The 60,948-nt window shown below is 39.3% G+C and overlaps 1 protein-coding gene across 6 annotated transcripts; it reads left to right on the top strand.

The window, feature by feature from the left end:
• Window positions 1-1,236: 1,236 nt before the first annotated feature.
• Window positions 1,237-27,402, top strand: LOC149251521 (vacuolar protein sorting-associated protein 36-like). 6 transcript variants are annotated; one of them, XR_016266891.1, is made up of 10 exons: window positions 1,241-2,237; window positions 18,978-19,181; window positions 25,021-25,114; window positions 25,262-25,319; window positions 25,495-25,564; window positions 25,769-25,904; window positions 26,135-26,219; window positions 26,470-26,542; window positions 26,622-26,681; window positions 26,888-27,402. XR_016266891.1 is itself a non-coding variant. In XM_089459483.1 (8 exons), exons 1-8 carry the CDS (start codon window positions 1,575-1,577, stop codon window positions 26,471-26,473), a joined length of 1,314 nt encoding a protein of 437 aa, XP_089315609.1. In that variant the 5' UTR covers window positions 1,241-1,574; the 3' UTR covers window positions 26,474-26,718. The 6 variants fall into 6 exon arrangements, 2 of the variants coding, with proteins under 2 accessions (XP_089315610.1, XP_089315609.1); XR_016266889.1 differs by lacking the exon at window positions 26,622-26,681 and having other exon boundaries at window positions 26,888-27,401; XR_016266892.1 differs by lacking the exons at window positions 26,622-26,681; window positions 26,888-27,402 and adding an exon at window positions 26,763-26,777.
• The last annotated feature ends 33,546 nt before the right edge of the window (window positions 27,403-60,948 follow it).

The following is a 60,948-nucleotide window of genomic DNA, read 5'->3' as shown; positions in this document are numbered from 1 at the left end:
TGTAATTGTGATTTTACATAAAAGATGTAAAGAAGAAAAATAAAATTATTGTAATACTTGCATCATGGGTTTCATGAGCAAGAGTTTTTATTTTTAGTTAAGGCTCCCATTGTGAGCCCTTGGGGATATTGTCATCTAGTAATAAAAGTCTAAAGAGTCATTATCATGTATTGAAGGTGTTGTCGCACGAAGTGTCTAGGCACCGCGACAACGCTCAGAGTAAGGGATGGCACTCTAATCCTTACTCACTCTGTTTAGACTCTCTCGTAGACAAGTCAAGGGGGGTAGTCTCTAAGGTGAATGAATGAGAATAGCTTGTGGAACACAGACTTTACGAGATTTTAAGGATGGACAACTTGATGAATTTAGAACAAGATTTGGTTAACTAAGATAGATAGATTAAAATAAGACACAACCACAAGATAAAAATAATTATAGACCAGTGCATTTGTAATGAATTAACAATAGACTAAACAAAAACAAGTTAGCCAGAGCAATTTTATAAACGTGGCAAATCGACGATCATGAACAATTAAATGTAAAATGCTCAAAACTTTAGCATGCATGATAATCTAGCAAAATTTATCTTTCTCAAATAGTCAATATGATTTTTTAAAACATTTATTGCTCTTAATAATAGAGAAATCACAAAAATTGCATTTAATCACCAAAAACACCAAGGAACTTTAAATTAGAATTTTAATTATTCCTTAGGCAATAACGTTAATGTGGAAAGTGAAGAAATCAAACTAAATCTAAAAGTTAATAAATTAATTTTTTAATAAACCGTAAGCCCTATAAAAAATATTTAATGTGTAAGCACACATCCACCTTTAATTTATTTCATTCTCAATTTTAAAGTCACTAATTTTTTTTTAGATTTTTTAAATTTTAGATTTTTTTTAATGTTTGAAATGATTAAAAAAAATAAATCAAAATCATAAATTAAAAATGAAAAATGGAAAACTAAAATACAATCAAATGAAAATAAATAAAACAAAAAAAATCGAAATCTAAACTAAGAAGAATTAAATTTCTAAAAGAAAATCGAATCTCACAAAGATTAAAATGGCTTTTTATTTTTTCTAAATTTTTTAAGAAAATCAAACATAAAATAAAATTTGAAACAATGAATGAAACCTAAAAAAAACCACAATTGTTAGAAACCTACTCTAATGAAACATTAAAAAAAATCAAATCTAAAACATAACGTACCTCATGCGTATAGTAATAAAAAGAAAAGAAAAGTCGAAGTGTTTGTGTTTGTAGGTTGGAATGGCGGCGGCTAGCAGGGATTGACGCAGCACGCAGATGGAGAGAAGAGGCCGCGGATTGCATTGGAAAGGGATTCACGCAGGAAGGCAGGGATGAGGAATGGACGTGGGGGTTTGGGAGCGACTGGAATGCGAGCTCGATTGTAGATGAAACCTCGGATTTCAGGGAAAAAAAAGAAGAGAAAAACGCAGGCAGGGAGAAGGGCGGAGAGCTGAGGGTCGAAGGTGAAGAGGGTTTTGAAGGCTGCGGAAAAGGAGGGCACTTGATATTTGATACCAAAAACGCTAAGACTCATTCCCATGGAGGACACCCTGTGGGGTAATTTGCTGCATCCTGTACAATTGACAGGCAGCGGAAGACCCATTTTACAAGCAGGTGAAGTTGAGTGCTCGATTCTGGATGCAGTTGATTTGGAGATGGAGGAAGATCCAGTATACCCAATACTAAAAGCAGGCTTAGCAATCCTAACCACACACAAAATTATTTGGGTCGATGAGAAGTCTAGACGTGCAGGGGCAATCCCATTGGCATCGTTAACCCAGGTATTCCCTCCCAAAAAGTCTATAAAAAGCATGCTTGCGAAGCCTAGACTTAGGCTACAGAGTTGGGTTTCATCAGATGGCAAAATTGCAGCGTTAGGTGTCACCAGGGCTACAAGATCTGTTGTCATTACATTGATTTTGAGGGGGCAGAGCCTTCCCGATTCATTTAGAGGGAGGCTTTGTGAGCTTTTGAGGTCTAGAGAATGGGAAACCGATGTTCAACAGGTTAATTTGTCTAAGCAACCAATCGGGCAAATGGGTTCTTATGCAGATGCAAACTCAATTGAAGAGGGTAGTGGCTCTAGCAGACTAAAGGCTTCAATGGCTGGTCTGAGTGGGATTTTAAGAAAGGAGCAGGAAGAATGGGAGGCGACTGATAAGAGTTTGCAGGAGGCATTTCAGGGCTTGAATGCACTCCTGGTTAGTATCTGTTGCCTTTTTCTTTTTATCTAGTAGGTTTTCTTTTCTTCTATATTAAATTTGGTTTATAATTTATTTCTCAGAGTCTTGATTTGCCAGTTCAAAAAGCTTCAGTTTTTGAAATGCAACTTCGAACAGAAATGCAGAGTACCGCAAGGGTTTTAAGGGCAGTCTTTTGTCAAAATTGCTAGTGATGTAGTCGAAATGGATAACAGCATTCAAGTTACAATCATGTTATCTGTTCTGTAACTTTGTATTATTAGTTATAGTCACAGACTACGGTTTGAATTTTCGAAAAAAATTCCCTACTCCACTGTAGTGTTGAAAGTTCCTGTACTATAACGCTTAACGGTTACTGACTAAAAATTTGATTTTTATCAAGGTTCTATTATAATAACCGTCTTGAACCTCATTTTTTCACAGGCTTTACAATTTTTTAATTTTTTTATATGAATGTTTGCTTATTTTGTATGTACTTGTATTTATTTTGTCCATTCTAAAATGTCGTGTTTTTGTATTTTATTGCTCCCATATATATGCTTTTTTAATATATATTGTGAATATGGACTACGTGGACGACCAGGATTGAGCGGATTATAAGATCAATTTTCATCATAAACTTTGAGATAAAACAGTACCTGTAGTTGACATTGCTAACTGTATACAAGAGCTTGAGACTGGACATATAAGTCACAACGAAAACATTCTTCGAGAGATCATTTCTGAAACTGTTTTTGTTGCTTGTGAAATCATTCATTCATTATTTTAAACTATTTTATTTCTTGATTAATTTTCATCAATTTAAAAAAGCGTTCATGATATCTGAGGACAACCATATGTCGATTTTAGTTCTGTCACAGTGAATATGAATAATTTCTGATCAATTGCCCCTTTCATCTAAGGTCCGGACTTAATTGCTTCAAGATCATGCCAACTTTTAAAGTGCAATGCACTATTTGCCGTCACTTCAAGCTTTAGATCCGTTACAAAAAAGTTATGAGCACAGTCTGGTTTGCTTATGAATTGTTCCACATAATAAAGTTTGAGAATAGTTTTGCAAAGATTGCCATTGTGGTTTACTACAATGCATGACAGTGCTGTGCAGCGAGACAAAAATCTAGTCAAGGTTAGGGAATAGAAGAATGCAGCATCAGGTGTTCTTTCACTTTGTAATTACAATGGATGGGAGGTCGTTCTGAGGAGATTAATGATCAAATTTCAAGATGGTTGCATAAAGTGGCTGGGAAGCGAAAAATGACCTCTTTGATATCAATATATATGCTAGACAGGGAAGACACCCATGAATCTTGTGACTGTGCATTCTCTGAGGAGTATCACAGAAAGACAAAAATATCTGGCCATTTTGAATTAGAAGGAACTTCAATTTGATTTAATGGATTTGGGAGCTGCTGAAACACTGAAAATAGATTTCTTTGATATTAATATGTGTGCATTAGACAGCAAGGCACACATAACTGCTGCGATTGGGCATCTACTGAGGAATCCAGAAGAAAGACTGAGAAAAGTCTGTCTGCTTTGAATTAAAGAGAGCTTCAACCAGATTTAGTGGATTTGGGAGCTGCTGAAACCTTTAAAGACTGTAATGTATCTTAATCCATGTCCATAAATTTCTTTTTACCTTCAAATGGTAATTATATTCTTTGCACTGGCTTTTGGGAGCAAATGCGACTGCCACTCATATTGTAGTCAATGATTATATTATTATCTCTTACATGGATTGGAGATTGGCCGAATTCCACAAATTCACTTTGGCATTGAATAGTAAATATACTAACATCTCTCGAATCTCGATCCACTCTGGTTAAAGATGGAAGCTTTTTAAGAAGACCAGCTATATATGTCATGAGGCCACCAAATCTTGCATTTTTGGAATTTTCTCGATGCTATTCAGGTGGACTTTCTCTCTGCCATGTTGAAAATGTTTTGCAAAACAACTATCTGATTTTCTAATTATTATGTGTCACATATTTTCTTTTTTTGTAAGCTTGGTGGGACTACATCTTTATCATGTCCAATATATCACCCCGATCGGGGTGGAGAAATGAACCGGTGACTTCACATCAAGGAGTGACTTAACAAAGCACTCGATCATCGTCTATCCAAGACCCAGTGGACTACGTGCCACATATTTTTCCTATGCCTTTTGGCTAGAACTTATTTAGCCACAAAGAGTATTATTAGAAATGCAGGCATGCCAACTACAATCAGTTCTTCCTCAAAAGCTCCTTCAATAATACTCGGACCTGGTTGAATCCATTGGAGTAACTTGGCTTGTCCTAGCATATAGCAATATATGAATTATATTTGTGTTATTGTTATGTTGAAGAGGCAAGTATTGGAGTTGCTCTTAAAAAGAGTTGCAATGACACGATATTGGAGTTTGATCTTTGATATAAAATAAAATGAGTTTATTTTGTTTCCTGTATGCACACATTCTCAGTTTTTATTCTGCATGATCCAAATATTAATGTGTCTTCAAATGATTTTAAAAGCTATTCAGGGTTTATTTGAAGGCATGAATCATGATGTTGTATGAAGTATATCTTGAACTTTCAAGTTTCAACGCAGTCAGTATTGTATATCTAGTGTTATGGTTTTCCATCAATATAGTATCAAAAGTCAAATGATTTAATCCGTGTTAGAACAAAATCTAGCCCCGAGAAATGTGTAAATCCCAGGGACCAAGGTGATAGCTTTTGTGTAATTCAATAAAGCTGCCCACTGTCACCCCAGTAGCTCTTCCTCTCACTTTAGGCTAGCTTTTCTCTAGCACAAGGGGGTATCCCTAAGGTAGGATCGTCAAAGCTATGGGGTGGGGGCCCAAGGTGAAAATAAAGAATAAGCCTTGATAAAACGAAGTTGTTGTAATATGGTATGATATGTGGTAGCACAGTATACTATGTGAAAATGGAAGCAGACATGAGAAAGGGGTATCTACAAGATAGGAAATGGTGGATAAAAATAAGAAATGGAAATGAGACAACAAGAAACTAGTGCCTATCAATCTATTGGGCCAATGCAGTTGTGAAATATTGCCTGAATGAAATAACTAATTTGCCACAATTGACTACTAGGTAGATTGTAGGGTAGAAAAGGCTAATTCACCATATTCAACCTATTTAAATGAAAGCATTAGTGTTGATACATTCATCATTTAGTTATAGACTCAAGGTGGAAAAGAGCTATGGTTAATTCATCTTAAGTGTGTTGAAAATAGGTGTGGAGAGCTAGGATTACCACCCACCATACATATATGTAGATGCCAATTTGTTTAGCTGATTTTTTATTCCAATTGAACAACTAGATTTGATAGATGAAGATGAAGGAAATTAATGCAGGAAAAAAAATAGAAATAAAGAAAGATCAAGAGGGATAGGTTCCTCACATTAACTATTCCAAAATGAAATTGATTTCATAGAAGTATGACAGCAAGGTAGTTTCTGTAACACATTTTTCTTAAAACTGAAACTGGGAAATATCCTATTATAAAAAAAGAGCTGTATGATAGCTGACAACAAGCATACAAACAGTGGACAAAGTGGTTTTGAATCGGAAGGAAATGAGGCTCTGCCTCAAGCACATGGAGGACCGTTTCACTCATGCTCCAGGCCTAAGTGGATGCAGCAAGGCGCACCCCAGCCCCATTGAGGTGGATATCCGATACCATGTTGAAGAATCAAGGGCAATTAAGTGTAGTGTGATTCTTCTTGACTTGATAACAATTTGAAGAGTCTTTTTACTTTTTCTTGTTAGCTTAATCTTTTTCTTCTTCTTATTAATGCATGTGTGTACTTCATCAAACTGCTACCAAAAACGTAAGAAGAAGAACACAAGATGTTGTCTCTCTGCCAGGGCCAAAACCTCTCTTCTCTCGAGAGGAAAACCCTTCGGTAAATTTCTCTTATTGAAGCTTCTTATTGATCAATGCCAAACCCTAGACCCCTGACTAGAATATCCTCCAAGCACAAGTCAAGTCCTTCCTCCTTTCTGCACTTTGTTCCCCGACACTTCTTTCTTCAGGCACTTTGTTTCCCGGCACTTCGTCCTCCTTCCAACTGTTGTTAGATCTTGTTACACTTGCTCTAGGAGAGATACCTTTGATGAGACCCTTTCCTTACGATGATCCCTTTCTTCTCTTCACCAACCAAAGAACTTGTATGACTGTAATGGGAGGGCTGTTATGACAGCAGAGACAACCTTGTTATCTTTGCACGTGTGACTGTTTTCCTTGTGAGGTTGACCTCTTCCTTCTTTGCTTGAGAGAGTTCCTTCTTCGCTTGAGTGAGAGGCCTTAAGGGCTTCTTAGATTGCCCAACAAACAAAGTTATGTGACTGTGATGGTAGTGCTGTAATGACCACAGGGAGAGGCTCTTTCCTTCGCATGTGTGACTTCAGCTTTCCCTAGAAACAGTCCTATTGAGCTCGGTTGTGTACCCTTCTTCTTTGCTGCACTTGTAGACCCTTTCTTCGTCCTTCGTTACCCTTTTTCTTGCCTCCTTACTTCGCTGATTTCACAGATAGGATTGAGTTATCTTTGGAGGAGTGGACAACCTCTATATATAGAGGACTGTCTCTCCTTTAGGCTGACTTGCTATCTTTGCTTCGGATGGCTTCTTTGGTGGTGTTACATGCTTGGAGGAGACTTGACTTTGCTTGAAGGGTTATTCTTTGACTCTTATACAAACATATACAAGGTGTAACATGCCCTTAAGGTCTTCAACATTTTCTTTTGACCATTTGACTCACTTATAGCACTTTAGCATGTGCTAGACCTATTTCAATGAGCAAGAAACTCATTGACATATATTATAAAAATAATATTTCTTTTCTTGAACAATACAAATATCAAAAGTACATTTATGAAGACCGAACCTAGTTACGTTTCCTTCAACAACCTAAAATATGGATATTACTGTCATATCATTATAAAGTCAGACATTATCGAGAGCTTACTAAGTCAATCACCGCTTTAAGGTATCACACAATTGTCAAAGTCAAGGTATAGTTAATTTGTCACTTGCAACATTAGTAGTCATATGGTGTCATAGTCAAGTAAGGTCAAAGTCAAACATTTTATCATAGATGCTCACTATGTCAAAGAATTTATATACAATCATCATTGTCTCAAGGATCACTATAACTACATATTAACATAATCATATTATCATATTATTTAAAGGCTACATTAATTAGTCTTTACATGAGATGTCAAGTCACTAATGAACTAGCTACTGATATATCATCAAGTGTGATGTTAAGTTACTAATATTACAACTTCCAGTATATCACGGTGTATGTCATATGGTTCCATTTCTGAAACACAGCTATATCAAATTCACTGCATGGTTCGTGACAAAGTACTGTATGTGTCAAATCAAACACTGTCATCAAGGATTGTGACCATACTTCAATGTTTATGCAGAAAGGTCACTATTTGTATATATATATATATATATGGAGAGGCATGCTATTCAATGTCAGGTCAATATCAAAGAACTTCTAATTGTTTTACAACGTTACATGTTCAAGCCTTAGGACTTAAAACAACCCTATAGTAAGGCCTCATATCTAATGACTGTTTGTCAGATTACGTTTAATCTAATCTCAGATTTATCATATTCCAAGGAGCTATGTCTAGTCTATCAAGTCAAAGGACAAACTATTGTCAACGAAGGTGCTGTTGTTAAAGGTCACTATTAGTAGCTAAAGGTCATATTACAAGCCTTGTTATGAGGCCCTGTGTCTTAGAGAGCTGTCTTCACAGGCCTTTATTTTCATAAAAAATAACCCTCAGAAAAGAGCCCTAACCAGAGACTTAACACACTTCCAACACAATAAAAAAAAGGCCTGCAGTCTTTATGATGGTGAGGCCAAAACAACTTGGAAGGAAGGTTGAGTCCTGAATCTTTCGCTGGTCATGATCTAAAATAGGGTAAGCCTGCGGCCTAACCTTACATCTGTACTTCAACGAATGCCAAAACAACTCATTTAAAATAGTCAACAAAAAGAAAATATACCTTGAAGGTCGAGTGGAGGATGGATACTTGGAGTGCAATCAACAAAATTTAACCAAGACTTTCGCTGCCCTAGATCCTTCGCTGTCCTATTACAGGTAGCCGAAAATTACAGAGAAATACCACTGAAAATTTCAGAGAAAGATCTTGATAAATCAATGTGTTTGGAGAGGTTTTAAGGTCTCCTTTTATAGAGTTTAGAGAGACTTCATAAGTGACTGTTATAGGACAAGGAAAAGGCTTCATGAAGGAGTTATAACATTAAAATTTTAATTAAGTCATGTCTCGTATGTTAAGTAAGAAAGACCGTGAACCTTATGAGTGAGAAAGGCCGTCAGTCTTATGAGTGAAAGATATTAGCCCTTACAATATGAGGGATATCTTTTATAAAAAAATAATTTAATACTCTTCCTAAGATTCCTTAAGGTATGGTTAATTTATTTTATAAGTACTATAAATTTGTTTGTTTAAGCTCTAAGGAATTTGTACACTAACCCTCTTTGGTGTGTTTTGTAGGTGACACAATGAGTGTACTAAGTCAATGATTGATTTATCGTCTTTGGTTTTGAAGTTATGTAACTTATATGGGGTGAGACTATAGTGATAAACAATGTCATATGTTGACAATTGTAGGAGGAGGTGTCATGTCACTACCCCTGGGGGTTTTTCTAAAAGACTGGGCAAAAACTGGGGTCACTAACTTCAATTGTGAATATCTCTCAAACTAGGAGACCTCTCGGGGCGTAAAACATATCAACAAAAACATCTTTTCTAGGAGAATCTAATGATAAAAATCTCTGACCCAAACTCAATTATTTGGCCTATCAAAAATCCTCGACAAAGTCGGGGCACATACTCAGTCCAGAGAACCCAAACCCTAGGACTTGGGTTTTTAAACATCCAACAATATAGCTGCCATCTTGATGTAATCCGACAATTACTAAGAAGCATTCATTAACCATTTGACATCAATGATTGGTGTTTTTGGTCAAAGTCAAACCCATTCAAGTCCATGGGTTGACATCAATGACAACACCATCCAACATAGTCGACTTCCTTCAAATTGAACTTGTCCCTTCAATCCATGCCCACACATTTGTTCTCGGAGTAACCACATCGCACTGGTATTTCACCCTCTTTGTGACAATGATAACTCGACCCAATTGAATGCACGCGGCCAGTGGGAAATCATAATAAATTCGGGTTTAGCAGCGGATCTCCGCTCCACAAACTTAATTTTTGCCAAAGAAATTTCCTCTCTTTAGGTAGTGTGGTCAATCTGGACACTCACACTTGTGCGTATATTTGATTGTACACAATCCTTGGATCCATGTATAAGCTCCATACTCATTCTTTTATGGACAAGTTGACTTTGCTGATGCTAAGGCAATTTGGCCCTTTTCAATGAAACTCGACCTTTTGAACTTGTAAGCAATTTCTTGACTCCAATCTCGATCTTCAACGATCCTCAAAATTTAGCCTGCTGGCCTCTACATCTACTCAAGTTTCTTGAGTTCTTCGTTCGCTTGTGTCATTTTTCCCTTGTAGCACCCGGTGTTATCCGACGTGGCTCTCATGTAGCGACTCGTGGCTCTTTCAAACTCAACACACCAAATTTTGTGAATAAAATCCAGAGTCGAATCTTGTAGTGAACACTGATGCGACTTCCTAAAATGGATATTCTCGGCCTTCCCTCAAGCAAATTGGCCTCAGTAAAATTGTTCTCAAACTCCTGAAAATATTTGAGAGGCAGGAAATAGTTCGGCCCCCTAAAAATTTGTTACATGCCTCCTCCCTAAAATATTTGAAAGTCCCAAATAATAGTTCAGCCTTTTTAAATTATTACAAAGATTTTAACCTTGGCCATAATATACTTTGGCTTTCACATAAAGAGGCGTCCCTTTTGAAAATAATGCAATATCAGACCCCAGTGGAATTTTTAATCTTCGACACTTTAAAATAATATTCGACCCCTTTTAAAATTTCTTATGGCTCAAATCAAACCTTGTCCAATTTTATTATGCCTGCAATGATTCACCAGAAGTCTTGTCGCACCAAGTTTGTCGAAGCCTTTTAAATAAATTCTCATATTGTTGTAGAAATAGGGTTTTCAACTTCTCAAGCAAACCCCTCCAATAATTGCTGCCACTGAAAACCCACAGGTTGAGCCAAGACCAAGGCTCTAATACCACTGTAATATGCCAAATGCAAAAAATTGGGGTTTTCTTGAATTTTTAACTTAGAAATACTAGATATAATTTCCATTCATAAACAAAAGATTGCCATGTAAAATTTAACAACATAGAACTGCAAATAACAATAATGAGCAGAAGGAAATCTCAACTTTTATTATAATAAGAAACCGGGGTTTACATGCTGATACAACAAAATAGCTGAGATAGAACTGGCCTCAAGAATCTGCTTCGATGCTGTGTTGGTCCTCCAAAACTGAACTGAAATGTCGCTACTGAGCTCTCTTGTGAATTCTAGATGAGTACACCAAGGGGATATGGATACTCGACCAATCTTGCTGAATCACCTGAGGGTTTCCGTCCTGGGGCTACTAATGAAGTAGGGACCCAGGTTCTCAACTTCTAATACAAGAAGCAATATCAAATCCAAGATGTCCTCTAATGGCCTCCTCTTTTTATAGATCTGGTGGGCCCCTCTAGAAGCTTTTATTTTATTATTATTTTAATCATTGAGCACATTTCCCTTCATTAAAATATCTTTTTAATGTGGGAAAATGGTAAATTGGCCACCATACTCACTCTGACCACTGGAAGTCACTCCTTAGCATCCCATCCTGTAGATCTTCTTGTTCCGGTTCCAATGAGCTATTACACTGAGGTGTTTCATCAATTAATCTTCTTGGAATGCCACCTCAAGCATAATTAATTAAGTTAGGCCCCATAATCATGCTATTTTCTGAAAGTTGTCGGAATGCAATGGAACGAAAGGCAAACTGTGGGAATGATGGAATATGCCAAGGGAATGCCATCAGATCCCATAAAAGCTCCTCAAAACTCCCTCAGAACCCCTGATAACATAAACCTGCTCCCATGACCTAGCCATCTCGTGCCTTGGAAATCGACCTTGGTTGTACTATAGAGGAAAATAAAAATGGGGACATGACAAAAGGTGTGTAGCCCCAAAACCATCCAAAAACTCCATGGGTACCAGCTGCAAACCTCATCGATGTGATGGAAGTTACAGTGTGTAACCTTATACAATATAAGTTGTAACAATCTTGATTTCGTAAAATCGTTTCTGCGATAATATGCTTGATGTTATTATTGAGATTTGTAGCTTGGGAGGTACTCCAAACCCTAGGCTTGAGGGTTGTGGAGGAGTTGGCACACAAGTATGGCTTGTGGGCGTGAAACCTAAGCCTATGGACTTTGCACTTGAGCATATGGGTGTGATTCCATGAGGATATTTCTACATGTGATGATTTGAGTTGATAGAGGACTCCGAGAGTAACTTGACACAAAGAAAATCACTTGAATCCGAGTTGTAGAAGTGAAGATATTAATTTTTGAAGTTATGGTGGGTTAATTTGTCTAATTGGGCAGGTCGACTTGAGGTTAAAGTAGTGCCCAAAGGCAAATTCGTTGGAGCCACTTGATGCATATAAATAGAGGTCAAGTGTGAGGCATAAATCATGATCCTAAGTGCATTCATGGTTTAGCTCTGCGATTTGGAGTGTGAGTCTAAGGCTAGAAAAAGGAGTGAAGGGCTGCCGAGTTTTGGAGAGTATGTCTACAATTTGGTGCGGTTTTTCTCTATGGAATAGGCTGCAGACCTAAAGTAGTCAGGAAGGTGAGATATGGATAGTTTGTGGGCAACATGGGTATGTCTCCTTAGCCAGATCAGACTGCAACAATAAGAGTTATGTATGAGTGTGTTTTGTACTTGATTGTGTGTGGGTTACCTCTGTCTATAGGACCGCAGAGAAGGGCTACTACAGTAGCAGGTTGAAGGGACTGTTTTGAGGGTAGCTAGGCCTAAGTTAGGTCTATCTCTTAGGCCGCAACTCCTGGAGATGATTGCACAGTAATATAGGGGGTGTCTCCATATATATGGGCAACGTTCTTATTGCTAGTTGGTACAGGAGTGCTATAGGGTAAGTTGAGGAGTAGCATCATACCCTAGAGCAGAGTTTGATGCCTATATTTGGACAGCAAAAAGGAGCAGCCTTTGGGAGAAGATCACATAATGTAGGAGCAGTGGGTTAGGGCTAGTAGGGTGCCCTAACCAGTCTTCTAGAAGCACAAAAATCAAGGCAAGTAGGCAACAACAGTACGTTGTAGAGGACTCCTTGATGATGGATGGATGCTAGGTGGATGGGTGTCCTAGAAGAGGACAGTTTGAGGAGACTATTAGCAACCAAGAGGAAGGGTGATCCTAGTGGTTGGACGCCCTAACTAGTGAGCAGATGCTACAGCATGTATTGGACACTTGTGGTCTGATTGGAGGGTAGTGTGAGAGTGGATCAAGTGTGGACCTAGAAGAGGCAGAGTTGGAGCAGAACAACTTGGGAGGATTGTAGATGCTTGTTTCAAACTCGAAGAAACAAGTCCCTTGAAGGACTAAGCAATGTTACCAGACTCGGAATTGGCAATAAATTGGCGAGGCAAAAGAGCGAAGAGTTTTAATCGGATCGGGAAAAAATTGGCAAAAAATCGCTGAATTCATTAAATAAAAATATACACAAATATTGAAAAAAAAAACAAAAAAAAACAAAACAAAACATTTTTCATTAATATTCGGTAAAGGCATGTCCAAACAATGCATAATATCAGTAGATGTCCAAAATATCATGAATGAATAAGTATCTCATATATGTTATGAGTCCAAACATGATCCAAAGCACCGAGTCTTGACCCCTGAGTCCTAAGTTCTAACCAGTGACTACATAGTACATAGAACCAGACCTTAGAAGCATATGCTTCTAAATGTTTACAAAAAACTGCATACCAATAAAAAAAAATCAGCAACTAAGAGTCTAAGACTCTTAAGAGTGAGAACTAGAAGCGATTCCTTCCACTCCTTCGCTTGCTTGACTCTCAAAGTTCTCCAAGTCATGAAGACTTAAAAGAGGAGGCTCCTCTAATTGGACCCAGTCTGCCGCATTTGTAGTTTGCAAATCTATCTCTTCAAGGTCGATTGGTGAATGATCCATACCTGTCATTATCATGAGACATTGAAATGTGAATTAAAGTTTCACTTTGAAGTTTGAACTTTAAAGTACGAACTAGATTATGAAACCTTCAAATTCAAGCTCTCGAGTCTCACCTAGTATTTGTTTGTTGCGAAGTCGTAGATTGTAATGGACAAATACAAGGTCATTCAAGCGTTTTTGTGTCAATCGGTTGCGCTTCTTAGAATGTATTTTCTCAAACATGCTCCAGTTGCGTTCACAACCTGAAGCACTGCATGCTTGGTTTAAGATTCGAATGGCAAATCTCTTCAAATCTGGCGTATCACTACCAAAGTTTTGCCACCAAAGACCTAGCAAGTGGTAAGGGTTTGTGAGTAGAAGTACTAAATAGTAAAAACTTAAAAAGAAAAGAAAATTTAATAAAACATTTAACATACAAAATAAAGTGTAAACAAATTTAATGAATTGATGAAGCCTTCAAGCTGGGTACTTGGCAACATCTTAGACCTTTCTCTTATAGCACTGGTAGAGGCAAACAATTTAGATGGCGCCCTATAATCTTGTAGTTGGGAAAAGACACGACTTTGATGTTCTGGATTAGGGAAGCACCTTTCCATACATGTCATAAGTCCTCTGCCAACCTCCCCATCCTCATTAAATTTGCTCTTATCATAAAAATATTGTGGGTTTAAGAAGTACCCAGCAACATGTAAGGGGGGAATGCAATTTCCTATCCCAACGTGCATCTATAATGTCCCAAAGAGGCATATACTTTGTCTCATCATCCCCATATCTTCTTTTGATGGCCTCCTTTGTGAGATCCATCGCCTCATAAATGTAACCCATAGCAGGTTTGTCACCATCAACAATCCTGAAAGTTCAAGCATTCAAATTTAAAGAAATATGAAACATTGTAAATAAAAAGAAGCTTGAAATGAAATTTAAAAAATGAAAAAGTTAAAAGACTTGAAGTACCTGAGAACTCTAACAAGGGACTCCGTCACAACAATAATCTCTTCGGCATCTTTCCAGAAACCATCATTAAACACAAGTGCAACAATTTCGATGCCTTCAAGGGTCTTGGAATGTTTAGATGCCATCCACTCAGGTCCCAAGAACATCCTCTTCAGATTTATCTTTTGCTCAACCACAGATTGCAAAGATATGAAATTTGTTGCAAATCTAGTCACTGCAGGTTGAACAGTTTCTTTACCTTCAATGTATTTTTTCATCGTGTTTAGGACAATAGTGTGGTTGTATAGGTATTTGGTTATGGATTTTGCCTTCTCCACAACCTCATGTATCCAATGAAGCTTACCAATGTCCTCAAGCATTAAATCTATGCAATGGGCAGCACAAGAGGTCCAAAAAATAGTGGGGTGCCTAATCTAAAAAAGTCTACCAGCAGCCATATAATTAGATGCATTATCGGTGACAATTTGTACAACATGTTCTTCTCCCACTTCTTGAACGACTTCCTCCATCATTTCACAGATAAGTTGGGCAGTCTTAACCTTGTCTGAAGCATCCACTGATTTGAGAAACATTGTGCCTGCGGGACAAGATACAAGGAAATTTATTAAAGTTTTGTTCCTCTGATCTGTCCATCCATCACTCATGATGGTGCACCTTGTTTCTACCCATGATGAACGAAACTCAGCTAGCACAAGCATGACATCTTTAACACTCTCTAACAACATATCTGTCCTAAGGCTCTCTGATGTAGGGGCTTTGAACCCTGGACCTACAATAGCAATTGCATCAATCATAGCGTGCCAATAAGGACTTCTGGCATAGTGGAAAGGTATGTCAGAATAGTACCAAAAGTTAGCAATGGCCTTCCTTGCCTGACTATGGATATTTTTTTTTCAACTAGTGGCATCCAAGGTAGGTTGGGAACCGGGTTTTGTGCGGGGAGAAAAAAGGTGTTTATGTTTCCACCTCCAGTGTTGAAGGAAGGACTCGTTTGGCCTTGAGTTTGACTTGGCCTTGGAGGCATGTTTGGGAAACTTGGGAACAACATTGAGGATTCAACAGAGTGAGGTGACAGGCTAGTGGTAGAAAAACCATCAACTCCAAGAGTTCCTATTTCACTATTTTGCTTTGCTTTCTTGGCATTATGCTGACTCAACATATCAATGGCCAAGGTTGCTTGGTGTTTGACATTATCGTCAACCTTGTTGCAAAGACCTATATCATGGCCAGGTATTTGTGCAAGGTGGAACTTGAATCTATAAATGCCTCCACTACATTTCGCTTTGCAAAATTTACGAAGGAGCCTGGGGTCTCCGGGAATCTTGTCACAATAAGCCCAAGCAAAGTCCTTCTCCCTCGGCATTGTTGTTGTTTTGGACTTGTGTTTAATTTGTGGCTTCTGTTAAGATCTGGAGTCGTGGATTCTATTTAATTTGTGGCTCCTGTGAAAGACAATAAAAAATCAAATTTAAAAATGATCCAAAAATTTAAAATATGCTAGAAATCTAAAAAATTAAATGAAGACAGATGTCAATAAACATATAGAGACTATGCAAAAGGCGAGTGAGGATCACTGTTATGGAGCAGTATTCTAATGTACTAGGAGATAGATAGGTGTGAGGATCACTGTTATGGAGCAGTATTGAGGACCACTGTTATTCTAAAAAAATAGAAATGTTGCCTTTCAATAAAACCATAAAAACATATTGCTTGATACATGAAATGCAGGTTACATATTGCTTGATACAATAAAACCAGAGTTTGGTTGATTTTTTTGGAGAGTTTTGATTGATTGTAATTATTGTGTAAATATTTATTAAGTTTGTCTTTAATTGTAATTATATTATTCAGATGTAAGTTGTAATGTGATCTCTATAGGTTTGAGTTGCATGCCAAAGTCAATGTGAGAGCTGAGATGGAATATACAAGCCATTGGTTTGTGTAGTGAATATTGAGCAGCACTTGCTACGATCTGGTTGATATAGAAGGTGCAGAGTTCTCAGCTCTAACCTCTAGGATCCTATCAATCATAGCATTGCTTTTGAATGGAAAAAGTGTATGGCACAATTGCTACCTTCTCCATTTCATTGTAATGTTGTTTTCACTTCAGCTGCTTTGGCTTTTCAATTTCACTCCATCCAAGCTTATGCATACATTTGCAGCTCCATTAGCAACTCTATGCAAGGGTCACTTTCCTATTGGGTATCTTTTACTGATTAGTCCGTGGCATTTGCTTTCTTAACACTTGATAAGGTTAAAAAGCTTGGTTATTGCTTTCTTCCCAGTGCCGTTGGAAGCAGGAGCAAAGTGTGGAGTTTGTATTCCGGAACATGTATTTCTAGAAAACCTATGAGCGAAGCCTTTTTTATATAATGCATATTTTATTTTTTTATATATTTTGATGCATATATATTATATATTTAGAAAACATGCAGAACTCTGTTTTATTGTATCAAGCAATATGTTTTTGCAGAATGTTAAAATGAATACCTGACGTAGGTTACCACAAGGCTCACGTAGGTGTATGTCAACAATTCGGCTCTGCGGCTCTGCGGTGTTACCGTGTATGTCAACAATCCGACTCTGCGGTGTATGGAATGCCTCTGCGGCTTTGCGGTGTATCACTGTATGTATTGTCAACAATCCGGCTCTGCGGTGTATCACTGTATGTATTGTCAACAATCCGGCTCTGCGGTGTCGACTCTGTGGTGTCTGGACTATGAAATAGCTCTGCGACGTAATCGATAAACTTACAAAGCGATAATCCAAAACCCAAGTGACAATCCAAAACCTGATAAACCCTAAACCCAAAACTGGCGGGACTCGGGAAAAAAAATGCGGAATCGGCAAAATCGGAATAATCGGCATATGAGTCAAAGTCGCGTTGACCATGAGTCAAACTCGGTCAACACGATTTGACTGGTAGAGTTTCGACTCGGATCATTTCACAGGCGAGTAGAGTTGGAATCGCGAGAACTCGCCAATCCCTGGTACACTGGGACTAAGGGATTGCTAGAGTGGTAGAAGAAGAGCTCAAGGGTTTGATCTGCCGGGGGCATTTTGAGTAGCCCTAGACTTGTGTGTGGAGGACATCTACGGCAAAAGATGGGTAGTCTTCCTAGCCCGTGTTCATTATTGGAGAAGGATTTCTAGCAGTGATAGGTGGCAGCCCTTCGTGCCCTATGCTAGTCTTCATTGGAGCAACACAAGAAGACTATAGTGGGCTGAAGTCCCTGAGTAGCTGAGGAGCAGCAATGAACAGATGAGAGTTGTTCACAAACAGAGTTATGAACAACTCGACATGAGTCTTAATGTGTTGTGCCCTTGATGGACTAAGGTACAACTAGTGAGTAGATTGGATAGTCGAGGTTCAGTGGCCAGATGGACTTGGATCATTGATAGAGGCAGTGCTGCAGATCGGGAGCCAAAGGACTGGGCAGTTACGGGGTACAACTGAGAGGCGCTGAGAGAGTGTGCTACAGCCAGATGGTTAGAGTATCTTGTTGAGGGTAGATTGGTTGTCAATGGACTGACACCAAGCCCTAGTTTTGTATCTTGTATCTGTGGATGTATGAGGGCCATTATCCCTGGTATGGGAGCCCTAGACTGTTGTATTATTCAATTTGATTAATATCACGAAGTTGGGTTGAAAATTTCTAAAAATTTGTCTATGTTTGTGCACATGTGATTTACTGCTGTTTATATTCTGCTGTAATATGTAGTGATACTTGTTTTGGTAGCGTCAGTGATTTAAGATTCTATCCTAGACACTAGTATCATGGAAAAACAACGGTTATATGTAATCTTGTTACTCAATATCAGGATCTGCACCTGAATTTTATTATTCTGTCCTGTTCATCTGTTTTTATTTTACAGCTTGACAAAGTTGTCTTTACAAAATTACAACATCACCATTGATTTGGAAGTTCAGCGCTTTTCTTTATTTATGCAGTTTTGCTTTAGTCTGTGTTTGCGTTGATGTGTATTCAGTGTGTAAATTTGGGCTGGAATGCCCTAACGCCTGTTCTCAGAGCCATTTGAATGTTATTGTCCTTCCTCTCGTTTCACGTAAGTTAGCTTTCTTGTAGTAAAGAAAGCAGGGAATTTATCTGAGAAAATGTAGGGAAAAGGGGAGCAGAAAAAGAGGAAAATATGAGAAATGCAATTATTAATGTCACTGTGTATTTAAGTGTCTATTTTTGCCAAAGAGTTGCAAAAAGCTCATTTTTTGAGTAATCGTTTGGAACCTGTTTTTTATATGACAGCGTACTAATGCTGGTTCTTACAGGTACATAGATAAAGACAACCCTTTTAGAAAGCCAACACTTATTTTTGTGCAAAAACGTTTTTTTATTAAAACTATATGACAAGTTTATTCGGAAAGTGGTACATCTATTTTAGTTGTTAACTTGTCTAAGATTCTTCTTTTCTCATCTAATATAAATTTGTCCTTCCTGAACATGAAGATATGCCCATTTTTTTTCATTTTGCTGCAAGTTTCAAAAGTAACATGTCTTGTGATTATCCATTTAATACAGATTTATAATTTTCTGTGCTTTTCTGCAGAGTAAAGCCAAAGAGATGGTGATGCTTGCTGAAAAAATGAGGGTAAAGCTGTTAGCAGGGTCAAATCCGCAGTCTGGTGGAGGTAATGACATGGAGATGGGGTCCAAACAAGAGATGCAAGATTGGCTTCTCAGTGTTGGCATTGCATCACCAGTCACAAAAGAGAGTGCCGGTGCTCTTTATCATCAGCAGCTGTCTCGTCAGGTGTGATTGAGCAATAGTTTTCGAGGGTGTGATTGAGCATCTGTCATAGTGGTATCAAAGCTATGCATCTGGAAGTATGCAAGGCTCATATACTCACAAGCTGGCAGGATGCATAGCTTTGATACCACTATAATGTCCCTAGGTAATTTTTTTCCCTTAGGGTTCTATTTGTCTAGGGTTTCCAATAAATCAGAAAAGATTATACAACAACAGTGCACATTCATTCCTTCATTTAACAATAGGTATCATTGCATAGCATAAAGATTTCCAACAACAATACAATTCTTTCAACAAAACATAATAAGTTAGGGCTAACTGCCCAAAGAACAGTAGGTCTATCCAACTTGTTGAGAAATCCATTAGGGCAGCATTAGGATAACTTATTCTTGATTTCTTTTACTTGACATTTACCTGTGATATTATATTTTACTTTTGTTGATTATGTTAGTGTTCTTACCATCAAATAAATCCCAAAAACATGAAGATCATACACAATGAACACTAAATGGAGGCACTCAACTAGGGCAAAACCCCTCTCTAGGGGAAAACCCAGAAATTCTTCTTCTCTTCTTTAGGATCAAATCAAATGAGACAACCAAGATCTTTTTGACCAAGATATAGACTTTCTCCATTCCATCAAGTCAGCCTCCCATGTATAAAATTGAAACTCCAGTCAAGAACACAAGTCATCTGATTTTGGTTCTCTCTTTATCATCTAAAATCTTCAGCCTGTACCTTTCCTGTAACTTCGATCTTTTGCTTCAGTCCTTTTTGCACATGTGAGCGAAAAACATAAGAAAAGAATGCCTCTTTGACTTAGTTTGAATGCTTCCTTTCTTTATTTCAGTTTCCTTTCTGATTACTCCTTTCTTCTCCTTCGTACCTCCTTATGAATTGCAGATCGAATACTTCAATGTGTCCTTCAAAAGGTCGAATGATCTGTCTATATATAGTCTCTAGATGTGGTTGAATCTCTTCATCCAGACCGACTTGAAGAGTTGGGTAGGCCGACTTGATGGAGGAGGCTAATCTTACAATATTGACTCTTTTACAAATTTATTTTTCAATATACAAAGCCCAAGAAAGGGTCTTTTACATCATGACTCAACCCTAGAAGCTTTCAATGGAGGCTTGACCTAGAAACAAAAATAAAATGAGCATGAAACCCATGCTCATAAATGATTTTTCTTTTGCAATAAATTTCCTTTTTCTTTCTTTTGATTAATACATGACTCAAGTACAATTATGAAGACTGACACTAGTTACATTTCTCAACATAACCAGTAATCCACCAGTATAATTCTGATTTGCAATGCCAATATTTAATAATACCAGTACTCCAACTGTAGTTCACACTAACGTTATCTGATTCTATTGTGCTACACTATTAATAACTACTTGTTTGCTATCAAGGGAGGATTGTAGCATTCTTGGCCAATTTCACGACTCCAACTGTCACATCCAGGCCATTATAGTCTCTAGATGTGGTTGAATCTCTTCATCCAGGCCGACTTGAAGAGTTGGGTAAGCCGACTTGATGGAGGAGGCTAATCTTACAATATTGACTCTTTTACAAATTTATTTTTCAATATACAAAGCCCAAGAAGGAGGGTCTTTTACATCATGACTCAACCCTAGAAGCTTTCAATGGAGGCTTGACCTAGAAACAAAAATAAAATGAGCATGAAACCCATGCTCATAAATGATTTTTCTTTTGCAATAAATTTCCTTTTTCTTTCTTTTGATTAATACATGACTCAAGTACAATTATGAAGACCGACACTAGTTACATTTCTCAACATAACCAGTAATCCACCAGTATAATTCTGATTTGCAATGCCAATATTTAATAATACCAGTACTCCAACTGTAGTTCACACTAACGTTATCTGATTCTATTGTGCTACACTATTAATAACTACTTGTTTGCTATCAAGGGAGGATTGTAGCATTCTTGGCCAATTTCACGACTCCAACTGTCACATCCACCTTGCCTAAGTTAGTGTTTGTTGTTCTGAGCTTACTGTCACTAGGGATACGAGCCTCAGCTATAACTTTCTGCACAATAGTGCTCTTCTTTTGCTTCCCTGGATAGTCTTTCATTGTATCGGGATAACTTGTAGCTTAGCTGGAATTAGGCCGAACCAACTCCAGCCCCTTGTGTGGCTTCAGCTTAGAGCACTTACTTTCAAAGAATAGGCAGTGGGGCTCTGCGACCAAATTTTCCCTCGCAACTAATCGTAATGTTGTTCAGTTAGGATCTACATCTTACCTTAATGACCTGCAGAACCAGATCACTTACTGATGCGCTGTGGATAGCCCTTCTTTCTTACTGATGTTGGATGTGACGATATCTTGACCTTGGAGGGTTTTGCGATCAAGGTTTAACCCACAGACAATGCGGTTAACATACATCACCTTCCTCAAGGTTTGTCGCAGGTCTTACACTAGACTTTTGGTCGAATGTAGAGTGGTGACCTTCACTACACTTCAATGCAACCTAAGATAACTCGGATTGCCCAATTAGAACCACATGAATGTCTTTCACCCAATGTTCCACCAAGTCTCCGGGACGGGGAGACGCGGGTGCGGGGAGACGCACAAAGGGGACGTGTGGGAGAACCCTGAAATTTTAGGGAAATTTAGGGGAGACGGGGAGACGTCGAGGTATATATAATTATATATATTATATATATGTATATAATTTTGAAATTTTCATGTTCATATTCATTGTTCAATAATGCTAATTCATCAAGATTCAATAATAAAATTCAATATGAAATATTCAAATACAATGTACATTGATCCATATCATTCATCATTCATCAATCATCATTCTATAATTTACATCATTCTATAATTTACTGTTATATTGAATCATTGATCTAAAAATTAAATTGAAAATTTTGAATTCATCATTCATCATTCTAGTCTTCTAGATTCTAAATTGAACACTAAATTAAAATTTTCAATTTATATAACTCAAAGTTTCAAACTCAAAAATAGTTCAGAGTGAAGAGTCGGTCATCAATATCTAGTGTCACAACTCAAATGTTAAAAGTTAAAACTTAAAAGTAAAAATGGAAAAAAAAAATTAAAAAAAATTGCAGTCAAACTCACTGTGTACAGTCTGGAGCAGCTGCGTGGAAGTTTGGACTTTGGAATAGCGTTACACTTTACACTGTACAGGCTTACAGTTACAGCAAAGATGTCGGCTGGGTGGAGGACGATGGTATAGCAGCAATGCTGCCTGCGTGGAGGGTTTGGCACAAGTTAAAACAATTTAATAATTAATAATAACATTAAATAATACATGGCCCGATTAGTGAAGGCTGAGAAGCCCAACGAAACCACCTCAGAGACAGCAAAAAATCCACAAAATTACTTCACAAAATCACCTCAGAAACGAGTTTTCTTGTTTGAATACGCTGCTGCCTGCCGCCTGGGTGGGAGGATGCCACTGCAAATTTGCTGAATTGTTGAATCAGAATCTTGATACGCTGCCGCCTGATGCCACTGTTGTTGAACTTGAAACTTGATATGCTGCGTGGGAGGATGCTGCCCAGTGCCTGCCGCTGCTGTCACGGAAGTTTATATTGGAATTCCTCCGCACCTCCTCAAACAACAATGCTCCCACCATAAGTTGCTGCCTGCCGTTGCGTGGGAGGAATGCCTCTGTTAATACGTTGCGTGGGAGGATGCCGCTGCCACTGCTGTTAATAGTGATACCTTGCTGCCTGCTGCCTGCGTGGAGCAAGAACTGCAAGTTTTCAACTGTTCGTAAGCGCTGAAGCCTGAACCTAACAGCAAGCCGCTGCGTGGACTGGGAGGATGCGCTGAAGGTTTGAAGAGAAAATGGAAGAAAAAAAATGCGTTGAGGGGTAAACCGTAAGAGCATAATGATTCATGAATGGCGGCAAGTGAAAACTAAAAACTTGAATTAAGTTTTAACCCTAACTTTTCAATATTAATGTAATTTTTTATTTGTAATTATTAATTTAGTTTATTTTTATTTTTTATGTTTTTTTAATAAATTAATTTTCATTTTTTTTTTTTTTTTTTTTGGTTTATAAAGGGTAATTAGACAAAAATGAAGGGGGACGCCCAGAAGAACCCCATTTTCGGGGAGACGCCCAGAAGAACCCCATTTTTGGGGGGGACGCCCAGAAGTACCCCTTTCGGGGAGTCGAGTCTCCCAAACTGGGGAAACACACCCCCTTGCGTCTCCCCAAAAGGGGGACGTGGGGAAACGCACCCCCGAGAGTCTCCCCGTCCCGGGTGCGCGGGGTGCGCGCACCCCACCCTGGGGGACGCGTCCCCGTGGAACACTGCTTTCACCCAGTTCTTGGTTAGCGGTAAATAAGATTGGCCCAAATAACTCCTTTAGGGAGACTGCAAGCCCTTCATTAGCCTCAATCCTCTCAACCAGGTCTTCACTAGCTACATTAAGATAAGTCCGACCCTTGCTAAATAGGCCAGAACCTTTGTCTTTGTATCCTTGGATATCTATGGGTTGTCTCTGAATGTCCCAATCCCTTAGGAGATCCTCACTTGCCAGAACAGATCTGAATTACTTTTAGAGAACACGTTGTAACAGGACAGAGACAAAAGGGGTGACTTAGCGTGGGATCACCTCCACTGAAATTAGTCAAGAAAAAGGGGGTCTTAAAATCCTCAGAGCCTCGACCAAAAAAACAGAGATAATCCAAGTCCAATTCGATGATGAGAAAATGATTCCATCACCCCTTTATTTATACATTCCTCGTGGGGGTTTCTCCTCCTTAATCTAATCTGAGGGGTTACAAGTGCAAGCCCCAATTTGGTTTCTTGCCCTAGCTATGCCAAAATTTACCCAATGTTGCCCCAAAACATTGGATAATGGGTTTCCCCCTTTATTAGTGACTATAGCCTATGGGGTTGGATAGGCTACTCCATCTTCCCTTGGGCAATTCTTCCATAGGGGACATTACATATTGTCCAAACATGATTTTAATAGAAAATTGTACATTTGAAAATTAAATGTCATTCTATGTTTATCTATTGCCAAGATTTTCCGTTCTAAATTAGCCAGGATTGATACCAGTCTGGGATGTTGTCTTACTAGCCTTATATTGTGATCATATCAGTGTTGGTCATGTTTGTCATATGATTGTGTCTCTGCTCTTGATTGTCACTTAATTTTATCATGATTGCTTATTTCTCTATGCTTTTCTTGAACCTGAATAATGAAATCCATCCTCTCTGTTCCAAGTAATTTTGGTTGGATGACAATGTGAACATGAAACATAGATATATTTCCATGGACCCGTGATCTCTAATTGATTTGCTATCCATGATAAATAAGTTGTACCTTCGGAAGAAAATCAATACTGGTTCTGCTGGTGATTGGGTCACGGTGTTTTCATTCTTACAGACATTGCAATGATACACTATGTTTAATACATTCTTTCTTGTAAATAATATGAATAATTTATTGTGCATTTTTTTTTATTCGTTTTATGAAGATTATGTTTTGTTAACATCTTGTTTTGATGCAGGCTTGAGTTTAAATTATTGTTTTCTTTTATCAAATTTTAAATTTTATATTCTTAACTTGGGTAAAAAGTTTTAGGTTTCATGATTGAGCAAACATTTTTTTCAAGGAAAACCTTGTGTGACCACCCTCCCCTGCAACCTCCCCCCCAAATGGAGCAACTTTAGTGTACCAGTGCAATTAATATAAGTTGTTGATTTTTCTTACCTTTTCAATACCAATAGAAAGGCATGATGAAGGTCAGCTGCTGGTTGATTTGTTTGTCCCTGTGATATTCATGAAATTAAGGACTTTTATTTGGTACAGTTGGCAGATTTTGTCCAGATACCACTAGAAAGGGCTGGAGGCATGATTGCCCTGATTGATGTATATTGTATGTTTAACCGTGCTCGAGGAACAGGTACATACAAATAGAGATTTTATTAATTTATCTCATGTGCATATGATTGATAGCTACCGTTTTCCTTGAAGGCGTAATATATTCTGCTGATATTGCCATGTTAAAAATAGTTCACAAGTATTCAATTCTTATTTTGTTTTTTGGCAGAACTAATTTCTCCAGAAGATTTACTGCAAGCTTGTGCCATCTGGGAGAAAATAGATGTGTACGTGAAACTGAACATGTTGATTTCACAGTTTCTAGATTTAGTGATTTCCATTCGTTTTGTTTAGAGATCAGATTTCTTCATTTCTATCCACGGATAAGAATGGCAGTAAATTCTGATGTTTACCACAGAAGACTGTTTTCCCCGTCTAACTGGTATAATGTTTTCTGAACAGACCAGTAATGTTTAGACAGTTTGATAGTGGAGTTATTGTTATTCAATCTAAAGCCAAGAATGATGATGAGGTGTGTTATGTTCACAAGCCAAATTCTATGGTTGAGCTTACTCAGTTTTAAACTCTATTTGCATATCAAGATATGTGCTGTTAGATCCAAGATATGGAATAAGAGTAGCATGATGGGAATTTAATCAAGAAAAGACATTATGGAGAAAGTATGCTTTTGAATCCAATCTGCACTAAACTCTTGTAACATCATTATTTATTTCAGGTTTTTGCCAGAATAAAAGATCTTGTTGTAAAAACTGAAGCCTTACAGACAGGAGTTGGTGCAAGTGAAGCGGCAAGAACCTTGGGTGTTGCACCAGCACTTGCAAAGGAGTATCTTCTTGCAGCTGAAAGTAAAGGTGTGACTAAGCTTCTTTTTGTCATGGTTTTTGATGATGGAAAATAAATCTGTATATACACTTGCAAGGTGCTCTCTTTGTTTGTATATTGTTATTGATAATTATGCATACTGAGCTGTTTAAATGCATGCATGAAGTACAAATTCATTTTTTTACATAACATAGTTTTTACAATTTCAATTGTGTTGAACACTTATATGAATCAGAATCTTTTATTGCAATTGTTGCAGGATTCTTATGTCGAGATGATGGTCCTGATGGCCTTAGGTTTTATATCAATTTTTTCAAGGAAATCAATCCCAATAACATATTTTTGTAAGTCAATTTTGCTGTTTACTCTTGTAAACAAGTTGCTAAAAGTTTATGCTTAGCATAGGGGTATGATTAGTTATCCGAAGCTTTGCCTATTGACCATTTCAATGCGCACACAAAAAATCTCAACCCTCTCAGCAAAAGAAGCCACAGAGTTTCTGTTGTTGAATAAGATTCCTATTTGAACACTGTTCGATGGAATCTACAAATTAATATTTATGTGATTCTAATGGAAATTTTGTTGGTTCCTCAGGTAGAGAAGAATGGTTGAATACTGTCCATAATGCTTCTGATGGAAGTCTGTACATTTTGCAATCATTGGAAAGGTCGACCCTTACAATCTCTATAAATTGGTTCATCCTTTTCTGTCAATGATTATGATTGAAAAATGATATCATTCTCCAGGAATGGCAGGTCATCTTTAAGTATCTGAGCTTTACTTGGTTTTTTGTATTGATTACCCTGGTAATAATTCCTTCAATATCTCATTTTTCTTTGCTTACATCAGGAATAAAACATTTTAATCTACCATATTGAAATTTGCAGAATGCACCCTGTATTATGGGCACCAGACTATTTAGAGGATGAAATAAATTGAACTTCCAATTATATGCATGCGCAGGCTGATTCTTGACTTTTTAAAAAGATCTGGTTTTCTCCAATCCTTGCAGGCTTAGCATGAGGAAATTTCACCTAGCTACACATGTAGGACCACACATCTTGACTCTTGAGAATGGCTGCTAGATTTGAGATGCTAATTTGAATTTGGCATTTAGGGTACAGTGCTGAGATTATGTTACTTTTTTGAATTTTTACGTGCAACTTCAATTATTTTGTCACACCCTTCAACCACGCTACAAATAGGCTGTGGGCTTAATTCATGTCTTCAGTGGTGGCACCTATGGAGTGGTTTCCCATTTATCTTCTGGCAGTGAAGTTCGTTTAGTCAACTGAAGCATATTTTTTAAGAAACTAAAAAAATATGATGAGACTAAGTTCAACTCGCAAAAGTCTAGTGCCCTGCAGTCATATGGGTTTCCTGTGCATTATCAACAGGCCCTAAGCAAAGAGATCCTTCGTAAATATTTACTCTACTGCTTCAAGAAATCCACCTTGTTGCTATTTGCAGTAAATGCTTGTGTAATTCATTCATTCACTAATTCAGTCTAAATTCAACATAAATTTTGAATTTACTATAGTAATCAAAAGAATGCCACGACTCATAATTTATGATATTGTTTATTTATCAATTATAATTCTGTATTGCAAGGCAAACATATACAGTACATATGCATGATGTTTCCTTCCTGTTGGAGAATGTAACTAGTTTCGGTCTTCATAATTGTTGTTCGACTCATGTAATGATGTAATCTCTATGTATTGATCAAAAGAAGAAAGAAAAATCTAAAAGAAAATTATTTATAAAGCATGGGTTTCATGCTTGGGTCAATGGTCAATAGGTCAAAGCATCCATTGTATGCTTGTAGGATTTGTCATGAGCCAACAGTCATCATTACATTGTAAAATACCCTTATGGGCACCTGTGGCAAAGAAAGAAACATTATTTTGTATTTTAGAAAAGTTCAGTACTCTAAAAGGAATCAAGTCGGCCAGCCTGTAAAGTTGGCTTTGTATAGGCTTAAGGAGCCACACAAAAGGCTATAAAAGGATAACTTCGCTCTCCATTTGGGTAGACAAGTGAGCTCGCATATCTTAGCTCTTGGTCTGCGGTTTGGGAGAGGAGTGAAGGTGTAAAAGAAGGGTCTTCAAGGCATGCAAACGAGGAGATATTCTATCATATGAAGGACCTAGGGTTACCTCAGGTCCAAAATGACTAGAGAACCCTTTTGTGGTGAATTCCTATGTTGCTGCCTTTGGAGATCTCTTGGATTATCTAGCTGTTCATTTTGTGTCTTGGAGGAAGCTAAGGGTCTTGTTTTTGGGTCATGGAAGTCTCCTTTGAAGTTGTTTCTATAAGAAGAAGTTCTTTTGGGTTTTCCCCTTAGAGGGGTTTTGCCCTGGCTTGGAGCTTATTTTTGGTGTCTCTCTCTTTATGGTTGTGATCTTTATGGTTTGGCATTTATTTGATGATAAGAATATAAGCACAAATATAAGAAAGAAGAATATAATATCACAAATAAATGTCATGTAATGGAAAATGAATTTAAAATGTTGCCTTCATCTAGTTTCCAACATGGTATCAGAGCTAAGGTCAAGACATTGGTAGCTAAAAAGAGCATTGTTTCATGACCATTTTGAACGCTACTAAGATTTAAAGAAGGACCAAATAGGTAAAAGGTTGTATTATGGGCTTCTTCCTGGGCAATAGACCAAGGGCTGAAATTTTTTGAGATAGCCTTAGATCCGAAAACTTGTGTCAAGGCTACAGATGGGTCACTTTAAATGCAAACTGAAGGGAAAAATATCCTTTTGGTAGAACGAAGGAGGCATATAGTTTTATAGGACACTGAGACCTATGTGCAAAAGAATTAGGCTAAAGTCCCTTAATATCAAACCTCAGAAAGCAAAGTGACCTTATTATGTTGTATAGGAGGACCAAAACTTTACTGTGAGAAAGACCAAAAACAGTGCTATAAACACAGGTCCGATGAAGTAAGCATCTTCAGAAGGTATATGGAAGGTGTCTTATGGCTGCATTATGAATAAATAGGTGCCTTGGTATAGTCCTACAGGTCTTGCGTAAGGAATGCCTAGTAAAGGTATCTAGGCCGACTTACATCGAAGATCTTTTGGGCTTATTTTAAAAGGCATATACAGTGAATAGTGTGGAGACCTAGTTTGAGGGCCGGAGTACTGAAGTGTCTACTTTAGAGGTTCATACAGGAAACAATCATTGTGGAAATGATACAAGTTCGCAAGAAGGAAAGGCTTGTCTCAAAGTATTTCAGTGACTGTGATAAGAGAACCAAGGTTGGAAGGTCAACATAAATTGGTGAAAGATCTACAAAATTTGAAAAGGCCGAAGTAAGTAATCACTTCAGGAGCTCCTTGATCTAAAGTCTAAAATAGGTACTAGACCTATTGCTTAAATCAAGAAAAACTAGGACTTGTATTGTTGGAGCTAGAAGAAGCAACAAGTTACCTTAAGAAGAGCTTCTTGAGTTCTCTTTGCTCTTGGAAAGACCGTGACATCAATGAAAGTTGCAATACATTTGAAAGCAACCTTTGGCATCTTTGATCGTGGTGTTTAGAGGGAGGCTTTGAAGAAAATTTCCAGTGATCATGAAGGACTAAGGGATGCAGTCCTTGACTGTAAGGTACATGCAATTGTTTTTATGCATAAAGGATCTAACATGAATTGTTTTAGGGTTTTGTGACATGTTTGATTCTAGGGTTTATAATCTTCATCTTATTGAAGGATATTGGTATCTAGGGATTGTGAATCCTAGATGGTATATGGAAACCCTAACCCTATTTTGCTTGTTCGCTCACAAAAGCCCTAAATCTTGATCTCTAGGATTTGTAGGTAGTCTAGGGTATAGCGGGGATGGAATTAAATGAAGTCTAGGGTATGACATCATGCCCTAGAGATGGTTAGGGTTTGTAATTGAAAACCCTAGGAATTCATACTCTAAGTTTTGATTAAAAACCCTATATTGGTTGATCTGTTTGCATGCCCTTGTTGTATATTTTGCTTGGTGGTACTTGTCGGTGGATAATGCAGGCAAAGGAAGCAAAGTAGCCCTTGTGCTTTGGTGAGCATGTTGGAAGAAGGGAACTATAAGGATCTTGGAAAGTTCATTAAAGGAGTAAGCGTGCATCATTATGTTTTGGAACTATCTTGATTAAGTATGGCATCATGTGATAGTAACTTCTTGAAAGCCTACTTGGTTGCTTTACTTTATAAGAATCATCCAGTCTTTTTAGTTTGAGAAGCATAGGACGTTGTGCATATTATTCATCCATGCATTGTCTAACATTATGTTGGAAATGGTCATTTTGCTTAGATGGATCATCGTGATCCTGTTGGGACCATCATCTTGGGAAGGTCCTTGAAAGAGGCATTATGACAAGGCTAGGGATGAAGGAATGCAATAGGTCAAGATGTTGTCTCTTAAAGGAAGAGATCTATTTCTCTTCAAGAACAAGTTGCAAACTCGTTTTAGGACATATAACTAGATGATGGCATGAAAACATTGGAATGCATATTTGATAAACTTTTCTTTTGAATAAAGATTCATATGAATCTCAAAAAAGATATTGGACATGAAATATGCTTGGCATATGATATGATGCCTAGGAAGTTGAATTTGACTTACTAGAAAGGATAAAATATTGAGATTTTCTCATTAGAACTTGCATACTCAAACATTTAGCATAATCTCTTGAAGAAAATGGTAACTTGGTAATCAAGTTGGATCCTTGGGCACTCTGATGTAAGAAATAAGATTTATGGAGATGGATCATGAGGATGTTGATGGCTTGATGAGAAAGGTGTCACAATTAGTTAAGTATAATGTTATTTGATTTTTGGTTATCTTGATAACATATTGTTTTGCTACCTGGAAGGATGTTGCATGAATACAGGTTGACAATTGAGGCATGTTCAACTGTATGGATGAAATGTATGAAGAGATGTTGAGGGAATCTCAATATTTGGTACCTAGCAATTATAAAGGCAAGATGTGCTCATCTTGGGATGAAAATGTAGCAGTGTGAGAAGATAACTAGAAGGTCAAGAAGGGTTCACTTTCATAAAGAAGCAATGATCTTTCGAAAGAATGGAGAGGATCGGTATAATGCCTCCATCGTTGATGATAAGATGAAAGTGATGTGCAAAATTGATGCCGTGGAACCTATCCCAAGATCAAAGGAAGATGATGACTCCATGATACCTTGGAGAAAGGAAGCATGCTCGAAACGAAGAGATGTAGAGGAAAGAGGTAGCCATGCAACTATGAAGATCAAAAGGTTGATACTCTTAAGGAAACAAGCTATAAGGCTTGTGGTGACAATTTCCCAACTGGAAAGGAAGTCTAGGATCTCCTTTGGATTTGAGAGGGAGCAAAGGAGTCTCCTTGGTAAGGAGCAAGGATCTATTCCTCTAAGGGAATAGGGATATCCTCTCTGGTTGAGAGGGAGTGATGTTGGACATCATTTGAACATTCTTGTCTTCATGTGTCAAGCACTTGACCATGACTAACAATCGTAAGTCTAAGCAAAGGGCTTGAAGAAAGAATGGTGTAGGGTTGGATAAGCATCTGTGGTTTCCTTGAGGATATAACATCCAAGAAAGTAAAGGGACTGACGCTTTGAGGATGGGATAGGTATCCAAGATAAGAGTGGGCGAAGAGGACCGATATTCTTTGAGGATTAAGGGCTTTGGAATCCAAGATAAGAATAGTCCAAGAAGGACATACCTCGTGAACATCCAGATGGGGTATATGCCATGTATAGGTAGTGAGGTATCACATATAGGTAGTGAGGTATCACACGTAAGTCTCTCAACATTGTGTTTTGACCTAGTGAAGAGATAGAGTTTCTTAGTCAAGGACTTGCTATTTTGACAATGTTGGTTATGATGAATTTATGCTTATAGTTTGGCTTATCAATCTGACTCTCTTATGAGAACTTTTCAAAGGGAGTGCTATCCTTGTACCAGTTGGACAATTATGAATACCTCCCGAGTTAAAAGGGAGTGTTGGAGAATGTAACTAGTTTCGGTCTTCATAATTGTTATTCGACTCATGTAATGATGTCATTTCTATGTATTGATAAAAAAAGGAAAGAAAAATAGAAAAGATTTTATTTTTATTTTATAAAGCATGAGTTTCATGCTTGGGTCAATGGTCAATAGGTCAAAGCATCCATTGTATGCTTGTAGGGTTTGTCATGAGTCAAAGATCATCATTACATTGTAAAAGAACCTTATTAGCACACGTATCAAAGAAAGAAACATTATTTTGTATTTTAGAAAAGTTTAGTACTCCAAAAGGAATAAAGTTGGCCAGCCTCTAAAGTTGGCCTTATGTAGGCTTAAGGAGCCACACAAAAGGCTATAAAAGGATGATTTCACTCTCCATTTGGGTAGACAAGTGAGTCTGCATATCTTAGCTCTTGGTCTATGGTTTGGGAGAGGAGTGAAGGTGTAAAAGAAGGGCCTTCAAGGCCTGCGAAGGAGGAGATATTTTGTCATATTAAGGACCTAGGGTTACCTCAGGCCCGAGATGACTAAGCGAACCCTTTTGTGGTGAATTCCTATGTTGCTTCCTTTGGAGATCTCTTGGATTATCTGGCTGTTCGTTTTGTGTCTTGGAGGAAGCCCAGGATCTTATTTTTGGGTTATGGAAGTCTCCTTTGAAGTTGTTCCTATAAGAAGATTTTATTTTTTGGGTTTTCCCCTTGGAGGGGTTTTGCCCCGGATTGGAACCTATTTCTGGTTTCTCTCTCTTGATGGTTGTGATCTTTATGGTTTGGCATTTATTTGATGATAAGAATATAAGCACAAATATAAAAAAGAAGAAAAATAATATCACAAATAAATGCCATGTAATGGAAAATGAATTTAAAATGTTGCCTTTATCTATTTTCCAACACACACTTCTATTGATAACCAGTGATTTCATTAAGATTTTCGGTTTAAAGGTTTTCTAGAACCCAATTCAACATATTGTTTATTTATCAATTATAATTCTACATTACCAGGCAAAGGTATACATAACACATGCATGCATGTATTTCCAATCTACTAGCAACTAATGATTCCCCTGAGATAATGGATTTAAATTTTTCTAAGAATGCAATTCAATATATTATCGTTTATTTATCAATTATAATTTTGCATTACAAGGCAAACGTATATGCCGCTGCACGATGTTTCCAACTTTTTACTGATAACTAGTGATTTCAATTCAACATATTGTTGTCTAGTTATTAATTATAGGCCTGTGTTAGAAGGCAAACATATACATTACACGTGCATGATATATTTTCACTCTTCGATAAATAGTGATTTCAATAAGATAATGAATTTAAAGTTTTCCAAGAACCCATTTAAATATTGTATTCTTTATTTATCAATTATAAATCTGCATCGCAAGGCAAATATATACATATCACAGATGAATGATGTTTCCACTCTTATACTGGTAATTAGTGATTTCAACAAGACACTGGCTTTTAAAGTTTTCTAAGAACCCGATTCAAGGTATTCTTAAATTTGAAGTCTATGGTATACTCTTCGCTTTGCGAATTTGACCGTGCCATACAATTTCCCAAATCTATGATGAATGAAGACAAGATATTATCAAACCCAAAACCGCATCACATTCTAAATTGAACATATTTTGCAGAAGGTTTTTAATTTCTCATAAACAATATTTGTTCGACTTTCTTTACTAGATAATTTATACACAAAACGGAAAGGAATGGTAAGGACTTGAAAAAGACCACCTTGTGATGTGATGTAGTGACTTTTTTGATCCCATATGTAGAAGCTTTAGTGTACCTTTATCAATGATAGAAAGTGATATAATGGATTTATTTCATTAGGTTGGAAACCTTTAGTTAAGGACGACATACAAAAGAGGTGAAATAATACAAAAGAGGTGAAATATAAAGCATTTGAATATTTATTGGTTGTGTAGTTAATACACAATTACTTTTGATTAGGTGGTATTAATAAAGAGAATTAGTATATTGAACCTAACCCCAATAAATTGGTTAAAAATGCAAAACATCTATTCAAACTTCATTTAAGAAGTTTATATAAAGATTGCAAAAAGAAAAATGATCTTGAAATAAAGAGCAACCAATTCCTCTAAAACATGAAAACATTCATATAATAAAAATTCACTCAAATCAAATTGATTGTTGAGATGCATACTTTACAACACGACAAGGTGTCATGAGTGAGTTTGTAATGTAATTTTGATGTCATATTAGCTTTTCCAAAAAAATGGAACCTGGAGGAGCATGATCACATTGGAGATGGTACTCGATATTGGCCAACCTCACATCCATTCTTTCTAAGCATACCCACTAGTTTATCTGGTCTCATTTGACATCTTCTTGTTATGAAGATAAATCCTCTTTGCGGACAAAGGTGATCTCTCTAGCCTAATGACTTTCCTAGCTTATGTTTAAAAATGCAGAGAGAAAGAAACCTACCTCGCTCTGATGCTAATTGCTTAATCCTTTGATGATGACCGCGATCCCTTAACTTCTAGGCTCGTTCCTTTCGTCCAAGTACTTGCAAGAGAGATCAAATGATAATACAACACACAAGAGTATACATAGTATATATCAAACATAAACTACTCGACAGATAAAGGAATATCATGTTAAATGCATAAATATTTAGAGATTTATGGAAAGTGAACATCAAATGTATATATTAATGAATAAAAAAGGGAAGCATACAACCATTGCCTTGATGTTGGAGATCTCCTTTTAGTGGATGTCCAAGTCCAAGCCAACACTCTTCAAGCACTCCTGCAAGTTAGATGGGTAGCATTTAGGCATAATCTCAGCATAGGAATGCAGGTAATCAATGACTGACCATTTGGGGATGGAGGGGATTTGATTTATAGGAAGGGAGAGGGAGTTAGTGATCCACAAAAGAGAGAGGAAGGTCCACATCTCAAGGGGAAGGCCCTTAAAGATAGGATCACGAGCTCCAAATGGGAGAGTTCGACCATATCTCTACCCAACAACATCTAACACGTTGTTTCTCGAAGTTTCTAGCATACGAAGCTTCTTCTCCATTTTGAGAAAACCTGCCAGAAGAGGTTTAACGTGATATTTTATATCAAAACTCGCACTGGCAGCGCTAGGTCGAAGAACTGCAACCTGCCATCAGCACGGGCAAGCAGTGGAGCAAAGAGCGATGGTCCTGAAATTTAGGGTTTCAGTTAACTTTCCCTAGAATTGACTCAAGGCAATTTTTCTTCTATTCTTAGGGATGTTGCAATATGTGTTTCATGATGAGTACACTTCATAGTTATCAAAATTTTGGCACTTCGAGATGTGGAACACGACGTGAACAAGAGGTATGACAAAACACTGTGTAACAGATGCCCCCTAAAACATGAAGGCAAAACATGGAGTGAACAAGAGGTGTGACAAAATACTCTGTAACAGATGCCCCTTAAAGCATGAAGGCAAAACAAGGAGTGATGGGTGAAATGATTTACAAGTCAAGGCAAGGACTGAAAAAACACCGTTAGGAGACCTGCAAATCAAGCATATACATATACATATACATATCTGACATCTATTATATAAACATGCATAATGATACATAAATATACATCTAATAATACATGAATCCACGACATCGATGCAACCATCCGAATAGAAGGGATCATGTGCATGGATCCATGGTATGGACGCAACCATCTGAATAGAAAGGATCATATATATGGACCCACAGTATAGTCGCAACCATTCATATAATCATGTGTACAATTAGCGATAACTCACAACTCCACGCAACCTGGATTTTATCAGATGGAATCCAAGGTCTTGAGCTCTGTCCCGATTCAATCAATGTACAAATTCTAGCAAGTGAATAGAGGTGTCGAAGTCGAATATGATAGAAAACCACATGATTACCAGTCAATGATGTAAACCGTTAACATGCACGAGAGAAACCACCAATAATGACAATGGCTTTCAAGGTACAATCAACACAATCCACGAATGTGAATAATGACGCTGAAGTTGAAAACTTGTAGAATCATACGATCGAAGGTCAATGATGTAAACCTATCATCGAATGCGAAGAACTTTCCATTGAGGGATGCACACTCCAAGGTACTAGAAAAGAGTTTTTAGATCATCTTCCTGGATAATGCGCTGAAGTCGATAGGAAGTGATCTATCGAATGAGGGCCATAATGTATCCCACATCATCGACACGAAAGAAATGACATAATAGAGTAGGTCAGTTTGATTTAGGACCGTGGCAAAAAAATCAAACAGTGTTTAAGCGGTAAAAAACTGTAGATGGGACTTCTCTTGAACATATCGGTGACACGACTCCGGAGTTTGGAAGCGTTTGACTCAACATAGGATCAGAGGTCATGATGACAAATCAATATAATCAGATGAGAGGCAAAATGAATTTCTTAAACCTAGGAAGGCAAGTGACTAAGTGAAGTTATCCCAAACCCGACACGAGCAATAGATAAGTGTCATGTTCAAGAGCGACATGCTGCCTTTACACAAAATACAAGAGATATTTGCTTTTATTTCCCCCCACTATTTCTAGTGAGTACCCAATTATTTTTTATCGTAAGCTTGAAGGGGATATCATATGCTTGCCATATAAGTCATCTTTCGGATGAATCCATAGTAGTAAGTTTAACCTGTCCTAGGAAGGAAAAAGTTAGTCTCATCATGGTGACAAGTCCTGTGTCATTTAAGTTTTACGAGTCTGACGAAGGTGAAACTCGACACCTTTTCATGTTTAGAGAGTTTGAAAAAGAGGTGGAAAAAAAACTCCAAAGGTCCCTTTTCGTAAATCGTCTCTTGGATCCGAAAAGGTAGAAAACAATATCCTAGAGAACTGCTTAGCCATGTTCGACTAAGGTATTATTTTTTCGTACAATAGTCTATCTCAGTTCGAAAAAGGGTTAAACTTATACTGAGTAGACATCATTTCATTTACTTTAACGAGTTTGAAATGACAAGTACTCGACAATATTTTCATGTTTCGCGAGTTCGAAAAAAGCTTAAAGATGACTCCAAGGGGTTGCTTTTTCGTTTATTTTTTAGGAGTCCGAAAAAGTGATGAATTAAAACTCGTTGAATCAATAATAATTAATCACCGTCACCATGTTCCATGACCTGTCGCTAAACAAGTGAAACACACATTAGCCATTTTGAGGAAAAATATTAAATTATAAGTGAAACATGCCCTAATTCGATAAAATTATCATTTGAAAACTTATAAAAGCTCAAAAAAGTAAATTGTTTTTACCATTCTATCATTGCAAATCAGAGAGCATTTTTACCCTATTTTATCTCGATCTTCAGGCAAGGAGTATGATTAATCCTGGACACCATTCGTCGAGTCGTTTGCTGCAGGTAAGAGATATGTCCCTTCCCTTCAATTTGGTTTTAATTTCATGCATTTTCATCCATAGATTAGGCTGTAAGGAGGGTTTAGCGAAAATTTATGCCGAGGGCGATCAACGCAGGGTTTACGCATCTGACTGGCATTGCTCACCCTACGACCAACTGTGGCAGCGCGCTGGAATCACGGAAAAATAGACAGACATATGCGCTGGCGTTGAGTTGTGAAATTTTTGGAAAATCCTCCATGTTTAATGATTTGTTTCCATAGAAACTCATGAAATGTTGTTTTATGGATGTTCCACAAGTTAATCAACCAAAAATGACGATCGAATGGAAATAAAGAGGACATGAAGCCTAAGACCATCAAACAGCGCAACACGCAAATTGCATTGCTGCCCTTCGAGAATGTGGGTTACTGAAATTCTTCTGGATTCCTGGGATTAGGAGCCAGGTTGAGTTACTGCAGCATTTGATTGGTTGGTGGGATGTGGATCGCCAACTATTTATGATTGGGGACCAAGAACTTGAGATAGATGTCACAGACATCTATTCATTACGGGTTTGTCTAGAAAGGGACAACAGATTCCTTGTCTAGTTCTCGTACTAGAGGGGAGAGCACAAATATGTTGATTGCGAGACATTGCCCAGGCACTCGAAAAACTCAGAGTGGGAAGATATATATAAAGACCATCACTAATCTCCCGCTAAGAAAAATCCTTCATACTATGGCCCGAATAGCTGGGGCTCAAGCTTTGCATGAAGCAACAAAGTCTCATTTCCAATACGCCATTGATTGTCTAAGTCCCACAGTTTTTAACTGGTGTGAGGGATTGTTGGTCAATATGAAGAGCCAACTCACGAAGTGCAAGTCAGGAAAGTTGAAACAGTTCGGCTATGGATCCATCTTGGTGACGTTCTTCTTGGAACGTGTACCATTGTTTCGATATCAGTGGATAGAAGTGGATGCACCAACGCCCAAAGATCCACGGTTGATGAGGTGGGGTGAGTTGATGCCTTGACAGGGAGGTGGTCAGCGGATGTCATTTCCACCAACATTTTTTTTTAATGGCTGCGACAACGGCTAATCATGGTAGATGATTGGGTATACAATGGCACGAATTTCTGAGGAGATCTCGACCTTCCACTTCCAACGGGTGCACAGTGGATTGATGCGGGTAAAAACCAATTTATAAAGTTTTTTATTTTTTTATGTGTATTGAGATTTGACATTTGTGATTTTTGCATATGTTGGACAAGAGAGACCTCTAGGGGTTTCTCCGATAGCTAGGCGAGTGGCACGACAGATAGAGGATGCTCCCGATGAGGAGGGAGTTGATCCGATCGTTGAGGTGGAACGCAACCTGGAAGTCATGATAAGGGGCATACCAGAACATGCATCGATTGATGAAGTGCCACTGCGATGTCAGAGGCACACTGTAGGGGTGCCCGCTAGACTGTGTCAGTTGCTAAACTGAGTCATTAGAGTTGTGTCGTGCTACCATGAGCACCATGTTGGTGGATAGCCATCTCTAGTCTTTATTTTCCGCACTTATGTAGGCTTGAGAAACCATGTGTCTGAGAACACAATTTTGATATTTTGAAGTAATAAATTTTTTTTCAAACACTATATATATATATATATATATATACATGTTTTCCTGTTATGTTCACTATGTGATGGTTTTTGTTTTACATATGTCACAGATGTCTATCTAATACATAATTAGCCAATGTATTTGTTAATGTGTTCAAACATCTCAGAATATGCTGATAAGTGATATAACAAAGTCTCATTGCAAAAGACGAATTCACAAATACATTCTCAAAATCTGATGGTTTCTAACTGAATATTGTCTGTTAAATTATAGTACAATGAGTTGTGAATAAAGATTAGTGACTAATTCTCTAATGCCAAGAGTAATGGCTTCTGACAAAAGCTCGATAACCACACTATATTCGACAATGTTATTAGTAGTACAACCTAAACATATGCCTTGTAAATTCACTAACTCACCATTTGGGTCACAGATTGCCCATGTGACGGAAGATAGATTACGTGCACTGCGACAAGCTCTATTAGCGAAATTGACATAAGGGTTCAATGACATTTGCGAACCAAGTAGAACACATGGTAAGCAAAGGAAAACATGCTTGTAAAAACAAACAAACACACCAAAACCAAACCGCACACTAATGAATCATACTAATGTACAAAGTATTTATACGAAGTTACGCATAATAATTTTTGAGGTAAAGCTCGTTTTGGGGCTTAGCCAACTGATTTCCTTCATAGTCAACCAACTCAGGGACCTTTCTGTAAAACTCGTTTAACAATGTAAGGCCCATGCCACATGAGTTTGAATTTTCCGGCTCCTAATTGATCATTGTCTTGATCGTATAGCAAGACCAAGTCACCTTCAACAAAAACACGGGGAGTAATAGTTTTATCATATTGTGCTTTAAATCGTTTCTTTTGAGCTTCAATTACTAATGTAGTAATATGACGAGTTTCATCAAGCCTTTCGAGGTAAAGTAATCGTCCCTCCTTCGGTGAAGTGCGAGGGAGTAATTCGACAACTAATTTTAATGAAGGAATCTCGCATTTAATCGAAAGGGTTGCCTCTAGACCATACACCAACTGAAAGGGTGTGAATCCAGTTGTTGTTTTAGCGGTAGTTCAATATGCCCACATTGCTGAAAATAACATAAGGTTCCAGTTTCATTTATGCATCCCAACAATATGCTAAGGCATGGTACTCAGGGCTTTGTTAATTGCCTCAACTTGGTCGTTGGCCTGTGCATAGTAAGGAGTTGAGTTCTAGTGACGCAGACCGAGCTGAGCAGTAAGCTTTATCATCATATAATTTCGAAAATGAGAGCCATGGTCAGTGACGATGGCTTGAGGGACACCAAATCAAGCTATGACGTGATTAAAAAGGAATTGAGCCGTAGTTTTACCATCAACATCATATGTGGGCATCACCTTGGCCCATTTAGTGAAATAATCGATGATGACGATGATATAACCATGCCCCCCGACCGAGTGAGGGTTACATGTCATGAAGTCAATACCCCATTTTGCAAAGGGTCTGACAGTAACAATTGGGTGCAAGGGTGCGAGTGGCGTGCGCTGTTTGCTGTTGTAAATCTAGAAGGCATGCTATTTTTGGACTGTTAAAACACAATATTTGAAGATCGAAGGCTAGAAATCACTGGCACGAAATATTTTTTGAGCTGTAGCATATCCCGACATATGACCTCCACAGGGCCCAAAGTGAGTCATTTAAGACTCTCTCAACTTCTTCAAGTGTTAAACATCGACGAAGGATGGAATTGACACCAACATGGTACAAAGTATCCCCAATAATTCGATAAGGTTTACACTGATGTCGGACGTGTTGACGTTCAGAGTTGGATAATTTAGGTCAGAGGTTTTGGGTCTGGAGATAGGTAATGATATCTCCATACCATGGATCGATGGTACTGATGAGGAAGAGAGTTTCGTCAGGAATCAGCTTGTCGGATGCAGTAGACGTGGCTACAAAAGGAAGGTCACAAATTAACTCTGTAAAAACCAATAATTTTCTCGATTTAGCTTTAACAAATTCCAAATCGAATTCTTGTAGGATAACAATCCATTTAGAATACTTGCCCCCCAACAACTGACGAGTCAGAATGTATGTCATGGGGTTGCAGTCAGAAATCACAATGGTTTTTCGTAAGAGAATATAGTGCCGAAAGCATTGAACAACGTGAACAACTACTAAAGCCAATTTCTTGACATGGGCATATCGAGTTTCAACGTCAAAAAGATTTCGACTCAAGTAATAAATCACGTGTTTGTCTCCATCATCATCGTCCTGAACAAGTACCATAGCAATAGTACTATCGACGACGACCAAGTACAAGAAATAATTGCGGTGATAATTTGGGGGATGCAGTAAAGGAGCACTAATGAGGGAATTCTTCAATGCATCGAAGGATTTTTGAGAAACTTCATCCCAAATGAATGGGATTCCTTTCTTTAACAAGCAAGTAAATCCCTTGGCAAGTTTAGCGTAATTAGAGACAAAACAACGAAGGACATTCGCTTTTCCTTGTAAACTCTGCAAGTTATGTAAAGAAGAGGGCGATAAATCTTGATCTCATCCGGAGAACAAGAAACCCAATATGAATATTTTCGACAATCCCTGGTTTGATAGAGATGTCGATGGGCATTAAAGCTGAAATGTTTCCGATGTTTCCTTTGGACAACACTTAATGAACCAAAATAGGTGTCTGAAGTGGATGAGCCGATACATTAGAAACAAAGGTTTCTATACAAGAAAAAATCTCACCAAGGCTTGGGAGAAACGAAGAACGATGATGGGCATCATTCCATGGAGTTTCCTTGAGAGACATAACTTCTGTGATACTCTCGTCAGTTGGAAATGTCTCATTCAAAGGATCTGGAGAATCCCAAGAACCGAGCCAGGGAGATTGTGAATATGCATCTAGACTCATACTGAAATGATCATGAATTTCAGAAGTTGCCGCAGAAGCCGAAATGATAGCCTAATATGCTTGCTCTATAGGGCTAAGCGACATAACATCGCCAAAACTGTCAATCTGATTAAGACGGGGAACGACCCAAGGATTATGACAAGTCGAGACCATGTTAATTGAAGCGACGTTCAAAGGTGGAAGGGAAAAAGTTCCCATAAGGGAAGAGTCTTTTAAAAGACCCGCCCCAACACTCTCGTAAGGGATATCGATATTCCCAACATATGGCACATTGCCATTTGAGGAGTTGGAAGAGAAAAAGGCGAGTTGATTGATAATGACTATTTTCCCTTGATGAGGAAAACGGAGCACACAAAATTGGATAGAAACTGCACAAAACATTGCATGGGTCTAGCTACGACCAAGTAGAAGATTGTAATTCAGATTGACATCGACAAATTCTACTTCTAGGTGTTGTGGCCACAACCACCACCCTATTAAAATTTTCCCCAGTGGCAATTTTGAATGGGTCCCCTAGAGGTTGATCTTGCACTCCTCCGAATGATCTATTTTATTCCAAGGATTTTAACTCTTTGCCAAGCCAAATCTTCAATTTCTAAATGGTTAAGGCCTCCTTAATAAATCTCTGTTGCATAGTTCATTTGTAACCCAGCCTAGCCCTTTATTCAGTGCCTTCATTAGGGGTTTCAATCCTCATAAGTATTCATGGTACATTTATGCTCGCACATATAATCGCCCCTACCTTTACTATGGTCGTTCGTGCACTTAACACGCAAAAACCTTTCTATCACATCTTTATCCCCCTTTTAACTCTTCACAAGGGAAATGCTTCACAAAACACGTTTAACATGCCTGTTTATCACTTATCAGACATCGCCTTGATCAAGGGAAAAGGCTTGTTTATCATGAATAATTGCGATGCGATTAAGTCCTCAATCGCATCGCATATCGCAATCGGCAAGACCCAAGGGTTATTCATAACACAACCACAATGCACCGGATCCGCCGGGGTCATTAACCATAGCGTATATAATTTCGGGTTCGGAGCCCGCACCGCATATCGCATATCGCGGAGCCCGGGATCATATACAAAACGCAATGTGATATGGCGGACCCACCGCGTTATTAAATACAACCTAGATATACATATCGGGTCCGACCGAATCGCATATCGCAATCGGCGGGGTCCTAGGCTTGCGCACATTGCGATATGCGATTTGGCGGACCCGCCAATCTTATTAAACATAATATATATGTTATTGGGTCTGCCTCCCCCATCGCTAAATCGCTATCGGCGAGGTCTAGCGCTTATGCATAAGGTCTAATTCGATGAAGCGGACCCGCCGATAACTATGTGTCCGGGCTTATAAATTTTGAAATCCGGCCTTGTGGTCAAATGCGGTCTTTTTCGTGTATTCCTAAGTTTTCTATAAGATGTCATGATCCAGGTTCTCAAAGGAAATCCAGTAGGGGTGATATGGCACATGATTGCTTATTGAGATGTGCGATTGCGACTCGGTCGCAGCATGACATTGGTTAAGCCAGGGGCCGATTCTTTCACGCTCGCTCCTTTTGATTTCATTGCGCCTTATCATTTAAAGTTTCAATGATGACGAGAGTTGTTCTTGGGCATTTTTATCATATTTTCATAATCACAGCTAATATGAATTATCTCTGCAGGCGAATTCGAGTGTATCCGGTAGCAGATAAAGGTGATGTATGTCAAGATGACACCTTTGCACCCCCAGTGTCGATATTGCAAAAGTGTAGTTTGCAGAAAAGGGGATGAACCGCCACAATGCATAATGAAGGCACGTTCTGTGTCAAAAGGGAAGCACAATGCTGATCAACCAAGATGTCACTCTCTCCAGATAAACCTCTAGGCATGCCAGATGTGGGAGGATGAGTGCGACATCTTCAGTTTCCTTCAAGAAATGACATGGAATAATAGCCATCCCACACAAGTGCAACGAAATGATACACAACCATTCTCTGTCCCTCCCCTAGGAAGTAGAACGCTCTAGCAAAGATGACTTCGATGTGTCAACAACCTCACCGACCGTTCTCCTCTGTATGTTCGGATCTGTGTAATGAAAAGAAAGGAGGTAAAAGGTCGGTGGGGGAGGGTCATTTTGAGCTGTATAAGTATTACCTCCGGATAGGAGAGAAGGGCTTTTTGTTTGGAGAGAACAACTTTGATTTATTATGAATAAAGAAACACTGTTTGGTTCAATGAGGAGCCTGTGTTTCAGATTGACTTTCCTCCTCTCTTATGTGTTTTGATCAGAATGTTGTTGTTGGCATAAGTGCAAATGTATATTTGTTTCATTTGTGCATATTAATAACTTATAGTTCATGGTTAAGTCTGGTTATTTGAAAATGGTTCAACATCATGGTTATATCATGAAAGGTTGCTGATTCGAAACTATGTTAGACATTAGTTGTGAGCTTTTCTTTCATAAAATGGAATGTGTATTCCTATATGAATGATTGGATTGCAATTAAGAATCAATGTAGCCTTGTCTTGTGTGAACCAGTGATTGATTCATGTAGATTTGGAAATCATATATGATGTTTAACATCTCTTTATCATGCTTCTACAAGATAGATTAGGATAGTTAGGAATAGATTTAGAAGTAGTGTAGATAGGATCTAATACTTAGTGGTTAGCTGTTTTATTTTTTTGTTGATTTAATTGAAGTCTTCTTCCCAGAGGCAATCTCTCAACACCTATTACAGTTCACGATGTCCCTTAAAACCCGTTGGAACTAGCCATCCCAAACGAAAGCAGGCCTATTTGGCGTCTGTGATCGGGTTAGTTCCCCATTGTTGATATAGTGAAAATTTGCCATGTCAACAAATTGGCGCTAGAAGGAGGGCTTGAACTGCCATCCACAACTTTTATAATTTCATTTATAAATGTTCGCATGGACTCGAAAAAATTAATGCATGGATAGTGAAGGTCGAAAAGACCCTTCCTCATTCGGAAAAGCCTCATTTCGAAGAAGAGACACTGTGGGAATATCTTGTCACTCAGGAACAACCAGTCAGATGACTTACTCGAGCTTACGCTCGTTCCCTATCACAGCTCCCTATCTTTCAATCTTTACCTCCGACAACAAAAAGAAAACCATGGGTCTATCACATAAACAAAGAAACATCTGCAATGCCTTCTCCTGAAGATATTGTGCTTGATTCTTTGCAGAGTATCAACTCTCCTTGGGAAGAAATCCCTGAGGATTCCCCGTCTGAAGGCAATCCCTGGCCTGATTTGGAAAATCCTAACGAAGAAACCCTCAACCAGAACATCCCTATCCTCGATATGGCTAATATTCCTCAACTGGGTGGAAACCAACTCCCACCTCCTTTGGGAGCACTTCCTACCTGGCTCGCTGAAGATGCCGTGGCGATACCTGGGCAGCAACATCCCTTACCCAAGAATGCAGAAAAGGTACTGCCTAAATTCGACCCTGAGTGGGGAGACACCGCTGAAAACCATATCAATTCGTTCTTCCTGGCCGTGCGCATGCTAGGGGTCGCTAATGAAGATATAATTTGTCGCCTATTACCTTTTACCTTGATTGGTGCAGCTTCCACATGGTACTTTAGCTTGAGAATCGGATCAATCACCTCGTGGGCTGCCTTTCAACAGGCCTTTTTAGACAAGTATGGCGATGACAAAACCCCTGCGGCCTTAGTTCTAGAACTATCCCATTTGAAAATGGAAACCAAAGAAAAGGTCAAGGATTTTAATATCCGGTTGAACACTTTGTTCAACAGAATCCCAGCCACTGCTAGACCTACTGAGGAGGTGCTCGTGGAATTCTACATCACTACTCTCCCTATCCCTACTGCGATGTGGGTCAAGAGGAGTAACACACAAACCTTACAAGGTGCTATCGATGAAGTAGTAAAAGTTGAGAATGAAATGCTCAGTCTCACAACATGCCACCCTACAACCGGAGAAAAGAAAGCCTTTCAAGCATCCAAGAAAATAATGGGAGTGATAACAAGGGGGCTGAAACTAAGGAAAAGGATACCACAAATGTTGAAGGTCTGCATCGGATCGTTAAGAAGTTGACAAATACGGTCATCGATATGGAAAGGAATTCTGGAGAGAGTACAAGCGAGAGTGGAGGAGAGTATAACAACAGAGAACCTTTCAAACCTTTCTATTGTAAGAAGGCAGAAGGTGGTCATGGTCCACTTGCACTGCCTCCTCCACCCTATGAAGGGAATTTAAATACAGAAGAGTTGGCTCTTATTGGATCGCTCCTTAACCAGGAAGAACCTATAGTGGAGCTAGAGCCAGAACAAGAAGATGAGGAAGAATATCAAGTAGAAGAGCCCTTGGAAGAAGAATCTCAAATCAACGTATTGTGGGATTTCTATACAAACGAGAACGATGATGACCAAGGAGATAGAAAGGCAGAGATCCACACTAATGAAATCCACACATGAAGCAAAGGGCCACTTGCTGGTGTGATGAAGCTTGTAGATCAGACCAAGAAAGATGTCTGCCCTGTGAAGACACCCATTTCCAAAGTTCTTGTTGAGAAGGGTAGACCTAGTGGTCAGTCTAAGAATACCCTAGTGGCAAACCATCCAGAGAAAGAAAATGCATCTCCCACTACAACGAAGGCGACTCAAAATGGTAAACTCCCACCTAAGAATGGCAAAACCGGTATGTTTACTCTGCCCTATCTTGTTTATAACAGTGATTACAATATTGTGGATGATCTTAAGAAATCTAGGGCTAATATCACATACTTTGATTTGCTGAAATTAACGCAGCGAAGAGATCTTCTCTTGAAAGCTATGAATGAGCGGAACTGCAAAACTCCTGCCACCTCGAGCGACCAAACCCAGAAGTCAGTGTCCAGACCTGTCAGTACTCCCAGCTCAACCCAAAAGCCAGCAACCATGGAAGCCACTCTGTCCAAAATGAATTGAAACCCCCAAGATGTCAGTGCAGCCATGATAAGAAGAAAATCAAAATCCATGACCCCACCTTTCCTTATCACATTTGAAATCCTCAACATGAACGTACACAATTCATTGGTAGATTCTGGTGCCTCGTCCACTGTGATGCCTTATGCTGTTGCTAAAAGACTACATGCAATACCTGAGAAAACCGAGACTCGAATTATGCAATTGGACAGGACAAATGTGAAAGTAATTGGAGAATTGAAAGATGTGTTGATTCGGATGGCTGCTAAACCACAGTACACACAAGTCATTGATATAGTGGTAGTCGATATACCCGAGGCCTATGGAATGCTGCTTGGTAGGGATTGGTCAGCAAATCTCAATGGATATTTCTCAACTGATTGGTCCCATCTCTTGTTGCCTCAAAATGGAAAAGGTGATATGTTGAGAGTTGATCGAGAAAGATACATGAAGTATGTGGTAACAAACTAAATGGTCCCAATGAGCCTGTAATGTTTACCAACTCCATCCTTGGGAATTATAGTTTCATTGTTTGTGCCACAGAAACCTGTTTTGGAGAATTCCATGCAGAAACAGTTGAAAAAACTTTGACATACACACAGTTGGAAATTCCCTCCCACAGTCCAATTGATGAACTATCATGTATTATATAGTAGAGATAGGATTAATTTCTTAGATAGTAGTTCAATTGATGTAACATTAGATTCTACATTCTGGACACTGTATTTTGATGGCTCTAACTGCCTTGAAGGTGTAGGTGCTGGGAGTATTCTCATTGACTCACAAGGGAACCAACATTTGATGGCCAGCCGGTTGGAGTTTGCATGCACCAACAACACAACAGAATATGAAGGCTTGCTGCAGGGCCTGAAGAAAGCCATTGATATGGAGGTGAAAAATCTTAAAGTTTTTGGTGACTCACAGATAATTGTGGATCAGGTAAGGAAAAGGATACACTGCAATTCGCCACACCTAGTAAGGTACCAGCATGAGGTATGGAGCTTAATTGACAGTTTTGATTCCTTTAATATCACATACATACCTCGAAGGAAAAACCAAGATGTTGATCTGATGGCTAGTATGGCTGCTAAACTTTTGCCTGATTTCAGATTAAAGAAGAATAAATGTTATGTTGAATTGATTTTCAGACCATATGTGCCTGATAACATCTCAAATTGGCAGGTGTTCGAAGATGACGAGCAAATCCTTGAGTTCTTGCATTGCGAGGAGACATTCAAGAATGCAGTCATTGATGAGAGAGAACACGACAGGCTTATGAACGAGAGGGAAGATGAGGAAAAGGATCAACCCAATGTGATTCCCAAATCAGTTGTTAAGATGGAGCACTTGTATGACTTGCATGATAAGTTCAAGTGGTCGACTAACTGCAAAATGCATAGCTCATCCATGAAGTATGAAATGGTCAACCTTGGGACCAAAGAAGACCCAAAAAACGTTAATCTTGGCCTTGGGTGCTCTCCACAAGAAAAGGCTGCATTCGTCAAGATATTTAAAGACTACAAGGACGTCTTTGCGAGGACATATGAAGACCTAAAGACCTTCGATATCAATGTTATGCAACATGTAATCCCTTTGGAAAAGGAGGCCAGGCCCTACCAACAAAAGCTGCGTAAGATGCATCCAAGCCTAGAACCGTTGGTGAAGAAAGAATTAAACAAAATGCTGGATGCTAAAATCATCTTCCCGGTTAGACACACCCACTGGGTAGCCAATCTCGTGCTAGTAAGAAAGAAAAATGGAGACATCAGGCTGTGTATTGATTTCAAAAACCTGAACAAAGCATCTCAAAAGGATAACTATCCTGTCCCTTCTATGGAACACATCCTTCAGTGCGTTTCTGGGTCTGAAATGTTGTCCCTATTAGATGGGTTTTCAGGATATAATCAAGTATTGGTATCTCATGGGGATCAGCTTAAGACAACCTTCAACACTAAATGGGGCACCTACGCATATCGTAAAATTCCTTTTGGACTCATTAACGCGGGCGCCACATTCCAGAGAGCTATGGACATAGCTTTCCGAGGGTTGATTAACAGATCAATAGTGGTTTACATGGATGACATCACTGTGTATTCATATCACAGAAGGGATCATATTTATCACCTGAGACAAATTTTCGAAAGATGCCGAAGGTATGGAATTTCATTGAATCCCAAGAAGAGCATCTTTGCAGTCACAGAGGGGAAACTACTGGGTCATATCCTCTCTAAAGAAGGGATTGTTATTGATCTTGAAAGAATAGAGACCATCATGAGAATACAACCCCCTGCCAATAAGAAAGCCATGCAATCTTTCTTCAGGAGGATTAATTTCGTTAGAAAATTTGTCTCAGGCTTCGTGGAAATAGTGCGCCCCATGTAGCTGATGATGAAGAAGGACATTGTGTATAAATGGAGCGATGAAGCCAAGAAAGCATTTCAGCAAATCAAGGAAGCCATCGTTGAAGCTCCTGCATTGGTCAGCCCCGATTTCGACAAGGAATTCTTCTTGTACACTTTTTCTTCTGATGTTTCATATGCTACAATACTCACTCAGAAAAATAATAAAGGCAACAAAGTCCCTATTTCTTATATGAGCTCTAATCTCCAAGGGGCAGAACTCAACTACCCAGACGTGGAGAAACAGGGCTATGCAGTTTTCAAGGCCGTAAAACATTTCCGCCCTTATTTACTGAAGGCCAGGACCAAAGTAATTGTCCCCCATCCTGCTGTAAGAGCCCTCTTCGTGCAGAAGGAAATGGGTGAACGAAGAGGGAATTGGATAACCGCCCTTCAAGAGTTCAACCTCGAGATAAAGCCGACACAGATAGTTCGAGGGCAGGGACTTTGCAGGCTAGCAGCAGAAGCCTTGGTGGACAAAGAAGGGGCGTCCAAAGAACCAGAAATGCTGAGCATGCAATATGCACAAATGGAACTCAGGGAGGAGCCCTTATGGATTAACGAAGCACTGATGTATGAGCGAGAAACGTCGGAAGCCTTTTTGGACCCTGAGTCATGGTACTACGTGTTATCACCCCAAGAAACTCTCCTAGGTTGTAGCTCGGAGATGCTCGGGACATCACAAACTCAACTTGATGTTGGAAATGGATGAATGGAAGGGATGATGCATATTCAAGCCAGATAACCACTCCTACTTTGCTTGACGCCAAACATGCGTGAACACCCCCAGACTACAAGGCTTTAGACCACCAATTACTCAGAGTTTTAAGATTGGGTGAATATGGAGAATATTGACCACATCAGCAGATGCACAGGACCCTGTGATGGCTGGCTGCAACCAGTAAAAAGGTCTGCAAATATGATTCCCTAGTGCACAGACAGGTTGACAACGCTCTGTCACTAAGTGAAAAGAAACCTGATCAATACATTCACTGATACATGCAAGATTGTAACACAGAGGTAGGATGACAACTCCTCTAATGCTACACATCAAGAGTTCAAGAAAAAATGCAAATCAAGCACAGCCTAGAACAGAAAAGAGGTGGAAAGTGAGCAATTAACAACAACAAAAGCTTGTATTAGTTGAAAATGCCGACGAGACGCTGCAAGTATCAAAGCAGTTACAGTCTCCAGAAGTTGAACCTTACATCAAAACAACAACTATCCACCCTCATTACATCTGCTTTTTGGGTATATATAGAGTTTGATTACAAAAATGTTCTGCTATTCTAGACATGGAGGGGTCATAATGGACCACCAACCGCTTTAACTGCCTGGCAAAACTTCTGAGTGCAATTGCTTGCTGTAGTGAACAAAATTGATTTTCTTGGACGCTCTGTTGTACTTCTTGGGCAGGTGGACTATTATATGGGATGCAATCCCATAACCATTGAATGCATTTACCTGCTTGACTTTGTACCTTCCCTTCTCGGCCATATTGCCTCTTGAATGCAGTTGTTGAGGAGTAACTGTGCAGAGTACCGAATACTGGCCACCTTCGTCCTTTCGGGAGTATGGAATGGTTGAGGTGAGTGGACTGCATGGCGGATCTATGCGCAGGGCGGAGGAGGGACATCGACCGTTGGATCAAACGGATGGGTGGCGGAGATCGCTCAGCGGGGAAGGTATCGGGCGTAAGCGGGGAGGACAATCGTGAGCCGTCGAATCTCGGGAGGACAGATCCGATGGCCGTCGGGCGGAGGAGATAGGCGGGGGTTAACCGGGGGGGACGGGTGGAGGAGATACGCGGGGGTTAACCGGCGGGGACGGGCGGTAAGTGGTATTCCCCGCACCACCGTTGGGGAAAAGCGGTAAACGTACGAGGGCTCGTGATCACAATCATCGTGCGACGTGTGGCAGACGGGGCGGGATGAAACTGCTTTTGATCGCGCGTTATCACGCGGTCAGTTTGCGGGCGCGGGAAGAGCGGACGCCGTCCGATCGCGGTGGGGATGATCGGACGATGGGGATTTAATCGCACAGGTTGGTTTGATTGATGTGACGGGAGGGCCGTTGGATCATGGTGTCGGGGACCAACGGCTAGGATTAAAAGGCGGCGAAGGGTTATGGAGGCGCGGGGTCACGTGGATATGGTGCCATGAGATTTTAAGCTTAGCGCTCAGGCCTTAAAGAAATAGGGGTTTATGCCGGGTATGAAGGGAAAAACGGAGATGGCGGGGGTTATGAGAATGTGAGCGGAATGAAGGGGTAAGAGAAGGACGACTGATACGGGTCCTTGGTAGGCATAATCAGCACAACCAGATATGTAGTTGACTCTCAAATCCCGAAGTATGTAGTAGAGCTAACACTGGCTCTTTCTGAGGATGAGATCCTCCCTGTGAGGTCTTAAGAACTTGCAGATCAATGCCTTTCCTGTGAAAACAAATTAGCAAGATTTCCTAGTGTTCCATTGGGCATGGAGTCTAATTGGGCCTATACTAAAAACTAATAACATATTTACAACTTTAAGGCCAAAAGACCTTAAATCACATAAATTTTCAGAATACGTCCATTAAATAGGCCATCAAAAACTGCTTCTCCTCCCATACTTTGCAGTACGAAAGTATTGTTCCCCTGGATGTAAGAAATGACGAAAGGCCAAGTCCAGAAAGCATAAAACTTCCCATGGTAGCCTTTCTTTTCTTTCAGTGCATCCCATTTCAGGACCAAGTCTCCAACCTAAAAATTATCTGATTTTGTCTTTATGTCAAAAGCTTCCTTGACCTTCTTCTGATGTGTTGTAGACTTTTTAACCAGCTGTTCCCTGATTTGATGTACCTCTGCTAAATTAATGATCCTTTTTGCCATGTCTTCTTCCTCATTCAACTCTTCTTGTAGGAACTTCGCCACAGGGAGAGCTAACTGAATCGGGAATACAACTTCAGTGCCATACACCAGCCTAAATGGAGAATTGCTTGTGGATTTCTTAATGGTCACTTTGTCAGCCCACAGTGCATATTTGAGCTTAGAATCCCAATTCTTTTTATTGTCTTCCAACAACTTTTTAATTATCCTTATCGGGCTTTTGTTGGAAGATTCTGCTAGACCATTGCCTTAAGGATAATATGAGGTGGAATGAACCAGCTTAATGCCCATGGAGTCACACATATCCACCAATTCTTTTTCCCTCAAGGCTGCTGCATTGTCTGTGACTAATTTATGTGGACAACCAAATCTGGCGAAGATATGCTCTGTTAAAAACCTCATGACACATGATGATCAACCTTTCTGGTGGGGACTGCTTCAATCCATTTAGTGAAATAATCAGTAGCTACTAAGATCCATCTGTGTTGGCCACTGGAATGTGGATTTATTTCTCCAATGAAATCCATGCCCCAGTGCTGGAGAGGTCCATTAGCATGTATTGGTTTCAAGGGCAGGGACTTCAATTGCTGCTTTCCCTCAAATTTCTGGCACCTGTCACAAGATTTAACAAATGAAAAGACATTAGAAAACAAGGTGGGCCAATAGTACCCAACTCTGAGGATTTTGTGGGCTGTAGTTTTCCAATAGTGGTGTCTTCCACACATGCTAGAATGAAACTGCTGCATGAGTTCAATGGATTGTTCTTTGTCCAGACACCTTAGCAGGATTCTAGAGGGATCTCTCCAGTAGAGCAGGTTTTCATGAATGCAATATTTTGCTACCCTGAGTTTAACAGTTCTGGCCTAGCTTGAACTAAGGCCTGGAGGGAGTTCTAGCTTGAACAAGAATTTAGCTATTGCAGAGTACCAATCATAAGAAGATAGATTTTCTGCTAATGACTATTCTTCCCCTGGTTCAGCTGCTTCCTCTCCTTCTGTTTGACTATTTTCTGCAATCGTACCCATGAAATCTGTCCAATGATCTGCAATTTTCTTCAGCCAATAACTTGGCAAGGCCCTGACCTCTGACCAGCTTGGTGGGCTTTAATTCTATATTAAATTCAATTAACTTTGCAATCCCTTTAACCCTTCTTAAATCAACATCAGGCTGTGTTAAGACATTTTTTATTGAAGCAGAGGGTACATATGCAATTATCTTGGAATGCAGAATATAAACTCTGAAAGCTTTCAAAGACTTAATGAGAGCATATGCATTTTCAATAATGTCATACCTCAGCTCAGCATCCCTTAAGGTCTTACTGAAAAAAGCCACTGGATGCTCTGAGCCTTCTTCATTTGCTTGCAATAAAACTGCTGCAAGGGTGTCTTTAGAGGCAAAAGAAAATATGTGGAACTCCTTGCTGTAATTTGGACTGATTAAAGTAGGAGCTTCCATAATAGCTTTCTTAATGGACTCAAAGGATTTTCTTGTTGAATCAGTCCAATTAATCTCTGACCCCTTTTTCAACATGGAGGTAATATGCTTCACCAATTTTGCAAAATTTGGGATAAACCTCCTCACAAAATTTATTTTGCCCAGAAAGGACTGGATGTCTTTCTTTGATCTTGGGACAGACAAGGTCTGTATTGCTCTTACTCTTTCTGGGTTAATTCAGACACCTGCAGCAGAAAAAATCTGTCCTAACAACTTGCCCTCCTCTAAAGAAAACTGTGACTTTTTAGGATTGACTGAAATCCCAAACCTTCTGCACTTCAGGAACACTTTCTTTAAATGCTGCAAATGGTCTTGATGGCTGCTGGAGTATACTGTTATATCATCAAGGTAAATAAGGACAAACTTATCCTTCTCTCCCACAAATGCTATATCCATAGCTCTTTGAAAGGTGGCTCCAACATTCATCAATTCAAAAGGAATCTTGGAATACATAAAAGTGCCCCAAGGAGTGGTGAATGCAGTCTTCTCTTGGTCATCTGGATGTACAACAACCTGATTATAGCTTGAAAATCCATCCACGAAAGACATCACTTTGGCTCCTGAGACCTTTTGCAACAGATGCTCCATCTTGGGCAAAGGATAGTTGTCTTTCTTAGAGCATCTGTTTAAGTTTCTGAAATCAACACATAGTCTGATTTCTCCACTTTTCTTCCTTACCACTACAAAATTGGCTACCCATTTTGAATATCTGAGAGGGACTATGATTTTGGCAACCAATAACTTCTTTATTTCTTTTTCAATCAAAGGGAGGAGCAAAGGATTTATTGGTCTCAGCTTCTGCTTGAAAGGGATGGTGTCTTTTTCTAAAGGAATTTTATGCTAGATGATCTTTTTGTCATATGTTTTCAGGTCACTATATTCCCAGGTGAAGACATCAGCAAATTGCTTCATTAAATTGCAGTATTCAGCACTTTGGGCAGCAGACAGATGGGTAGACAGATTTATGTATCTTGGCTGACTTGGACTCCCTATATTATGCTTACAGATTGCAGATTGATCTTCTTTTTGGGCATCCTTATAAGGTACATCATTCTGGTCAAACAACTTCTCTAATGGAACTAGACCCTTAGGTATATGATTGCTGGGCAGTTGGAAAATGCTATCTTTACCAATTCTGTTTCTAAGTTGGGATCGGGGATTTTCTTCCAAGGCTTCATTTTCTTGGTCAATTTGCATTCCGAAAAACTCATCAATGACTTGCAGGAATCTATTTATTTCATCATCATCCTCAAAAACTTTCCAATGGTGGACATTATCAGGCAAGGATGGGCTGTATTTCATTTGAACTTCATAGACTAGTCTAGGAGGCATGGGAGGGATAAACATGCTAACAGACACTGCAAGGGAATCGATAAGCTGATTTTTGGCTCTAGGGATGTATGAGATACACAAATTATCAAAAAAGTCTTTAAGTCTCCATACCTCATCTCTGTATGCTTTTAGCCTTGGGTGCTTTGCTTGAAATGTTCTATTTACTTGCTGAATGATAAGATCAGCGTCTCCAAACACCTTTATATTTCTGATTCCTCTGTCTTTAGCTGCATTGAGACCTAATATTAGAGCCTCATACTTTGCTATATTATTGGTAACTTGGAAGGCCAACTTAAAAGACAAATGTGTGCTTTCTTGTTTTGGAGATATCAACACCACCCCTGCTCCTACGGTCTCCCTGGAACATGCTCCATCAAAGAACATCTCCCAAACCAAACTTCCTTGCTCTCCCTCGGCCTGATTGACTGATTTCCTAAGCTGCGTTGAGGCCTTCTAGGATTCTTCAATTTGGAGAATACATGCTCCAAAATCAGTGTCCACAGCATATATGGGATGATTGGGAGGATTCTTCTCATCACTGATGATGTATGCCAGCTGTGTTTCCCTGTACAATCTTCTGCTTTCTCCTCCAAAAACTAGGACAATGGCATAAGATAAGTCATTCTGTAATGTCCCACCTAGTCTCTTAATCCACCCTCTAGACAACAACATGCCAAACTTGGGAGGGACATCTGCTACCACAATATCCATCATCATACTCTTCATGGGTAGCTGGGTTAGGGGTAATGGACAGGTCTTTGATTAATCCTAGGCACTTTACCTTTCTTGAATCAAATGAGAACAAATCATGATATGGTCTAGTGGTATCAAGGCCTAACTCTTCCATGACAGATTTAGGCATCAAATTGTGGCTGGCCCTTGTGTCTAGCAGGCAATTGTGGAGGATTTTGTCATGAATGGTCAAGGAGACATAAAATGATGGAGAATTATTATCAACAGGTTCGATCATAGGGCTAAGCACAACTGCAGGCTTGTCATCTTGCAAATTGACATAGTCAGTGGAGGTTTGCATGGCTTCCAGCTCAAGAGCCTCAAGGATATGCTTTCTAAAAACTTCACTCTTTACCAGTTCTAACAGAGGCATAAATATTTTTAACTTCTGGACTTCTGACTCAAAACTAAAAGGTGAAGGGGACTTATCAGGGCCTCTTACTTCTTGAGGTGGTGCTTTGAGGATGACTGGATCAACTGCTGGTCTTTTTTGTCTGATACTCTGTGACTCTGTCTGGGCAACAAATTTTTGGGCAGGACTCTCCTTGACACTGTTTTTTTTTGACCTCAGATTATATCTTTGCTGTTCACCAGTCTGCAAAACAGCCTCTCTGTCCCAGTCTTGACTGTTTTGGTCCTGCAGTAATGATTCTTCATATGCAACGAATGTCAAAAAAGTAGCACTACCTTTATCTTCCATGCAACAGATTTCATCCTCCTCTTCAAACTACTCCTCCTCCATGACTACATTTTGGAAAGGAGCCTTAACTCATTTGCTTCTTTACCCCTTTAAATGATTTGCAACTGCTCATTTTCTCTTCTGAATGGGTTTGGATTTTTTGGAGCAAATGTGTTTTGAAACCTTGTTTTCCCAGAACCCTGCTCAACCTTTAGCTTAGATATTTCAGCAGCTAATGACTCTATCATCTTAGTAATTTGATCTAACTTGGGTTCTGAAGATGAAGCAGAGGAAGAAGAAGCCTCACCTCTTTGTCTCTTTCTGTCAGCATTACTTTTAAGCTTTTCTCCAGCCATAATATTTGATTCCACCTATAGTGCTGCATCTTGCATATTAGCTAGAGTGGCACATTTTATTTCTCTCAGAAGCAGGCAGAAATCCGAGTCAAAAGCATTGGCATAAGTGAGTTTGGTAGATGTGGGGGTAGGCTTTACTTAAGCTAGTATCTTACTATACATATGGTTAAATCTTTTATTAAAATTAGGCAATGATTCCCCATTTTCCCTCTTTAGGTTTCCAAACTTTGTATGGTAGTAGAGCATGTCTTGTATATCTCCCCATTGCTTTAGGAATGCATCATCCAATGCCTCAATGTCAGTAATAGACCTATGGGGCAGTTCTCTGAACCATTTCCTAGCCTCTCCATCAAGGCTCTGAAAAAACACTCTCATTCACACATCATCCTCACTGATATCTAGGTTATCAACATAGCTATAAAAAGATTCAAGGTGTTCTTCAGTTGTTACCCCCTCTGTACCGGTGAATTTGGGCATATATTTCTGATATTCTCCTGCAGGCATAACATTCAAAGGAATAGGAAAGACCATAGGTCCATACCTAGAAGCTATGATTCTTTCCATCTTCGTGGGAGCTTGCTGGCCTGCCATGACTGGGCTAGGTGGAAGGATACTGGTAGATTGAGTAGTAGGAAGTAATGAAATAAATGATAGAAATGAAGGAATATGATGGACTGAATGGGAGGCTTTCTTTGGACTGAGATCCAAAGGGGAATTGACTGAACAAGGAGCTCTATTAATCTCTGAAGGAATTTCTTTACTAACAGTGCTGGGCTTTAAGTCTTCAAACTGTATATCCTCAACTATAGCCTTATCTTTCAGAGATGCATAAGTTTTCTTAGGCTTACCTGATCCTGATGCTCCTTTCTGTGATGTTTTCTTCAACTTGACAATCTTCTCAGGGTCAGGGACTGGATCAACTGGTGATTTCTGAGGATTTCTCCAGGTATGCCTCATAAACTGAGCCAGATCTGAAACGTGGAGTTGCCACCAGGTAGGTTCTCCAGTAGAGTCGCCAGATAGATGATTACAACCAGAAATGTATCCAGACTTTGTCTATCATCAAAGCATGGAACTGTGTCGTTCTCCCAGGGAAGCTGAGCTTCAATCTCCTCTCCTCGGCAACGACGCCAATCGATGTTATCACCCCAAGAAACTCTCCTAGGTTGTAGCTCGGAGATGCTTGGGACATCACAAACTCAACTTGATGTTGGAAATGGATGAATGGAAGGAATGATGCATATTCAAGCCAGATAACCACTCCTACTTTGCTTGACTCCAGACATGCGTGAACACCCCCAGACTACAAGGCTTTAGACCACCAATTACTCACAGTTTTAGGATTGGGTGAATATGGAGAATATTGACCACACCAGTAGATGCACAGGACCCTGTGATGGCTGGCTGCAACCAGTAAAAAGGTCTGCAAATCTAATTCCCTAGTGCACAGACAGGATGACAGCTCTCTGTCACTAAGTGAAAAGAAACCTGATCAATACATTCACTGATACATGCAAGATTGTAACACATAGGTAGGATGACAGCTCCTCTAATGCTACACATCAAGAGTTCAATAAAAAATGCAAATCAAACATAACCTAGAACAGAAAAGAGGTGGAAAGTGAGCAATTAACAACAAAAGAAGCTTGTATTAGTTGAAAATGCCGACGAGACGCTGCAAGTATCAAAGAAGTTACAGTCTCCAGAAGTTGAACCTTACATCAAAAAAACAACGATCCACCCTCATTACATCTGCTTTTTGGGTATATATAGAGTTTGATTACAAAAATGTTCTGCTATTCTAGACGTGGAGGGGTCATAATGGACCACCAACCGCTTTAACTGCCTGGCAAAACTTCTGAGTGCAATTGCTTGCTGTAGTGAACAAAATTGATTTTCTTGGATGCTCTGTTGTATTTCTCGGGCAGGTGGACTGTTATATGGGATGCAATCCCATAACCATTGAATGCATTTACCTTCTTGACTTTGTACCTTCCCTTCTCAGCCATATTGCCTCTTGAATGTAGTTGTTGAGGAGTAACTGCGCAGAGTACCGAATACTGACTACCTTCGTCCTTTCGGGAGTATGGAATGGTTGAGGTGAGTGGACTGCATGGTGGATCTACGGTAGGGCGGAGGAGGGACATCGACTGTTGGATTAAACGGATGGGTGGCGGAGATCGCTCGGCGGGGAAGGTATCGGGCGGAAGCGGGGGAGGACAATCGTGAGCAGTTGGATCTTGGGCAGACAGATCCGACGGTCGTCAGGTGGAGGAGATACGCGGGGGTTAACCGGCGAGGATGGGCGGACGGACGGTAAGCGGTATTCCTCGCACCACCGTTGGGGAAAAGCGGTAAACGTGCGAGGGCTCGCGATCACAACCATCGTGCGACGCATGGTAGATGGGGCGGGATGAAATCGCTTTTGATCGCGCGTTATCACGCGGTCAGTTTGCGGGCGTGAGAAGAGCGAACGCTGTTCGATCGTGGTGGTGATGATTAGATGGCGGGGATTTAAATCGCACAGGTTGGTTTGATTGATGTGATGGGAGGGCCATTGGATCATGGTGTCGGGAACCAACGACTAGGATTAAAGGCGACGAAGGGTTATGGAGGCGTAGGGTCACATGGATATGGTGCCATGGGATTTTAAGCTTAGCGCTTGGGGCTTAAAGAAACAGGGGTTTATGCTGGGTATGAAGGGAAAAACGGAGATGGCGGGGGTTATGAGAATGTGAGCGGAATGAAGGGGTAAGAGAAGGACGATTGATACGGGTCCTTGGTAGGAATAAACAGCATGGCCAGATATGTAGTTGACCCTCAAATCTTGAAGTATGTAGCAGAGCTAACACTACGACATACGCTTCTATCTAGTACGTGGATCGTGTCCTGAACACATGGATACATCATAGAGGAGAGCACTCAGATTGAATCCAATCAGTATCATTTGGCCAACAACGTCTTATACAGAAAAAATCATGATGGAATCTGGCTGAGGTGTTTGGAAAAGGATGATGCCGACCATGTATTGAAAGAAATGCATGACGACCCAGTAGGTGGTCACTACGGCGGAGAGACCACTGCTCACAAAATATTAAGAGTTGGGTATTATTGGCCCACAGTGTTCAGAGACTCGCATACCTACACTCACAAATGCAAGGTGTGTCAAACCGCCGCAGGACGAGAAAGAAAACCTGCTGTTCTCCTCAGGCCTGTTATGATTTATCGACTATTCCAATAATAGGGCCTAGATGTCATAGGCGAGATCACTCCAAACTCTTCACAACAGCGTAAATATATACTCACAGCGACTGACTACTTCACTAGATGGACCGAAGCCATCCTGCTTCCGAAAGTGAACGAAGATGAGGTAATATCATTCATTGAGAAATTCATTATCAACAGGTATGACATCCCTGACGCTCTCATATTTGATAACGCTTCTTACTTTTCATCATTGAAATTGATTGAGTTTGCTATTGATAAATCAATCCACATAAGGTATGCAACAAACTATTACCCCGAGGGAAACAAAGTTGCAGTCTTCAAATAAAAACCTTATCCGCATAATTCGCAAGTCTGTCGCTGACAACTAGAGGAACTGGAACAACGCCCTAACAAATTCCCTTTGGGCCGATAGGTTCACCCCTAAAGTGGCCTTAGGAAACTCCCCATACTTCCTCGTCTATGGAAAAGAATCCATCTTGCCTCCAAACGTTACCCTTCCCTCCTTACAACTCTCCCAAGATTCAAGAGGAACCCCTTCAGCCTTGCTTCAAGAAAGGATCAACCAACTGATCAGGCTGGAGGAACTAAGAGATAAAGCCAGAATTAAATTCGAAAATCACCAAATGATTGTAAAAAGATGGTTTGATCATCATCTGGCAAGACATAAAGATTTCCAAGTAGGGGAGCTAGTCCTGAAATGGGACAAGTTGAGTGAGCCAAAAGGCAAACACATGAAATTCCCACACTTATGGCTGGGCCCATTCCAAGTTGTGGAAAAATTTGGTCAAGGAACTTACAGGTTGAAAAATTTACAGGGAGAGATTGAAAAACTCCTTGTTAATGGCCAACATCTGAAGAGATACTTCCAGTAGCCACCACATGGTGGTTACCTCCTTAGTCGGTTAGAAGTCATTTTAGCTTTGCTATTAGTTTAGTTGCACTTTTGTTTTTTCCTTTTGTTTTTTTGCAAAGTTTATTTTCTTGCTGTTTTGGAATTGCAGTCCTTTTCAGCGAACCAATTTCGGTCCTCCCGTCTTGTTTTTTTTTTCTTAGATTTGCCCTCATTCTCCACTTTCAGAGTTTCCCTTCCTTGTCAACCTGCTGATGATTCTACATTTCCTAAATCCATCATTACCCTGCAAATCAAACAAA

This window comes from Pinus tabuliformis, chromosome 7, assembly GCF_031772625.1.
Source record: "Pinus tabuliformis cultivar Carrire ecotype Pingquan chromosome 7, CPIR1, whole genome shotgun sequence".
Taxonomy (NCBI): domain Eukaryota; kingdom Viridiplantae; phylum Streptophyta; class Pinopsida; order Pinales; family Pinaceae; genus Pinus; species Pinus tabuliformis.
The sequence above is the reverse complement of the archived record's forward strand: the minus strand, read 5'-3'. Positions and strand labels throughout refer to the sequence as shown.

What these genes read in the sequence shown, in the direction of transcription:
- LOC149251521 (XM_089459483.1), top strand. Translation starts at nt 1,575, where the DNA reads ATGGAGGACACCCTGTGGGGTAATTTGCTGCATCCTGTACAATTGACA. An exon ending in AGGGCTTGAATGCACTCCTG is followed by an intron (nt 2,238 to 18,977) that starts GTTAGTATCTGT and finishes GCTTTTCTGCAG; the next exon opens with AGTAAAGCCAAAGAGATGGT. An exon ending in AAGCCAAGAATGATGATGAG is followed by an intron (nt 25,565 to 25,768) that starts GTGTGTTATGTT and finishes TATTTATTTCAG; the next exon opens with GTTTTTGCCAGAATAAAAGA.